At 45.9% G+C, this 70,556-nt stretch overlaps 4 protein-coding genes across 4 annotated transcripts in view; 1 reads left to right on the forward strand and 3 right to left on the reverse strand.

Moving 5' to 3' along the window:
- Window positions 1-3,011: 3,011 nt before the first annotated feature.
- Window positions 3,012-9,527, reverse strand: stpg4 (sperm-tail PG-rich repeat containing 4). Its single transcript, XM_070916545.1, has 7 exons — window positions 9,498-9,527; window positions 9,268-9,324; window positions 8,245-8,499; window positions 6,874-6,938; window positions 6,517-6,562; window positions 3,480-3,584; window positions 3,012-3,119 (listed from the first exon to the last, which is right to left on the reverse strand). The coding sequence occupies exons 1-7, from the start codon at window positions 9,525-9,527 to the stop codon at window positions 3,012-3,014; spliced, it is 666 nt and encodes a 221-aa protein (XP_070772646.1).
- A 1,440-nt stretch (window positions 9,528-10,967) lies between these two features.
- calm2a (calmodulin 2a (phosphorylase kinase, delta)) lies at window positions 10,968-15,477 on the reverse strand. Its single transcript, XM_070915516.1, has 6 exons — window positions 15,389-15,477; window positions 14,309-14,339; window positions 12,756-12,899; window positions 12,561-12,667; window positions 12,346-12,481; window positions 10,968-12,255 (listed from the first exon to the last, which is right to left on the reverse strand). Exons 1-6 carry the CDS (start codon window positions 15,389-15,391, stop codon window positions 12,227-12,229), a joined length of 450 nt encoding a protein of 149 aa, XP_070771617.1. The 5' UTR covers window positions 15,392-15,477; the 3' UTR covers window positions 10,968-12,226.
- Window positions 15,478-47,226: 31,749 nt separating this feature from the next.
- epcam (epithelial cell adhesion molecule) lies at window positions 47,227-50,904 on the forward strand. Its single transcript, XM_070916156.1, has 9 exons — window positions 47,227-47,587; window positions 48,358-48,459; window positions 48,573-48,834; window positions 48,943-49,008; window positions 49,125-49,191; window positions 49,306-49,404; window positions 49,504-49,701; window positions 50,329-50,373; window positions 50,504-50,904. Exons 1-9 carry the CDS (start codon window positions 47,527-47,529, stop codon window positions 50,525-50,527), a joined length of 924 nt encoding a protein of 307 aa, XP_070772257.1. The 5' UTR covers window positions 47,227-47,526; the 3' UTR covers window positions 50,528-50,904.
- Window positions 50,905-52,336: 1,432 nt separating this feature from the next.
- plekhh2 (pleckstrin homology domain containing, family H (with MyTH4 domain) member 2) overlaps window positions 52,337-70,556 on the reverse strand; it is a 25,305-nt gene continuing 7,085 nt past the window's right edge. The window contains exons 3-30 of the mRNA XM_070915671.1: window positions 66,723-66,785; window positions 66,468-66,617; window positions 65,837-65,920; window positions 65,626-65,707; window positions 65,288-65,476; window positions 63,985-64,880; window positions 63,751-63,826; window positions 63,565-63,659; window positions 63,286-63,445; window positions 62,932-63,068; window positions 62,298-62,411; window positions 62,009-62,095; window positions 61,736-61,894; window positions 61,517-61,597; window positions 61,120-61,299; window positions 60,693-60,801; window positions 60,076-60,188; window positions 59,750-59,929; window positions 59,146-59,243; window positions 58,004-58,181; window positions 57,677-57,832; window positions 57,476-57,573; window positions 57,066-57,207; window positions 56,731-56,867; window positions 56,315-56,444; window positions 55,404-55,490; window positions 54,603-54,752; window positions 52,337-53,988 (exon numbers count right to left, since the gene is read on the reverse strand). Of these exons, the coding sequence (XP_070771772.1) occupies window positions 53,803-53,988; window positions 54,603-54,752; window positions 55,404-55,490; window positions 56,315-56,444; window positions 56,731-56,867; window positions 57,066-57,207; window positions 57,476-57,573; window positions 57,677-57,832; window positions 58,004-58,181; window positions 59,146-59,243; window positions 59,750-59,929; window positions 60,076-60,188; window positions 60,693-60,801; window positions 61,120-61,299; window positions 61,517-61,597; window positions 61,736-61,894; window positions 62,009-62,095; window positions 62,298-62,411; window positions 62,932-63,068; window positions 63,286-63,445; window positions 63,565-63,659; window positions 63,751-63,826; window positions 63,985-64,880; window positions 65,288-65,476; window positions 65,626-65,707; window positions 65,837-65,920; window positions 66,468-66,617; window positions 66,723-66,785 (4,317 nt within the window). The 3' untranslated portion in view covers window positions 52,337-53,802. The remainder of the gene's footprint in view (window positions 53,989-54,602; window positions 54,753-55,403; window positions 55,491-56,314; window positions 56,445-56,730; window positions 56,868-57,065; window positions 57,208-57,475; window positions 57,574-57,676; window positions 57,833-58,003; window positions 58,182-59,145; window positions 59,244-59,749; window positions 59,930-60,075; window positions 60,189-60,692; window positions 60,802-61,119; window positions 61,300-61,516; window positions 61,598-61,735; window positions 61,895-62,008; window positions 62,096-62,297; window positions 62,412-62,931; window positions 63,069-63,285; window positions 63,446-63,564; window positions 63,660-63,750; window positions 63,827-63,984; window positions 64,881-65,287; window positions 65,477-65,625; window positions 65,708-65,836; window positions 65,921-66,467; window positions 66,618-66,722; window positions 66,786-70,556) is intronic.

The following is a 70,556-nucleotide window of genomic DNA, read 5'->3' on the forward strand; positions in this document are numbered from 1 at the left end:
CGAACAATGGCCTCTCTGTTTGAGGGTTTGTTTGTTTGGCGACCTTTAGCTGGAACTCAGCAGCTGATAATGGCATTTGTCCCACATCAGTATTGGATTAGGGGTATTTTTGTGTAACCTCTCATTCTTGGGAAATTCCAGCGGTCTGCCTTCGTCATCATTCTGGAGCAGGGTCACATTTTCTCAGCATGTTGCCCCGAGTTAGCTGTTAATTTGACGTCCTTGACTCTGGGACCAGCTGAACTACTGAGTAGCAGGGTCACCTCCTGTTGTAAGAAACACAGATTTACTCCAGACCCCACCGCTTCCTGAATCTTGACCGTATCTCATTAAGCCGTTCCCAAAAACTGAAGTTGATGTTTGGGCTGCCGGTGTGACCTGCCCCAAGACCAGATGTTCTCATGACCTTTGAATGATATAATTCCACTGTGCCAGCACAGCTCGCATATTAACTCGCCCTCTCACCACTCAAGACAGGAAATACTACCCGAGAAAAGATCAAATGTGTGTGTTAGGCTCTGTGCAGTGCCCACCCTGATCATTGTCCCTGCAGCGTCAATGCAGGGTCCACTTTCATCTTCCTGTAGAGGTTTTAAAAGTTTTGCTTATTTCTCTACCAGCCCAGACAACTGTTATGTGTTTGCAGGTTCGCGCATCGGTTTGCAAGTGCGCCTTTAAAAAGCAAAGGATCACAAGGGCACGCGTGCACGTTGCATTCATTGCATTGTGCGGCTGCGTGCACGTTCTTTGAAGCAATGTATGTCTACGGGTGGGGTGGGGTTGGGGGTGGGGTTGGGGGTGGGGTGGGGTGGGGGGGCGCTTGATTGACAGCGAAAGAGCGGGTGCCTGTGGTCGAGGCAGGCTGTGGGAGATGGAGGGTGTTAAGTCGTCAGTATGAGGCATATGTCAGAGATCAGTGCTGGACTGTGGAGATCACTGTGATGAGAGGGGAGGAAGAGAGAGACAGAGATTACTGGGGGCTTGGTGCCTTGACCACAGGCAGAATGGCCGCTCATCTCACACACACACACACACACACACATTCACATCTCTCTCGTTCTCGCGTCCTCCTCAGGAGCAGTGGATACACATGCCCAGCCCCGCGGAGGCTGCATGCAAAGCCCCGTGTTAATAAGATTGTCTTCCTCTCCGGGTGGAAGTGTGCGCTCCTTTGTCTCCAGAATAATGACAGGGGTGAGTAAGAGCCTGACTCTTGAACCTCTTCAAGCTCTTAAGTGTCTGCAAGTGAAGGAAAACAGAGTGGTGGGGATGAAAGTCGGCCAAGTAGATGTGCCTTGATAACGCTGTGTCGTCTCAAACAAAACCCTTCACTGATGTCAATGCGTGTGAGGGAATCGATCCAATGCCTCATTACGCACATCACATTCCAAAACACGTCACTATTGAAATAAATATAAGCGCAATACTCGCTCTCCTTTTAGCTCTTTTTGTGGTCTCCAGCTGTTTAGCTGCTAAATGCTGCTACGTTCAAAAGCTAGTTGCTGCTGTTTGGTGCCGGGCAGGTGGTGTACAGCGGCTTCAGTTGGGGCTTTGTCGTTAGAAAACGGCCGCCTGCTGCAGCTGCAACAAGAGCAGTGAGACTGAAACAAAAACATTAAAGTTGCAGGCCGTAAAAACACGAAACAGGGAGCTGAAAAACACTAAAACACTCCGTGGAGCCGAGGGCTAAACTGCTGCTGGGTGATGATTATCTGTGGTTCAAAAGTCATTTGATCCACCCGTTAATATCAAAACGTTGATTAGTGCAGCTTTAACGTACACCCAAGCAAAGAAGAAGGAGAAGAGGCGAGTGGGGCCGTGTTTTTTCGTTGTGTTACAGGAAAACAGGTCACAGGTGGGGCCAGGGTACAGCAAGCTGCTCCACTGATGATGACTTGGGTAGGGTCAAAAGTAAGGGGGGTGCGGGGTGCTAGATCCTCCGTCAAAGTCGTGTGGCTGATTTTTCCGCCATTGAAGCAGCTACATTATTGTTTGTTACAGGCATTATGACGACTCCTCGCTGTATCGTTGCCGCGGCGAATTATTCATGCTCTAAAATCGATACGACGCTGAAATAAAGCGCGAGAAAGCGGGCTTTAATCACCGCCGTTCATGTTTCCTCCTTGATCTGATAACAGGATCTGGGTGGGCAGAATGCATGACAACTGTCTAACTGGACGCAGCGCCAAACATTCTGCTGCTCCGAGGCGTGAGTGTCTAACTCTGTGAATATGAAGCAGTGCACGCTCAGCGAAACCCTTCTCTGAGTAAATACATGATTAAAAAAGCCCAGGATCACACTCATAACAAACCTTCAATGGCTTTGTTTTTTATTTTTCTGCCTATCCCCTGTCATGGACACCGCCATTACGCTCCACACACAGGTGATTTGTATCGCCGCTCCTCTCTCCGCGTCCCGACATTATTGCCGGTGTTTGTTTGGTTCGTCGAAAGAAAAGGGTATGCGGAGTAGGTAGCGATAAGAATAGCTGTTTTATTGTGTGCCACTGCCTTGGCCCCTAGTACTGAATGTGTTATCTGAGGGTGCAGCATGCCACACTAAGCTATGTGCATGTGACGCATGGCCGAGCAGCATTCCTCCTCCCGAGTGCATCGCGGGGCAGAGATAGTAGGAAGGCGAAGCAGCCTGGCTGCCGACAGAGAGGGAAGGAGGGGAGATGGAGGGAGGGAGCAATACCGGGAACATGTAGTTAAGTGGAATGAAGTACCCTTTGTTGCAGATAAGATCATTCTGCTTCCCTGGCCGGCGTCGCTAAAGCGATTTTGAGCACAGCGAATGCAGCTCGAGATGTCGATGGCAGACCACAAAATGCCTCACTGACACGTAGATAAACATTGGTCCGAGTAATAAGAGGCTGGAAGTGTTTTTCTTTCTCTTGCACATTTCGTGATTTTACTTTCATTTCATAAATAAGGTAAGGGTCGTTGTGGGATCTGCCAGGAAGCTGGCGGGATGAGGGGACGGTCGAGGCATTGTGGGAAGTCCGCGCTTAGAGAGTGTTCCGGAAGAAGAGGCTAAATGACGGGTCTGCGGCTTCCGTGTTCAGGCGGTCGCCCAGCTTCCAGCAAGGTTCGTAGGCCCCTGGTCCTGGGGTCTTCTGTAGAACACACACACACACACACACACACACACACACACACACCAAAATAGATGTTCATTATGCGTCCAAAAGAGAAACGTGGTATTTTTAGTTGAGATATTTTCAATCACATATTATTGGATCTCTATGCTTGTCTGTGCTCCCTTCTCACTGTTATGTAATGGTGTGATGTTCCATAACATGGCATGGCCCTTTAAACCTGAATTTCCATCAAAACCACGTCACGATCATTACTGAAATCTAAACATTAGTGCCGTAAAGCAGCTGAGAGGGTATAAAACTGTAACAAAAAGTTCACAGTCTTACGCTGATGATACACTGACAACATGACCTGTGTGCATCTACAGAGCGACTCACTGAGTGCACGTGGTGGAGCCGCGGCAACGTGGATTTGAAGCAGGAAGTGATGCCTCTTGCCGGTCTGGTCTGTGGATTGTAGTGGCACGGAGCAGGCCCTTCCCTCTAAGATGGTCAGAGATAAAAAGCTATTATTGATTGATGGATTTGTGATCAACATGCTGTGGACCGAGGCGAGTGTCTCGCCACTGGCATGGAAGCACACATAAGCAACACAGAGGAAAAGTTTTCTTTGAATTCTTCTAAGCTAAACACATGTTTTGTTTTTTTTTGTCTTCCCTCCATTTGCTTTTTTACCAACATTATCTTTATTCAAAATGTTAATTAGCTGTAGCATGTAGCATGTAGCAAGTACTTTGTTTATTGGGCTTCAGTTTCAGTACCCAAACTGCTTTCCAGTCCCTGTAACATAACTTAACACGATCAACTTGTGTCCAATCTTAGGAATTTAGTCAAGGACACACTGAGAAACGGCTAAATAGGAGCAGATGTCTTGACTATCATGTTATCCTGCGTTAGTGCCAGCACCCTTTGAAGAACAGGGCCCTGTTTTCTCAGACGTCAACCTTCATTTTTATGGTGTCACCTGAGTTCAAATCTTATTACACCCCACAGAGTCCAATCAAACCGCTCCGAGCTGGATGGTGCCAGCGCGCCCTGAGGCCTGTGTTTTATTCACCTACTGCGCATCATGACCTCTAACCTTTTTTTTTAGAGCCTAATGAGAGTTTCATTGTTTCACCCCTCGAACCTATAAGCTCTTGGAAACCTATTGTTATACCATGCTGATACGCAAGCCATCTGAAGGATGCGCTAACAACACACACCAGATCTATTTTAAGATCCCATGCCTGTATTTTTTCGACCTATGAAATATCATTTGACTCCTGTCCCCGGTTGTGTTGTGTTTTTTTTTCCACCTATGTGATCTGTGTTTAGGGTTAGTCTCTCTCTCTCTCTCTCTCTCTCTCTCCTTGCCTTTCACTTCTCCTTTCCTCTTACCCACTAACACACATACTGGTCATCACCAGCGGCATGCCATGCAGAAATAGCATCACCCCCCCCCCCCCCCCCTCCACACTCCTCCTCAGACATAAAACTGTGTCCCTGTCCCTGAACAGAGGACCAGCCTTTCATTTTCAGCTGCTCTCTGATTCTGACAGAGGGAGACAGGGAGGTGTCTTTTCCTCTCCTCTGCTCTTTGGAGGGACGGCTGCTACCATTACATGCCATCTGATCCCAGTTGCCAGTTAACCTGATCCTCGGCAACTGGCCTGCTGGGCCCCGCGCACTTGCCTGGTGCTCCCAGAGGTGCTAATGCAGGTGTATTTCACGGGAGCTGGTAGACATGAGTGAAACTCTCTCACACGTGTGTGTGTGTGTGTTTGTGTGTGTGTGTGTGTGTGTGTGTGGGTGTGTGTGGGTGTGGGTATGTTTGAGCCAAAGTACCTGGCCTACTTTCCTACTGTGGCACAGCACGTTAGAAACGTTCTCCTGTGTGGCGTAGGTAACTGGCACATGCTGTGAATGTCTGTGAAAAACTTTAAAACTTTGACCTGTTTTTGATGAGCAAGACCTTGCTGTACAATACTCCCTCAATCTGAAATGACATGAGGTGAAATTAATACGTGACATATTCTTGATTGTCTTGATTTGCTCCAAAAAGCAAAAATATGCCACAGCCCGCTAGCAGCTATGTGAGGCTGCACTTGGCACAGTGGAGCTAAATGCTAATGCCAGCATGCTAACATGCGCCCAATGGCAATGCTAGCATGCTGGTTATCACGTTGTCCATTTTAGTTTAGCTTGCTGCAAATTAGCGCTAAACACAAAGTACGGGACCAATGAGCATTCTGAGCGGAGATGAAAAGTCAGGGGATCGCCCTGATGTTATTACAATTCATCCTGCAAGGGCCATGAATGTCTGTATTACATTTCATGGAAATCCACCCAATGTTGAGATATTTCACCAACACTGCCATCCACTGAGCCCTGCTTCTAGTGTGGCAAATAGGAACCACACGGCTGCAGGTGTTTAGATCAGCAAGCTCCCATGTAGTGGTCTAAAGGCTGAATCACTTCTTTGCTGTAGCACTCGAGAGGAGGACATTTATTCACATTAAAATGTCTGAGAAGATGACTTTAATTCAAACAGGCTTGAATCTCAAGGGAGGATTTGTTCCTCCCAAGCAGCACGTGCAGTCGATATTGCAAAAAAGCACAACATGTAAATCTAGGACACGCAGTGGCCCCAGGATGGAGAAATTAAGTCAAATCAGGGGGGGGGGGGGGGGAGAATATGTATCTTTCTTTTTGTTGTGTTCCCAAACATCTTCAGCTCACTGGAGGTTCTGCTTTGGATGCGTGGAAATCTATTTCATTTCATTCTGCGTTAAGAAGCAAGGCAGAGGAATCTGAAATTCTCCTCTCAGATGAGACCAAGTCCTCCCATTGTAAACCATTAAGACACTTCAACTGTGATCCACCAACGTCTGTCCACCTCCGCCAGGTCAGCTGTCCGAGCGAGCCGCGCTTTCAGTTAACTTCGCTGCGGGATTTGTGTAGCTGCTTAACCTTTGACAATAAACTTGTCTCGGAGTCGCTGTGACACCACTAGCAGCAGAAAACTGCTCCCAACTCTGCAGTAATAACACCCTCGGGATTTCTTAGCGCCTTTCCTTCTCTGTCAACACTCAGCAGCTGCCAGCACGGCTCAAATATCCATCAGCTACCAGCACTGGACACGAGGCTAAGGCTGCAACACTCTGCAATATGAACCAAAGCTGACCGGTCAGCTAGTGCCGTGCCATAACAGGCCCTCAAATGGGGCAAATGATACAATCAGACACCCTGTGGGATCGGTTTTCTGTGACCCCTGTGGTTGTCATAACTAGCTCCTGTACAGCACATACCAGCTACACATTAGGTCATGGCTTGTAACCAAAGCCCATTGAAAGTGTATTGTAATGAAGCCTTTTTGTGGGCAATGGAAAGACTGAATGGTCCTAATAACTAGTCTTGGTGACTGGATACTTACAGGCGGAAAGCTGATCCGCTGCACGGTCGACCGAAACATCACATGCCTGCAAGAAGAGGAGAGATGAGAGATGAGAGGGGGGGGGGGGGGGGGGGGGTGTCAAAAAAAAAAGAAAAGAGAGGAGAAAGAACAGTGAGAAGTGAGAGAAGAAAAGAATAAGGCCGTGCATGATCAGAGGCAGAGAAAACGAGAGAGCAGGTTCGCGAAGGCTCCTCCATCTTTGTGCTGCTGAGGAGATGAGAGAGGGAAGGAGACGTTGTGTGAGGAGGAACGATCCCGCGATCAAGGGATGATTCACGGGCTGTCTGCTCCGCTGTGATCTGAGAGTTAAAGGGAGGCTGTTTGTCGAGTGCTTACTTGCAGGGAATCTTCTCCACCGGTTTCGCCGCCACGTCGTAGTCGCACGGTGAAGTGTTTATATGCTGGCACAGGGAACAAAGACAAAGCAGTGTTTAAATGTGCGTCAGTGACAGTGTCACCATGACTTTGCCAAGACTTTTCAAAAGCAGTTCATGCAAATAATAACTTGAAATATAGCAAAGACAGCAAAGTAGCTTTTAGCCATGAATATAATAACGTGTTACATTGTTGGCTGGAAAACATCTTTAAATTGAGGCATTACGTTATGGGCTTTATTACATTTAGTTAGAAATAGTTCAATATTTTGGGAAGTGCGCTTATTTTTTTTCCAAAAGTGAGCTGAGAAGATCCCTTCAAATGACTTTTGAACCACAGGGGGGGGTTTCAGTGTCAGACTTTGACAGCCCCTTGTTTCGTCCATACTCCAACAGAAATGTGAAATTTGTAGTATTACGGGGAGCTACGCCAGGTAACTATTTCTTGGCGAACAACAGCCAGGCATGTGTCTGCAGTTTCCCGAAATCTTTACCTCGTCAAAGTGAGGTTGCCAGGTTTGAACTGTACCGATAATGACCATAATTGGCAACCCACACTGTAGCTGCCCAGAAGTGCAGGTTGGATGGATAAACTGCCAGGAAACAGCTTCAACATATCACTCGCTTTTATATTTTTCATCACAAACAATAGTTTATCCCTCCACCCAGTGCACGTCACCGTGACGACAACACAGAAGTCGCTGCTCCCAGAGAAATAGCTACAACACCTAACTCCCCATAAAACCACCAATTACTGTTGGTGTACGATTTGAACCAACGAGATCTAGATACATTGGGTTAATAAATCCGCTTTAGAGGTTTTGGTAGGCGTATTTTTTACTTGGGAGAAGGTAGGTTTTCTAGTCTGTATGCTAAGCTAAGCTAATCAGCGCCTGGCTCTAGTTCCTTACTTAAAGGTACCACTTGGAGTTTATATTCAGTGTTTCTCACCAAATTGTATCCTCGAGAACAAACGCGTTGAATGGATTTCCTGCCACATAAAACATTTGCAAAGCCTGTTCTTTAAATATTTTCAAAACTGTGTCCTTTGCATCCGTTCTTCCTTAGCTATTAGTCATCTTCCTCTTTACCTTAAAACCATAAAACTACCAGCATGTAGCAGGTCCTCATGCATGTGCAAGAGGCACTAACAAAACAGGGAGCCACTCGTAAACCCACTGCTACATAGAGCTATTGGTGGTCAAAGTAGTACCTTTGATGCATACATGAGTGCTGCTATCAAACTTCTGACCCAAAACAGTGAACTATTCCTTTAATATGTGGTCAACTGCATATGCCAGCAGGATCAGTAAAGGTCATGTCTGAACCCCACCTTGTCCCTGACGCCCAGGGTGACGATGTCGGGCCGCGGACAGTTTTTGAAAGAGTAGGACGCCTGGTTTGCCAGGACCTCCTGGATGGAGTCGGTGTAGTCATACGCCCCGGGTAGAAGCAAATCCCCCTTGCGCACGCCCAGAGTGTGGGCTTTCCTGCCGACGCCTTTGAACCCGTAGGTCTTCCTCACCGGGTTCAGTTCGGCTTCTTCGATGAAGTCGCGGATGTGATAGAGACCCGGCACGGGTGTGTCCTGGACGAAGGCGAGAGGAGAGAAATTAAGGGAATGTTACCATGCGGCTTGGATAAACACTTGGATTGTATTGTTAGCATGTTGTCACCACGACTGGACTGTTGTCTGCAAGAGCCAAATTCAGCTCAACCAACTGGAACATTGGGATAGGTAGTTCAACTCTTATTATTTTGAAAGTCAAATCTTTACACCCAGCCACACACAATTATTTCCAATAATCATTTTAGAATGCGGTTGAAGTTTGACATCACAAGAAGACGTTTTTTTAACTTCAGGCATCTTCAGGTTTAAGCACTGACAAGCAATAGCTAAATCTCTTTATGATGGTGCACAAGCTGGTGCATTTCACAATAAAATGCCAGTTTCTATAAGCAGAGCTCGTATGTATTACTTTAGCTGTATAGGATGCGTTCATAGACAGACGGAGGCAGCTGGTTAACAGTGGAGCCACAGATCTGGGATCACATTAAGATAAACTGATAATTAAAACGGTCTATGCATTATTACCATGAATGCACTGTGAGGCACTTAGGGACTGGACTCGCTGTAGTGTAAGTGTTTGAATTTATATCTGGCAGACAGCACACTTTGGACAATGCAATAGCACTATGCAATAAAAAAGCCATTAAGTTAAAATCTACTATATCTACACATGAGCCACTTTTAATTGGCAGCCCAGCGGCAAGTGTTTGGGCCCGCACAGAAGCCGATGCAGCAGCTTCTCCTCCACGGGCAGACTCTGAGACCACGCCGCAGCATGACACCTACTTTCAGCGTCCCCAGCCACCAGCTCCCCCGGCCACACGGGTCCACCTTGTCATCACCCTGCACAGAGGAACGAGACACAAGCCAAGACACAAGTACATTGTTTCTGCTATGATGACATTGCTATGCCAACAATGTGTTGATGCGTCTCCACATGTATCATCCTGTGCTTCACCGGCCCTGCTTGTCCTCATTAGGCACACACGAGTTATGAGGGCTTTAAAGAGCCTTACCTTATCTGTTCTATTACCACCCCTGGACATGCCACTGACTTTGGAGAGACAGCTCTGTATTTTCCATGCGGCCGTGTCCTGCACTGTACTCGCTGTCCGCTCACTATCTGTCTGACCGGGGATCCAGTGACACCTGACCACCATTAAAACTGCGACTGTTACTATAGCAGCGACTCCACTATCGATCAATTTTTCAACAAGCTGGCCTGGCGGAGGGCTAAATTTAGACTCACCGACCAGTTTGACTGAGAGTAAGACACAATGGCAAAGCCAGCACCAAGGTACATACTGTACCCTCATCATCATCGCCCACCACCATGTGATGTTTGGAGGGATACTGTGGCACTGAAACGAGGCAGTCGAAGAGCACTCCAGGTTTTAAAATGTGACACCCTGGGAAAGTCTTTCAAACTAACCCTCTTTCTTTGTGTATGTAAGTTTGAAGTGTCTTACCTTTTGTGGCATGCTAGACAAAGAGTGTGATGGCAGGCACACACACACACACACACATTCTCTCTCTCTCTTCCTCAGCACAGCAGAACTAAAGAACCATCACCTGAAGTGAAAACCTCGCTCGGGGGAGCGAAAGCGCAACATTCGGCCCCGTTGCTAGGCTATGTTGAACACATGGTTCGGAGGAGCCAGGAATTCATGTTTACACTGCTTGTCAAGGAAGGTCTCATGCGACCTGAGAGTACACGAGGAGACTCACACACACACACACACACACACACACACACACACACACACACACAGGCAGCAAAGGAGCTGTTTGAGGCTGCACTGTACATCCACCTGACACAGTCACAGTCTTCTCCTATTTGGACAGTGTATGAACGCAGAGGAGGGACGAGGCTAGTGTTTCATGTGCTGTGTAATTAACAGCTTTTTATAAGTAGACTGTGATGACACTTCAACTGAGAGCTTTTTTTTTTTCTTTTTTTTTTTTAAGTCTTGTGATAATTGGTTTCGACAAGATGAGAGCCACTTGTGTCATCAATTCACACCTGATATAGCTGTGGGTCGTGGTGTTCCTTTTTTTGTCTTGGAACTGAAGTTGTTCCTATGCAGACTGGGAGAGGAACAATCCACTAATGTTCAGCCACACACACACACGACGCATTAAGGGAAATCAAATCAGGGGTACTGGAAGTAAATTACCCCTTTACATCACAGGCTTTTTTTTTGGTGTGCGAGTTGTTACTGAAGTGCATCTTGTAATGCTCTTTAAGTGTTTTAATGTGCATCCCCCGGGACCACTGAATAATGTGCATGACTGAGCAAGCCGTAAACAACTGCAGCCCTTACTACTCCCAATGGACAGTCCAAACAATCACATACCTTTATAAGACAATTCAATGACAGGATTGTTTTCTAGTTCAGCATTGTGAAGTGTTAGTCCGACCACTGCATAGGATCAAGGGCACAAGCTAGATGCAGCTAGCATAGAATTCACACAGGAGGCAGAGCAGAGGTCCACAATAGAGCTTTATTTTGTCATTCATCAAAATAACAAACTTAGTATCTCTGCAAGCTACTGTAACAAACTCAATAATCAGAAATTAAAAAAAAAAAACCCAAGTACACCTCTATTTACACCATGGTTTCTGATGTACGCTCAACCACCTGCACCTCGTCATTGGGGGCAAATGCCAAATAAGACATGAGGCAGCTTCTACATGGTGCTGTGCCAACAGTAGCAGACAACACATGGCCTATGTAGTCAGTAAGGGAGCTGGACAGTACAAGGCTAATCCAATGTCGAGTACCATTGTGTGCACTTCAAAAGAGAAGCCTTTGATCCCACTCAGTGCTTTTATTTTAATGACAATACAGATTTGATGTGAGCTTATCTGAACATTAAGAGGCATTGGCTGATGCTCCTCAGTGCTTTTGGGAATTAACAGGGGACACTTCAAATTTAAAATGGTAAACATTTCATATGTAGTCTAAGCAACAAGGGGAAAAAAAAAATCCTATCAAAAATGGAGCATCCTGTCCTCAATACAAAAATGGGAATTATTACAGGGTATACAAACTCAAGGATCCATTATAACTGAGAAAACAAGACAATTTTCAAATCCGGGTAGATTGTAAATTTTATTGGAAAACAAAAATATACAACTTGGAATGGATTATTTGAGGCATGACCAGAGGTCATTAAAAAAAAAAAGAAAGAAAAGAAAGAAAAGTAAAAGTAAAAGTAGTGAGTAAAACATTAAAAAGCATGGTAAGATTAGTCGTTTTCTGGTATATAGAACAGCAGATACAAAAAGAGTTTGTACGAGTACCTAGGAGATACACCCGTGTCATTTTTTTGCAGTAGTGCAATGCTGAGAGATTTCCATATATACTTTGTCCGTAGTCCATGCAGAGTTTAAACTCCTCTACATTGTTTCCATGCCAACAGTGTTGCCAAGTGACAACCAGCTGACAGGTTTCCAATGTCGCCATGCGTGGAGGGGCCCCGAGCACACAAGACGGGAAGATTCGAAGTTCTCCGGCTCCCAGGGGCCTCCACAGGCATCTGGTTGTATGACCGTTCCGTCACTCCAAAACACCATGACAGCAAAAGAAAGGGACATGGGGACAAGAGCCTATGCAGTTTACATGCAGTTCCTTTGGACAGCAGAAGGGGCAGGGACGAAGGGGGGCTATTAAGATTTTACAGATAAATTACACAAAGAAAAAAAGGCAAATTATTTATATACGAAATCTGTACAAGGCCTTCACTTCGCCGTCATCATTTGTACGAACTCTGCAGGGAAGAAAAGAAAAAAGAAAATGTAGCGACTCAGTATCCAATGAGTGACCCAAGCAGATAATATGAAAGACAACATTTACCAACCTTCATAGTTGACCTGTCCATCTCCATCAATGTCTGCTTCTCTGATCATCTCGTCCACTTCTTCATCAGTCAGCTTCTCCCCAAGGTTTGTCATCACATGGCGCAGCTCAGCAGCACTGATGTAGCCATTGCCATCCTGATAAATCACATCATCAGTGAGCACACTTAAAACTCCTGTACATATGCATGTGTGTACGAGGTCTGACAGCATTTACCTTGTCAAAGACGCGGAATGCTTCTCTGATCTCCTCCTCGCTGTCTGTGTCCTTCATCTTCCTGGCCATCATGGTCAGGAACTCTGGGAAGTCTATCGTTCCATTTCCTGAAGACAAAAAAAGAAAAATTTTCCATCCAGTACAGCAACAGTATGCGTTTGGTTAGCAGGTATTGAGTCCAGATTAAGTTCTCACCGTCAGCGTCCACTTCATTGATCATGTCCTGCAGCTCTGCCTCTGTGGGGTTCTGGCCCAGAGAGCGCATAACTGTGCCCAGCTCTTTGGTGGTGATGGTGCCATCTCCATCCTTGTCAAAGAGCGAAAATGCCTCCTTGAACTCTGGTTGCAGAAAAAAAGTGGATGGGCTTCTTTAGTAAAGAAGAGATGTCGCAAGTATAGCTAGATATGCACAACAACACTGGCAAGACAGTGGTTGTAAAACAAAAACTGTGCAAGGGGCTGAATATATCAAAGAAAAACAGATAGAAAATCCATGTAAATGCTGTCAGCCCACCTTGCATAACTCACTCTTCATCTTATCACTCACACTGACCCAAACCTTGAATTAGCCCAGACTCAAAAAGGGCATTACATCACTCATGTTTCAATTATAAACTAGCTACATCATACTGATGAGCCCTTCTGTTTTGAGTTCCAACTGCAGTTGTTTTTGGCAAAACAGGGACAGCAACCATGAGACCAAGCAGCAGGGCAGGCAGGCTACATCAGCAGTCTGTGTGGTTTGGTGGAGCTGTGAGGGATGAAGAACGATGACACGCTCATCAAATGTGATGAGGCCAATGGGCAATGTGTAGTGGCATGCGGCAGCTTGTCAGCTTCATATAAACTACAACCTGCCCTGCCATTTGCAGGGTCAAACACACAGGGCAACACCCTTTTTGTTATGAGGAAAGGCCTGCTGTCTGCATCAACTGCAGGAAATGTCTGGGGGGGTAACTCCTCTGGTACAGGCTATTAAAACCCCACATCACTGCTACAGCTTACTGCACTTTAAATTCCTGTTAATTTCCGACAAAACATGTTAGTGCACTGCGCAACATCGTGCTGTTTGTACAAACGGACAATCTAGAAACTGGCACACGTCAGCAAATCATCAAGCAGGGGTTTACCCACTAAAAGCTGACACCATGCAATACAGTAAGAGTATGATCAGCCTATTGTGAAACCTGAGACCTAAGCTGAATCAAGTCAGAGGCTGGAAGATTTTTATCAGGGAAACCACCGTAACTGCCACATTTTAGACAGACTGTATACATTACAGCACGTGTCCCTGAGCACATACTGGAAGCAATGCATTAAGGGACACGCCTGCTGCATGATTTGGATTACAACACCTAGGTCTCATCTTAGGATATCATACCAAGTTGCTACTCCAATAGTTCCTGAAGCATTCCATCTAACGAGCACACACCCAGGAGCAAAGGACACATCATGCACTGCACGTAAAAGGTGATTGCCAACACCTCGCCAGAATACACCACCCTTCCAGATTACATCATTTATTATTACATGGCACCCATGAAAATGCAAAGTTTTCCATGAGGGAGTCCTTCAGCACTCCCGAGCCAGCAAGCAACAGCCGTTTCATTCATTCCTGTTTTATGACCAGTAGGCTGCCCTGTGGAATGCCTTAAAAGGCAAAAGTATAAATCCACTGCAAGGATCCATAACGCAGGCCATTTTGCAGGGTATGAGGAAAGCAGTAGATCAATGCAGCGGCGTCTTACCGGCAATCTGCTCTTCTGTAAGCTGGTCAGCCTGTAAAAGACAAGATGAAGCAGTTAATAGCATGTCAAATGGCAAGTCATTTCTAGAAGTAGCTTTAATATCTTAGAACAACTTAAAGTCATCCCAATTCTTAATAGATGGCCTCAAAGTTAGGGCCGCCCATTTCTTTAAAATGCAGCATACACATCTTTCTACAGCTAGTAAAGTTAATTAAACAGTTACTCTGAAGGCTGCAGTAACTGACAGCAGCTGTACCGTTATAGCTACACAAAACAGGGATTTTCGGTAACTAACCATCTTGTTACTGAACATGGGAGGCAACGGAAATACTTAAGGAGTGTAAAACGACATGTGCCCATAAAACGTTAGCTGTACCTACATTTGAATGTTCGATGACGCCAACTTTTCCGTAGACAATGAACGACACACAATTTGGCGGTAAATGCTAGCTAGGAAGAGCTAAAGTTAGCTAGCTTCCGTTATGTGCCGGCTCACAGTTACAGACCTTACACAAACTCCAACGTTTCACACTTTAAGCAGATTGACTATCTAATACAGCAGTCGTCACAAGCAAGACATCGGTTGGAAAGTAGTCACCACATTACTTCATCGGCGCCTCTCAGTAAGTGGGGCAAGTACTCGCCAAAACAGAGAACTGTTCGGCCACTATCTCAATATACTGAACCGAACATTAGCTAGATTGCTTGCATAAAAGGCAACGTTATTAGGATAACTATCGCTGAGGCACTGTTTCCAAGTGTAACTACGCTAACGTTATGCACACGGGCGTTACTGCATTTATTCCATAATTTATTCAAACCAACGCAGCTTTAGCAAACGCTAGCTTCCTCTAACAAGCTAGCATTGCCTAGCAACTAGCAAGCTGTCACATATTCGTCCAGCACTGCTGAAAGTGTTACTTACAGCGCACAGTTAACGCTGGCTTCAGCTTACCCACTGGTAACGTTACGTTTCACTGACATACATTTCTCACATTAAAATAAAATAAAAAGACAACTGCTAATGGACTGCCAACAGATTCTAGACTGAGAGAAAGATATAACCCTCTTTTTTCTCACCATTTGGATGTGGATGTAGCGGCTGGTTCACGACAAAATCCGTAACAAAACAAAGCCAACACAAAGCCTCAGCGGACTGACAATCTCTATGATCACACTGAGAAAGAGGCAAGTGGACTCGCCTTTAACGGCTATCGTAAACTCCTCCTCTTTTTAATATCACTCCGCCAACTTCCCTTTTCCTCAGTTACCAAATTAATCAAAAACACATTTGTACACATGATTAGCCAAACAAGAAAGCCAAGAAACTATTGCAATGCCCGTGTAAGACTGCCGTGAAGTTTTCGACGTCGGCATTGGAAATTACATTGCGTATCGCTGGTGATCTACATAACGGCGTATGAATACTTTCTGCTACTCTGTGGTGGGGCACAAGACGTAGCCGAGAGAAATCGCGCTCTCTGATTGGTGTGTTTGTACCTGCAATGCGTCACTCCCATGGTCTGCGCTGCCGCTGCATCTTGTCCATAGACATCCCAGTCAGTGCCACAGGCATAGCAGACAAGCTTGTTGCATGGTGTGTATACATATGGGCATCATCTTTAGGGAGACCCAATAAGATAGTTTTGATAAGTAATTAGCTACCAGGAGCATAGTTTGCTACTTGTAGCTGGGGTGTTACTGACCCAGTTTGAGCTCACATGCTTGTCTGTATGTCCTGTTGCTGCAGCTTTTCATCTCTGATAACACTACTTGTGATTTCACTAGCATGTTGATACCCATGCTTTTCTTTTTTTTTTAAATTAAGTCACCAAGGTTACCACATATAGTGACAGAGTTCAGTGTGCGTCTTGAGTGAAGTTCATCCTGTCTGCAGTGCAAGTCCTCATCACTTAAATGTTCTTGCATAATGAGATGCAGTGTCAGGGCTGAAGTGTTTGGCTGTAATAGTTTGTAATAGGTAATAGTTTGTGCGTGTGTGTGTGTGTGTGTGTGTGATATGTCACTGGGTCTGTAGCAGGCTTTGCTGTCAGATGACTGTGGATTCTCGGGTCTAATTGTGCTGCTGGTGTGGACCGGAGTATCTGATAGCCTGATTGCTTATGCCTGACTGCTCTCCTGTCTCCCATTGACCACCTGTCTCTGGCCTGATCCCATGGGAGATGCCGAGGAGGAGGATTTGAAGAACCACTCAGAGAATGCACTAGAATCTCCATGTCCCAAAAAACAGCCCCCCCTTCCTCCCAATTCTACTGCCTCTCTTATTATTAGACATGGATGTCACACTATAAGCAGAGAGCAGGAATTGTGAAAAGCTCAATATCTCACACGTAGATGTAAGAAATGAGGATCCAAAGTGGTTCCCACTTCCATCTGCACTGTTTGCAGAGGTGATGCTGCCTGCGCCACGTGATCTGCTGAGCAGCTTTAGAATCAGCCAGGCTTTTTTCCCAACCTACCTAATCTGGAGCACATTGGATTCTTTTCATTTAAATCTGTTTTTCTGCTACAGGGTTTTTTTTTTTTTGTCACTGTGCAGATTATGTAATGCCAAAGGTGACGGCACAAAGGCCTGTCACAAGAACCAGATAAGCCGGAGCATGTGTGAACGACTGTGTGTGTGGAGGTGTATCACCTTTTGCCTCCCTGGAAACGCTTGGCAAACGCGCCGCAAAATGTGAACTTAAGACACTAATATGCAGTTGCCATGAACACTTGACTGCGTTTCTTCTTTCTGCCCTCATCCGTTTTACACATTATTACGGAACATCTTCGGTGAATTGCTCCTATAAAACAATGGCTCGCTGTCAAGTCATAAATATTTCAAAATCAGAACAGCCTTCCACTTTGTCCTCTTGCCCAATTTCTAGAGCCGCACTTCCATCCAATATGCAGAATCAGCCGTTTGGTTGGTTGATGACATGCCCTTCAATGATCCCCAGGTCTCAGAGGACCTGCTCCAGGTCAAAGGTGATTTTGGGTTGGAAGTTAATATGGATAGGGAATATTGGAACCCAGGAGACGTGACTTAATGGTCTATAAAACCTGAAACCAATCTCCATGATGTAAGCCAAGGAAGACTTAATTCACCACATGGAGCACAGTACAGTATGTGTTACCGTGTTGTTTTTGCATTATGGATGTTAGGTGTTATGTTGACTCTGTAGTATTCTTCTTTTTTTTATTACCCAGATTAATCCGCGCATGTGCGTCCACATATTCTCAAACCACTGCTATTCCTCTTATGTTTCCCCTCCTCCTATCAGCTCTGTGAATATGTAACTGTTCCACACAATGAGTCCTTATCGGACGCAGCCCAGCCCTGAACATTTCTATAAAACGACGGCTTTCATTTCCATACCACAGGGGTCAAAGGTCACTCTAGTTCAGCAGAGGCAGGGCCGAAGCAGCCCCTCCGTCTTCATTAGCGTCGCCTCCCGACGGCCTGTAACGATAGCAGTTAGCATTGTTCCCTTTGCAGGAAAAGGCTACCATGTGGGTCAGTTCAATCTTTGGCAATGGGGGCGGGTTGGCACACAGCACGTGAGATTCAGTATGTGGTAGCGCTGTGCAGTGTGGTGTTATTGCGCAACCATGCTCTGAAATAAAGCATCTTTTAAGCCAAAAGCTTAAAAGAGAGGGCTAATTTGTGCACCCTAAGTGGCATGCAAGGACTTTGAGGGATAAAGCGGCGGTGACAAATATGAGAAGATGTTTACCTGTGTAACTGAAAGACGCGGACGCCATTATTAATACATGAGGCTTTGTAATGCACCTGCTGGTTCCATGCCAAGGGAGCGGATCACCTTTCATGGGAGAGAATGGCAGTTGTTTTGTGCGTCATGGATGTCAAGCTACTATGAGTGAAAAAAGACATTGTGCGAGTCTGCATGTCCGTGCGCATGCAGGCCTGTTTGCTTTCGAGTGTGTTTGAACATCTGCACGTGTGTGTGTGTGTGTGTGTGTGTATGTGTGAGATTAGCCTACATGTCTGTATGCAAAATGCTTCTGTGTGCGTGCGCTGATGGTAAACACAACAGGGAAAGGGGTGTGTTCATGTTCGCATGTATTTTTTATGACCTACAGAGCCATTTCGGCTGACCAGCCCCTGAGAAGAATTCCTGATTACCGGTAATGTTTCCCAGCATACATCGGTCAAAGGTTGTGGCCCAGTAAATGGACAAAGTTGACGGCCCACAGCACTCCCAGCACTCCCAGCAGCGTGAATGGTTTTACAGCTGTGCAATAAGGGCATTAGCTGTATAAGGTCCAACAACAGGCTAGTCGCACACGAGCCAATCCCATCGGCTTTCTGGCCTACCTGTTACTGAGAAATGACATGTTTCCCAAAATTACATCATGAGGCAGAAATGATTAATGGCCTCAAATCGGATAAGAGGATTTGGTCGGGCCTGCTATTCCCTGCCTATTTCAATCATGTTGTGATGAAATGGATATAGTGTTAAGCATGCACTTAGTTTTCTATCCCCCCCCCTAACGGGTATGTGTTGGTCGGGGCCTGGTGCTAGATCATCAAGCGTCTCTGAACCTGCACATGTCAGTTGTTTTATTTGAGGGGATCCGAGGGACAAAACCACTTACTGGTTGTCAAATAGAATCCCTGCTGTTGATCTTCGCTCTCTCTCTCTCTCGCTTTTCATTTCCCCTCCCGTCCTCGCTCTCTCTTTCTCTGACTCCATCTAACTCTGTCCCTTCTCCCTTCCTCCCTCTTTCCCTCACTGGCGTGCCTCCAGGTTGTCTGCTGCAGTCAGTGAGGAGCTGGAGATTCAAACACTGCAGACTTCAGCAGCACATGAAACGGTGCTACTTGGAACCTTCCAGAAGTGTGGCACTACAAAAGCCCTCTCGCCAAGGTGATTTCATCCTCAGCGGCTGCTGTTCACTGTTAGCTCTACATTTGTCTAGAACAGGTGTCAGGAGCTCGACTCGCTATGGATTTTTATTCTTTCCAGGAGTTCCTCTGCAAATCCTGTATGCAGTGTTGTGGCGTAATCTCAGTTCACTCTCTCTCAGCCAGTCCTGTAGATAGTGAAACCAGTGGAATGGAGAAGCGCTGCAGAGGTTATGCAGGGGGAGCCGTGTGCATGAGCGCTTTAGTGCATAATCATTATAAGGAAGTGACAGGGACAGTGTTTTAGCAGCGCCCCGTCCTTGACCCGGGCTGTAGCGTAGGCCAGGTCTGCCTCTGCAGTGGCAGGGACCTGCAGGGCTGCCTCGCTGCCTCCGCGCCCCTCTCAGATGATCTCATTATGCAGGGGGCAGCGAGCCCCACCGCATGCCGTGGCCACTTCCAGATGAAGGCTGCAGAGCAGGTGTCTAGTCGTCTGTGCGTGTGTGTGTGTGTGCGTGTGTGTGTGTGTGTGTGTGTGTGCGTGTGTGTGGCCGTGAGAGTGCTGCTTAAACCCTTAAACAAATGGGATTGATCTGCCTTGTGTGGGAGACTCCGCTGTGACACCTGGTGGCTGGAGAAGAAATTACACGGCGCTGGCAAAACAGTCGAAGATGGAATGATGTAGTAAAAGAAATGCAGTGGTGCACTTTACTGAAGTACAGTGTTGAGATAATTGCACTTTACTTTACTGTATTTCTAGTGTATGCTACTTTATACTTCTACTCCACTACATTTATCTACACCGCCACAGTTACTAGCTACTTTGCAGGTACAAAAAGATACAAACCACACGATCAACACATACAGTACTATGCATTTTTATAGATCTAAGTATACAGCAATATATAAAGTATGATAACACTTGTCAACTTTTACTGAAGTACAATTTCGAATGCAGGACTTTTACTTGTAATGGAGTATATTTCTTACATACATTTACATGGGCTATTACTTCTTTCACTGATGGAAAGAATCTGAATACACCTCCGGAAATGTTGTAATTTTGACTCCTTGACTACATTTATTTGACAGCTAAAGTTACGCAGTTCTCTGCAGATCAAGAGTTTACTTTGAAGATATGATGCATTATTGTTGGTTAAAGTCAGAACCCCAAAGATTAGATAATAATGGAGGACCCACCTTAGTTGATACTGTACTTATGTGCTTTCTAATCCAGTTTTGCGAAAAAGTATAAGGTAGTTAAAAGTATTTCTATCTTGACCAACTACAACATTAAAATCCTGCTTATATGTTAACCCAACAGTATAATGCATTACAAGTTCTTCAAGCTTGTTTTGTACTTAATACTTAATACTTTTACTTATATCTAGGTACAATTTTGAATGCAATACTTACTTACTTGTAATGTCTAGAGTATTTTTACACTTTGGGTTTATTACCTTTACCTCCGGCACTGATTAGATGAAAGACTGATCTTTGATTTAAAATCTGATTTTGGCACGTCAGTACTGTCCACCTCCACTTCAATGGTCATAGTGCAGTTTATTTGACTCGAATTAACTGTATAAATCGATCAAAACAGGATTACAATACAGTAGTGGCAGGAGTAGTGGTGTCCTTTATTTCAGAGGGATAAGATTTGAAAATGACCGTGACTCTTTTGGCGCGATCACCTTTAAGGATCTCGAGCCACCAGCAGCTTCAGCTCGACATGTATCAGCTTGCAGGAGGATGACAATGTGATATTCATTTTCCTCTCCAACCCGGAGGTCAGATGTCAGCTCGAGCGACAGAGAAACTCCCTAGAGTTGTCAAGCGTTGACTGTCGTGCTCAAGGACACTTTGACACTCACAGCACAATTTTGCAATGACAATAAAGGCCTTCTATTATATTCGAATGATTTACATTATATTTACACTTTTCCTTTCTGACTTGCGGTGGCAGTCCAGCTTTGCAAAGGACAGCTGCAGGTTGAAACACTGAATTACTCCGCTGTGTTAAATGAACTGGGACACCATCCAGCAATGAAGAACAATTTAGAGTGTAATTCCAAAGTGAGATAAATGCTTTCAGAAAACACAGACAGCTACTTAAAAGTGTTTGCAAAATGAAAAGTGAATCAACTATGTTTTGAGTGATGCCGAATTTCCAAAATGTGAATGCATTACTGTCCACTTTTTAGACTACAGTGAAATTGAGTTGTGAACAGAGGGCAGGGAGTCTGACGCCAGGCTTTTCTGGCAAAATGCTAATGTGGCTATCAAGGAGGCTGTTGGCCTAGTATCAGCTGGAAGCTCAAAGACCACTGCAGTGGTTTACTTTTCATCACCGTCAACAGCCAAGAGGTGGTTGAGTTCTGCTGGGTCAGACTTTGACTTTAAACTGTTGTCCAGGCGAAATGTCGTCCAGCTCGAACCTCAAGGCAAGTCCATCGCTCAGCGGAGAGGACTGGAAATAATTGACTGTAAAAGTTTAATTACTCGTCCGTTACGATATAAATAAGAGTCATTCATCTTGCACGTTGTAAAACATACACTGCGGCTTTGCAGGCCTGTGCTTTTCTGTTCAGTCTCTGTGTGAGCGATTTGCACAGATGCATGCGTGTGTGTGTGTGTGTGTGTGTGGTTTTAGTGTGTGCTATCTGTGGCGTTGCCTGGGTGCGATGTTGTCTATGATCCGCGGGCTGCAGTGGGTGTTGTAGTGCAGGGCAGGGTCGGAGTAGTTGAAGGGCGGAGGGTTGTACTGCTCCTGGACGTAGTCTGGCAACAAGTGGGGGAGGCTGGAAGGAAAGCACACGAGCCAATCAGAATGCAGGCGTAGGCAAGAAATCTGCAAGATGCTGTAAAGTGGCAGATATGCAGAGCGATGTCCATATTATCTCTTCACATCATCGCACCGCATGTAAGGAGTTAATGTCTTTTGCTTGCGCCAGTGCGGATCATCATGCGCTGTAAAACTGTTTACTAGCTGTGATATGTCTCCATCAATGGCAGTTTCTGCACACTTTGTACCTTTTGCAGTGAATCCCCGGCTCTTGATTAGTGCCGTCTCTAATTCTACAGACAGTAAACAATCATTTCAGGCCGTTTATGGAAATGTTTGGATGGGTAGCAGTTGTTGTGGAATACTCAGTGACTCATGAATATTCATGCGGGCTCTAGCCTAGATATTGGGAGTGTTGAAAGATGCTGAAATCTGGGGCTAAAGCTGATTAAAAACACGAGGCGCACGTCCCAAATGCTTCTCCCGACTCACCATTTGCAGCTCAGATGTTTTGGATTGTATATCATTATGGTTTGTTCTTGCAAAACATGTATATCCTCTCTGATAATGAGGTACAGGCGGTGCAACCTGGTGTGCCGTGAATCACTCTGTGAATAACAATAAAAACACGGTTCTTGCCAGTGATTCCTTGCGAACTTGCCCATCACATCCTTTGCTTGGTCCTTGATTACAGTTAATGTGAAACGTTGTGTTCAAATTCTCTGAAGCTGAGTCCGAATCGTAGGCAGGGTCCAGAGATTTGATAAATAATGCAGGTTTTATGGCATTTTATGGATAAAACTCTCTGTGAAAACCTACATTTGGTGTTAAGTACTGGGAGGTTAAAAAGGAACACTGGAAACGTAAAACTCAACCATTCCTCCTCCATCATATCCCATGCATCTGGAACCTTAAGTACTATTATATCATACCATATAATCCAAGTATCTGTATCTCTCCGTCTTGTTGAAAGACAACAGCATAACCTCTTCCCTGGCTTTTGCTTATTCGCTCTAATCTAACAACATAATCCCACAATGCTGGCGCGCCGACCCCCCCGGCCATTATATCCATAGGGTCTAGTTTACTGATAGCAGGGAAAGCAGGCCAGTCATCAGGGGGATTATGTGTCTCTATGGCCTACTAACACCTGGCCCAGATGCCCTACATCTGTGCACCCATGTGGGGGCCAAGGACACATGCACATTATGATGCACAAAGTCATGAATAGATGCACAGCTATTCACGTGCCGTACACATCTGAATATGGCATGTAGATTAGTAGTTACAGCATGTTTTCCTCCAGCATTCAGCTTTGTATTCAGATTTGTTACTGTGATCTGATATTTTTTTCCATGTGCAGCCGAGGTTAAATAGCTCCAATCTCTTTACTGTGGCTGACTTTTCAGTCTGTGTGGTCGAGCTAAATCCTAATCCCCACTCTTTCCAGTCTTTATGCTAAGCTAAGCTAACCGGCCGCTGGCGGCATGTTCACATTTACCGCACAGACGTGAGAGTGCTGCCAATCTTCTCATCTAACTCTCAGCAAATGAGTGCATTTCCCCCAACAAGTCGAGCTCCTCCTTGAAGACATTACGTTGGATGATTTCATGATGCCGTTTTAGCCCTCTCCCTGTGAGCAAACAGCATCTCTAATCTGTGAATGTGTCACCCTCACCATCACCTTGGTTCACTGTGTGTTCCATCTGCAAACAATCCTCGGTGTTACCCAAGTGTAGTTTCATAACTCGGACCAAAGCTGTTAGTAGGAAGTGTTTTTGTTTAATATAGTAAGAGAGTGGGCAGTCCGTCCTCCAACTGAGAAGTTAAATACAAGAAGACAGCGCTGCAGCAGCAGTACAAAGGACAGGATTTAAAGCCTTCAAGTTGCTGGAAAGGATTGTCTCCGGGCAGACCTACTTGACTACTGTACCTTGAAACAGAGTGTGTTTCTCTCTCTCTCTCTGTGTGTGTGTGTGTGTGTGTTCATTCTCTGCAGCAGTATGTTTTGTGGTGACCTCACAATGAACCCTGTCTCACCCCGCCCAAAGGAGCTGCTGACCCACCTAAACACACTTTTTAAAAAATTCATTAGTTTTAGTGCACCACGATGGTCTAGCCATAGTTCAGCGGGCCTGTGAGGCTATAAACATAGTCTTATTGCGTAGCCGAAGACGACTGTGGTATGGATGAAAAATGAAGAGGCAACAGTGCTATTCTCAGATCCTTACCACTAGTGAGGCAGAAAAAAAAACATTAAGTACGGCAGGAGGGCGGTGCCAAAAGAAAACTGAAGCTGAGAGTCTCTGGCCCTCTTGAAGTCTCCAAGCGGTCGCCTCTGAGGACTCCACAGCCACAGTTTTGCTGTGGGACATCTGTGCTTACGTGGCCAATCATGGAGAAAGCTGGTGGGGGTGATTGAGGAAGCAACGCAGTATAATGTAGTTGTGTGCAACAAATGTATACCACACTAGAGACAAACAGAAGGTTTGTATTTAGCCGTATTTTGGCAAAATGTGACTTACTGGAACGTAGGATATGGTTTAGAAGAGGAGAAATGGATGAATCTGCTGGATGGCTTGGACAATTTTCTATGGGTCCTTTTTTTTGTTTTTAAGTTTCTTTTTTTTTTTTGGGCATTTCTGCTCATGCTTATTATGACAGTGATAGCTGGAGAGAGACAGGAGAGGCAGGGGAGAGAGAAAGGGAATGACATGCAGCAAAGGGCCCAGGCTGGAATCGAACCTAGGCCGCTGCTGTACTGTTTTTTTTGGGGTCACTGTTGGAATCATCTGTTTGTGAATCTAATCTGAGTATTTCTTTAAATATATCCCTTATAAGCACAAATAGCAGAAAAATGTCATCATCAGGAGCTTCAAACGTAACCTGTATAATATTGTTACCATCAGTAGTATGATTCAGTAAATCATGTTGCGTAGAAAGTACTAACTGTGTGTAAATTCTACATAATGTGCTCGTGGTGTTACTCACTCTCCAGTAACAGTCTTCTTGCAGCAGCAGAAGCAGGCCAGTGCGGCCAGGAGCAGCAGCAAAAGCAGAGGGATGCCGATGCCCAGAACCAGGCCCAGAACGAGGTCTAGTTCCATATCACTCGCCTGGCCTCTGTCTGCAAAGGGTCAAGTCGAACCACGTCACGACAAACATTTTTAATGAAATGCTCTCGTCACAGTCTCAGAATGTTTTACAGAGTGAGAAAGGACAGGGTAAATGTCAAAACTATAGCAGGATTTTCAACTAAATCTTGACCTACAAAATGGCTACAACACTATTAAAGACATGAAAGGCATTTCTCAAAGACATTTAATTTCTCTAGTAAATGTTTTATGGGTTCAACACACGGTCGAAATATTGATTTTGACGGTTTATTGGCCCTAGAGCCCCTTGCCGTACCTGCAGGATGGATGTAAAGTGTGCTCAGATCCTCACCTAATACACAGGACTGGGTTTCATCCACATCAGTGGTGCCATTGCAAACACATCTGTAGCCTCCGTAAGTGTTTGTGCAGAGGGCGGGGTGGACACACACCGCCTCCTTGGCTTTACACTCATCCAGATCTGTAGGTGTGGACAGTCAAACAGCAAGCGGGAGAGAGAGGTAGCCTTACCAACAGTTTGCCATCATTAAAAAGGTGCTGCAGTATGTTTGATACCTTAAAGGTCCCACATTGTAGAAAGTGAGATCTCCATGTCTCGTTTGATTATAAAGCAGCTCTGGGTGCTGTATAAATACTGTGAAAGTATCAAAACGCTCAGTCCACAGAGAAATGCACACAGCCCGTATTCAGACACTGTGCCTTTAAACGAGCCGTCGGGACTTCCGTAAGGTTGTGATGTCACAACTATACAGTCACCCCACTCAGCCACGCCCCCCCCCCCAGCAGGTCATCTGCTCCAGGCACAGCACGGCCACCAAGTACGAGGACGCTCGTCCACCCGCTCAGTCTGTCTGAGTTATTGGAGCGCTCTGCTCAGGACTACTCTTCAGGTGTTTGGAGGTTGTTCAGTTTGTCTAAAACAGCTTGTTTCAGACGGAGGGGGAACTGAGGGGCTGCATGAAGGGCCAGGAGAAGATACACGAGGACTTTCTGGAACTGTGAAGCATGCAAAGCTTCTCTAGTGAAGTCCCAGAATAATAATATAGAGCTGAAATGAGCATAATATGGGACCTTTAATACCACGCCACTGTGGCAAACTGAAACACTGTAACACAGGATATTACGTTGAAGTTGAATAAAAAAGCATCGGCAGTTTACCATCAACTTCTACGGCACTGATGTCGTAGTGGCTGCGGACTCTGGCCAGGTAGTCTCTGATGTACCAGTGGGGTGTGTCACTGGACACGTTGATGCGATATTCGGCCACATCTGGACTGGAGCCCTGTCCCGGATCCTTCTTGCTGGCGTTGTAGAATTTGTTCTGGAAACCCAACGACAGAATGTCCACCAGCTGAGAGAGAAGGAGAAATGGCTTGTCATTATGCAAATTTGATATTATAACTGTTACATGTTACTAATTACCCCCGCGCGCACACACACACACACACACACACCTGTTTGAGTCCATCAGGTCTGTTCTTCCTCCAGCCCACAGAGACGTTGAACACATTACACCCTGCAGGCACAGAGCAGCAGCGACAGGCTGTGTGACGGCCTCTTATTACCATACATGGGCATGTTTACCATGGCAACGCCAGAGGAGGAGTAAAGCTACGATGAAGCTAATGAGCTCATGAAGCCATAGAAAGAAGCATATGGGAGGTCTTACCTGGAGGATTGGCAGATTCACCTGCAGAGAAACACACCATTCAGAGCTGAGTTAAACACACAGGTGACACACACGTGCACAGTTACAGTTACAGCACATACCGTACATACTGGTAATGCACTTATAAATACATGCATGTATCTTTGAGACCGACCACCGATTACATTTGTCTGTCCCTTTTAAGTTTAAGTTGCTGGCTGGTAAAAGAGGAGAGCCGGACAGTTTTTACGACCACGTTGTGGAATCTGTTGTGGATATTGTTTTGGGCTTTTGGAATACATAGATACAAGGCGTTGGAATATTTTTTTTGTTTTCATCCAGTTTATTTTTGCACGAGGGTCAGTGGAACAGTGAACCCTCCTTTGCTTTCATCTGCAAGAGGAGTCTCTGTGAGCTTGCGTGGCACACGTGTCCACTCCCGGTTTGACACTCTCTGCCTAAATGTGGGATCCTACAGGGGGCGCTGTGTGCTGGGAATTATGCGAAGTCACCAGTTTTTACTGTGCAGCTGTTGTGCTGTTCCATAAAAAGCCATAATCTTTCCTTTAAGATAACCGCATGTGAGCTGTGTGCACTTTAAATACGGCATCATGCACTGTATGTAAATAAAGGCTTTTGGCTTCTGCAAGCCTCCAGACGCCGTTGTTTCCAGTGTAAATGAACTGAAAGAAAAATGACGTTACTGGAATACATTCTATGTCATTTGGACCTCTATAACCTGTGAGGGTAACTGATGGAAGAGATGAACGATAGTGCACACGTATGGATTGTGAACATACCACATCCATCTGTGTCCTTGGTGTTCTGGTATCTACAGAAGCAGTCGACAGAGCCGGGCTTGTTCTTGCACTCGAACTTGGCGTTGGGACAGGTCGAGAGCTCTGCACACTCATCTATATCTACAATACGGACAGAGACAGCTGTGCGGTTAAACAGTCGTAAATAAATGTGTCATTAGTCATGCCGAAGCGCCGGGCGTTCAGTACCTGTGCAGTTCTGTCCGTTTCCTGTGAAGCCGGGCTTACATGTGCAGGTGTAGTTTTGTTTTGTGCTGCGGCAGGCGGCATCTTTGTGGCAGGGGAAGGGGAAGGGGGGGATGCACATGTCTGAGAAGGTATGCAGAGAGAGACGAGAACGAAATAAATCATAGTGTGTGGGCTTTTTTTTTTTTTTTCCCTCTCCAAACCTGATAATGTGACAAAGGAAACCCAGCAAACACAGAACATTAACGTGCCACAGACCATGCTCAAAGCACTTGTATCCCTGCTTCCCCTCAGAGACGGTATTATCGGGACACTCTCCGCAGGTGAACCGGCCGGGCTCGGACTCTGACTGGCACTGCACCCCTCGGAAACAGGGTTTGCCTTGACATACGTCTGCAGGGTTCCCACAGAACTTTCCACTGAATCCCTTTGGGCACAGGCACCCCACCACCTGGGAGACAGGAATAATGAACAGGAAAGGAAGAGGAAGATTTAGAAAAAAAGACACTACTTGTCCCACACTCAGATCTGAATAATACAAATGCGTCCCTTCTCCTTCACTGATCTCCAGATTAGAATCGAAATGAGTTTACAAAAAACTGAATTTGAAAAATTTGCTCAGAAACAATTCCTTAAAAATAAATGATGCATCGTCTTAGGCTATATACAACCAGTTTCTTTTCCTTGATTTTAGGAAGTCTGTTTAAAGTTGCAACCTATAATATTTCCTAGAAGAGGGAGGGCTTTTAATACCGTACATTAGCTTTGAGCATGGAAAAAAGACACTAAAATCAGGAAATGTTTATCACTCACACTGAGGAAACGTCAGTATGTGTAGTGGGCTGTTTGCGTTAATGTTTACGTTAATTGTATTGTCATCTGAGGAATAAAATCCAGTGCTTCTGCTTGAATTCATTCTGGAATCTACGAGAGCACGTAATGAAGAGGTGCGCTGTTTTTACATATAACACATATATTATTATCACACCTTTAAACTCACTCGATAAATGGGCCGAATGAAATGGTTTGGCTTGTGAGTCATCTGTTGGTGGGAGCAAAGACTTGTGGGATAATATGCAATATGCCCTTTCCTTCCCATAAAGGACGGTATTAAAGGAAGCTCTGAAGCCCCCTTTGTTAACATTTAAAGAGCACTATGAGCTCTTATCATGGCTGCCGCTTAATGAGGAATGGCAGAAGAATGGCACACTGTGTCCATCATAATGCGACATTTCTGTCATGGAAATCTAATGTTTTGAAATGTTCCCTTTTTGAATTTGTGGAACTGTTCATGATTGGTTGTTTGGCCATCCTGGTTCATCATCCAAAACGTGTACCTGGAACTTTCCCTGCTGGTGGTTTTCTGTGACGCTGTCGTACTGGCAGGCTCCCCCGTTGAAGCAGTTGCAGACGCGCAGGACGGGGGTGAACAGGGAGCTGGTGAGCTTGTCGCTGACTTTGATGGTCAGCTGGACGGGCTGTGTGGTGAGGGGCGTCCACGTCAGGAGGCCGTCACCTGGAGCGGAGAGCACAGGGGTCATGTGGCGGCAGTGTAAAAGCCTGCGCAACACAAACTCGGTCATACACGTTAATAACAGCGGGGGGACATCGTGGGATATTTAAGAGGCCACTGTACCACTGTATTTCTGTGATTTAATGAGGCACATGACAGTTAAACATTTACAGCTGTATCTTTTGTGCTAGTATTAATAAAAACAGCATTTTATGCTTTTCTGCCAGCTCTGTATGCCTGTGCGTGTCTCTGTCTGTGTGACCCATCCACTGACTCAGCTCTGAAATGTCCCATCTGCCAAAAGACTGCTGGCTCACCATCCCACTAACAAATGTCAACAGTGACGTCATCGAGAACATCGATGGAGGTGGGGGGTGGGGGGGCTCTCTTTGGTGTGTGTGTGTGTGAGTGCCTCACCACTGCCTATGGAAGCCCGTGGAGGCCTGGGGTAGAGCAGCGAGTAGGTGATGGGGTCTCCGTTCGGGTCCTCAGCGACAATCTGAATGTTGACGGTAGAGTTGACCTTACAGGAGATCACTGTGGGCTCCGTCACTATGGGAGGCATGTTACCTAGCAGGCCACGTCAAATTAGTACAGGTCAACGGCAAACACTAAAAACCTTTCCAAAATAGTGCCGCCATCTTACCATAGATCAGAGCCAGATTCTGGTATTGATTCTTGGCGTCCAGAGTCCGCAGGCCCAGGTCAGAGCTGCCGGACGCTAGGGTGTCGTGGACGCACTGCATGCTGCCTTTACAGGTTCTCCTCAGCTCCGCCACCTCAGCAGGACTGACGCTTTCCAGCAGCTGCTCAGAGGAGGCGTGCTCCAGTGGAACCAGTGGAGTTGGAGAGAACAACAGGCTCTCTGGGACTGGAACGGCCCCTGGAAACACACATACACATACACACAAATGGGTAAAGAGACGGGGACGGATGTAGTAGGTCTGTAATAACTCAACAAGGTCCTGGGAAGGACAAACTAGAGGCCGACATTCTCAGAGAAGGATGGCGAGAACATCAAATCAAAATCATTGCATTGCCGAAAGACTACCCCACCCCTTAAAAAAAAAAAAAACACACAACATGTGAACGGGATGGGACGGGAGTCATTCTTCTGGGACTGGGACGTAAAACCAAAACAATGAGCTGAAAAACACTAAAAGACTTGGTAGAACTGAGGGAAACTGCAGAGCTGGGTGATCATCCTCCTTTGTCACTACAAACAACACCCCCCCACACTTATATAAATATAGTGTATAAATATATACACTGGCAGCTAAAGGTAAATATAAGGAAGCAGCTCCACTTCCCTGGCAGGCCTGACATGGTTCTGCTGTCAGAGGCTTCGAAGCAAGGGATCCTGCTGTAGACGACAGGAGCTCGAGAGGACTGGATGGTGGAGACTAATGACAGACAGGTCCAGGTATTAAGCTCTGACGCAACAGAGCAGCAAACAGGGGTAGAGGGCTCACCGTAAGCCAGCCAGTCAGCCTGGCAGTGAATTAGGAGTAGTGTTTGTGACCCTGCGTAACAATAGCTCCATATTCTATATGTTTTCTATATCGTACATAATGGCTTTGTACTTAACTTTTACATATTGTTTATTTTCAGACACCATGAAATAGAACAACTGTATGCGTCTGTGGTCCACTCACAGGACAAGCCAAAGTCATGCAGTCTCTCCTCCGAGGGGGGGTTGAGGCCCGTTGAGGGGAGGAGCCTGCCGTCGGACATGAGGAAGTCGTCGGAGCGGATGGCGCTCCAGAGACCCATGAGACCCACAGTGCGGTTGTAGAAGGTCTGAGGAACCTCCACCATGGCTGCCAGCTGATTGTGGCCTACAACCCGCCACGCCACCACGTGGAGACCCCCAGCGTACACTGCTGCACAGCGACTCAGCGACAGGCAGCGCACAGCAAAGTCCTTCTCGCCCATGTGCACGACACCTGAGAGTGGACGGTTAGGACATATTTGCCACTTTGGTCCACAACAGCTTTTATACAGTGTTTTTTATTTTTAAATCTGCTTTTTTAACTGTGTGCCAGACGTGTATGTTGATATTTACCAACTGTGACAGGGACCTCGACGTCATCCACAAAAACCTGCAGTCCGTCTCCTTTCTCTGCACATCTCCATTCAATCTGGAAATAACACACAGGTTAAAGTGTGATTTACAAATATCATTTGTAGTATGATTTATTTCAGCCTGCTTTAACAACTGGTTTTGAAGAGCACATGACACACTTCATGTGCTTCACAGTGCCTCCATCCACTACTCCAAAAGAAATAGAGCTAAAAAACGTGGGATGATTATTTGAGGCCAGATAAGTCGACGGGAAAACGTCCTCCCAAAGATCTTGACACTGAAACTCTTGTTCCCCATCACAACCAATACAGAAGGTGTTCGCTGAAATCGATGTTCAAACTTTGTAAAAGAGTAAGTAAGTAAGAGTAGACACAAACAGCCTGACCTTGCCAATGCCCTGGTGGAAGGCAGCCATGCGCACCACCACGGGGACCTCAATGATCCCCTTTGCGTCTGTTTGTAGCTTGTCAGTCTGTCCTTGCAGGGTGAAGATATTAGAGCCGGTGCTGGAGGAGAGACGCAATATCACAAACTCTCCCAGGGCCTTGAAGGAGTACTCCGTCTCATCGAAGGTGATGAAATGGAGGCTGCCGTACACCATCGCTGCAGGGGAAACATGTACAAGAGGGGTTTTCTGGGGAGTCATTTAAATTCATCACACCACAGTCTTCTTTGATTGAAAGGCACAACAAGTTTTCTGGGGATGGACAGACTGCTGACTGTCATTACTGGATGTACACCCCAATGAACACCCCCCCCCCCCCCCCCCCCTATTACTGTACAGCATGTGCTCTCCTGCTGGTCTCAACTCTGCTCTGCGTTTACTGGGAAGAATCCCTCACCAACGCCCTGTGTCGCCTTCTGGGCTGGGGTGAAGCCGGCAGGGCTGGCCCAGCTGTAACCTTGGCAACGGTCCAGTGGTCTCTTGCTGAGGTAAAGGTGGCACAGAGGAGACTCGATACAACACCACAGGAATGGCAGGAGATCTTCATCTGGAGAGAGACGTTTGATTAAATATTTACGGCGGCAGCCACTTCAAGAGATTGCATGTGTCTTACTTTGTCCTTGAGCAAGGCACTGACATCTGACCGAAAACTCACTTATTTCTGACTACTGGTATGTGCAAATATTCAAAGCTAACTCATTAATAGGAACTTCTTCTCATATTTGTGTGTAGGAATGACTGAACTCCTATGCATTAATCACTAAAGTGTTGAATGATGCAGCACAAAGCTCCTTTAGATACATAAACATTTCTGTCTATTCTTTACAAACTCCTTAAAACAACTTTTTTCATTTGAAGAAACAGTGTCAGTGTTTAATGCCTATTTCTGTCTTGTCTTAAATACAACTTTCTTTGAGCTGTCACGACTTTTTCATGACCCCCTTTGGAGCAGATCTTGACTTTGACTCAACTAATGCCGTCCTGAAAACAACCCTGAAAAAGAACATTCCCTTGTGACTAATAGGAGTTGGTGGTTGTACTATAAGTCCTACTTGTATGGCGGATTTGACAAAAACAATAAAAAATCATGTGTATTACCGATATGTTTCTGCATGCTGTGTCCGGAGAAGTAGCGTTCATTGTACCCAGCCAGCAGAGGACCATCTGGTTCATAAACACATCTCTTCCCTGAACCATGTCTGTTGGACAGGATAGACTGAAAGACGTGGCCCCCTGCGCCCCCCCACCGCTGACCCCTCAGCGTCTTCACCCTTGAACCCGGATCGGTGGTGTCCTGCAAGAAGGACAGGTCCTCCAGAGCCTGGGTGCGGGTGCAGGGACATGAAGACAGCCCCTTTGTCCATTCCGCAGGGTCCGGCTCTTTCATCGTCCACGCCTGGCACCTGACACGGGGGTCCGCGTCTGACCCCGCTGGTCCTGTCAAATCATACACCAGCTGACCTAACTTCCCCATGATCCCTTTCACCTGCTGGGGCCTGTATCTGCCACCGGGCCCGAAAAGGTTTCCTGGGGGGACAGTGGGCTCCTTGTGGGAGGATTTTCCATCTGTGTAGCCGACGAGAGCGTCGTGGTGTTGCCTCTGGCCAGGACCCCAGCGCATCTCCCCGTATCGCAGGAGGGCAAAGGAGCGCGCTCCATCGGTGGTCAGGATACACTGGAAGGTGTTAGTCTGAAAATAATAAATCAGACCTGTTTAGTTATCAAGTAGAGTGAAAGCCAACACATATTAAGTACTAAGGTTTTTGCATGGATCTTCATGAATTACAAAGTGTCAAAAATTTGCTATAATTTACCCAGATTTTAACCAGTAAAATCAGTATATCACTGACTGACATTACACTGTGACACACTTCGTGCCAAACAAGAACAGAGAGACCTCACATCCAATGCAGGCCTGACATTGCAAGAAGACAAAGAATAAGACAGGTGGCAGCAGATATCACTACGCTGCACTCAAGCCCTGTAGGAGAAAAACAGCCCCAAGGTGGCACCAAAGCTAAACAAAATGGCACAAGTGTTCCAGGAAGTAAGAATTGAGCCGGCGGTTAAAGGGCTCACATTGCACAAAACAATAGTGTTTTAAGTAGGACAAGCAAACAGTAACACTCCCTGCTCCACCTGTCACTGAGACTGCTACATCAGGAACTTAAGGGATAGAGAGTTTCAAATGATGATGGTGGCCATGTGGGGCACACATATTTAGTAAGATTTTGTTCTTTTCAATTCATCATCAATGCTATGCACCAGGATCGTATAAATGTATTGCGTTTGTGTGAAAGAAAAATAAACATTTGGAGTATGTTTGGTGATTTCTAATATTGAAAAAGCTAAAACTGTATTAAGAACAACCAAATGCGTCAAGCAAGCTAAAATCATGCCTGTTGGGAAATGGAAGAAACGTCTTTCTACCTCTGAGAAGTTGACCTTCTGGTAGGAGACGGGCATCACGTGGTCCCAGGTTATCTTGAGAATCCAGGCAGGCGTGAAGGCAGACTTGCTTCTCCGCTCCTCAAACTTTGTCACTTCATCGGCTGTACGATTAAACACTATCTGGGAGTAGACGTTCGACATATCCACTTTATGGTATTCCTGAAAGATTAAGAAAAGAGGAAAAATAAAGCACAGGTTGCAGCGTAACAGCTATTACATCATTAGATATGACATAGCGGGCTTGTTTTGTAAATCGAATAAAGACTAGGCCGTTCTATGACTGCATTCTTTCAGCTGAACAAAACATAAAAACAAACTCCAGTCTCATGTTGACACCGGCCAGACCGCGACCCCTGACGACATCTAACCTTATAGAGCAGCCGTCCGTCCCCGCGGGTGAGGTCAGCATCATCCCAAAACACCGCCAACAGAGCCGCATTCGTGTTGTCGGGGAAACCACTGGCTGAAGGAGCCGGCAGCAGGTACTGCTCATTCTCAGCGACAGATTGAAACTGGACAAGGCCATTGTCGGAAAACTGAGAGAGGAAAGGAAGATACGGATACAATATATTACAATACAATATAGCTGCAGTTATAACATTTTATCATTTCTAATATTTAATTTAGTCATTTATTTTATCCTGATTTCATCAAGAGCTGTGAATTACTGCTACACTATCTTACTGCTGTTAAGCGAAACATGTAAGCCCCATAGAAATCCCATATTGTGTGGGTAATGTTATGCTGCCATCTACACATTGTAGATTGTCGCAAATCATGTGTAACATGTGTACTGATCAAATATCACAATCATGACGGTTATGAAGCATTCTGTTATATTCCATTTCTAAATATTCTCTATTATCTAAAACTAACTATTTTAGAGGATTATACAACCTTGGCAGAGATAAGCACTCTCTGAGATCTTCCTAGTGTCGGAGAAACTCACATAAACCCTGTCATACAATTTTCCCATAAAGGGGAAACCCATTGGCGGCGTGATGTACGGGGAATTTCCATCTTCTGTTTCCATCTTTACTCCTTTATCACCAACCTCTGCTCCAAAGGGGTACAGGTTGCTCTCTAATGGGGGAGCACAGACAGTTGATCAGTGGCAAAACTGAAGACAGCTACATCATATTGTCACCAACCAGACTAATCAGTTCACTTGTTCACAACTGTACCATTTCTACTGCACCTACAAATGCGATAAACCCAAAAATGCATAGTTTTATACTAAAACCAAGATCATTTTCTTAGGTGACACAACAATGATGTGACATTTCAAGAATACCTGAAACTTTTGACAGCCAAAGAAAAATAATAAATGCTGAGACTATGAATCACATTAGACACACACACACACACACACACACCACAAACACATACGTTTAGGTATGATTATTAAGACAGGTGATTAACAAAGGCATAGCCAACCATTCTGAGTCATCATTCTGCACACTGTGTTGTTTTTGGGACAGGAACAGTTGTAAGACCCTGGCAGGTTGGTGCAGGATGTTTGCCCAGGACATGCCATGGGTGACACACACTCGTCCAAGTCCACACATCCTCCTTTTCCATGACCATTGTCTTTGGTAGCGTTCCAGCCCCAACTGCAAGAGCATTCGAAACCTCCTACGTGGTTAGAGCAGGTGGCAGAGGAGTGACACAGCCCATTAGCCCATTGGCACTCATCAAAGTCTACACACAGTTGCCCGATACTCACGAAGCCGGGCGTACACACACACACAAATGACCCTGGGGTGTTGTAGCAACGAGCGAGAGGGTGGCACGGTTTGGTCAGGGCGACACACTCATCCACGTCTTTGCACCAGGAGCCATTTCCAGTGAAGCCCAGAGGGCAGTGGCATGAAAAGGAGCCAGGGGTGTTCCAGCACCGTGCCAAGGGGTGGCACGGTGAATTCTCACATTCACTGGTGTCGACACATGCCTCTTTCTCCTCGTGGTATCCCAGCGAGCAAGAGCAGTTGTATGCTCCGGGCAGGTTGGTGCACACCTGGTCAAAGCGGCAGGTGGTGTTGTCCTTGCATTCGTCAATATCCTCACAGCCCAGGCTGATGGGTTTGTACCCGGGAGAACACAAACAGAAGAAGGACCCTGCTGTGTTATTACATAATGAGTGCTCAGGGCAAGGGGTGTCACCTGGGTCGTGACACTCATCCACGTCATGACACTCTGTACCATTCAGAATAAAGCCTTCATTACAGGGGCAACTGTAAGACCCAGGGATGTTGACGCAAGTGGAATAGGGCCGACACACTGAGGAGTTAAGGTAGTCTGAGCATTCATCTACATCCATGCACTCTGTCCCATTACTCCAGAATCCTTTGATGCATTCACAGTAGTATGAGCCAATGGCATTAATACACGTGCCATTGGTGCAAAGCTCCCCCAGCTCCATTTCACTGCATTCATCGATGTCCACACACAAGTCGTCCGCGCTGGAAAATCCAGAGTCACAAATGCACAGGTAGTTTCCGTTGCCGTTGATGCACGTGCTGTGCTCAGAGCAGGTAGAGTTGTCGAGGCACTCGTTGATATCCTCACAGCCAGTGTTATTGCCTTGGTAGCCTTTCCAGCACTCACAGAGAAAAGATCCAACCGTGTTTAGGCAGCTGGAAAAATAAGGGCACTGGATGAGGCCAAGGGAGCACTCATCTGTGTCCAAACACAGGGAGCCGTTGCCTGAGAAGCCTGGGTCACAGGTACATTCGTAGCTCCCCTCTATGTTAGTACAGGTACTGTTGTCAGGGCAGTTGAAGTTCCCCGTGACACATTCGTCCATGTCCTGACAATGTGTCCCATTGTCTTGAAACCCTTCCCAGCAGGCACAGATGTAGGAGCCATTAGTGTTGAAGCAGTAGGAGAAGGCCGGGCAGACTTGATCTTGTGATTGGCTGCATTCATCCACATCCTGGCATTGTGTGCCACTTCCTTCATAACCATCTTCGCACTGGCAGTAGAAGGAACCCTGGTATGGGTGGCACTTGGCGAGTGGGTGGCAAATGCTACTAGCATTCAGGCAGGTGTCTTCACTCACGCATGTGCCCCCGTCATACACCAGGTCCAAGATGCACGAACACGTGTAGGAACCAGGGGTGTTGCTGCACGTCAGGTTCCTGCTGCAGGTTGTGGCCAGCTGACATTCATCCACATCCTCACAAACAAAGCCGTCACCCTGGTATCCATCCTGGCACTGGCAGATGTAGGACCCGTTTGCATTGCGGCACAAAGCCTGGCCGCTGCAGTTGTGCGGTAGGGTGGAGTTCTCCTCACATTCGTCCACATCCTGGCAGTCGAAGCCATTGCCCTCCATGCCGGGTAGGCAGGCACAGTAGAAAGATCCACGCGTGTTAGTGCAGCTGGCAACTGGATGGCATCCTCCATTTTGGACTTGGCACTCATCAAAGTCTATAATTTATCCAAAATGGCACAGTGTCAGGGAAACAGCCCCAAATGGTGCTAAAAAAAGGCTCACAGGAGAGTTCACTTATGGGGGCAAAAGAAACAACTGGTGCAACGGATATTTCTAATGAGGAATTGATACTTACCAGAGCAGTTCTTCCCGTCACCTGTGAAGCCACTGAGACAGAAGCAGGAATGGCTGCCCATTGTGTTGTTACACTGGGCAAATTCACTGCACTCGTGCTGCCCTGTCTCACACTCGTTCACATCTAGAAAGGTGATGGGGGGGGGGGGGGGTGGAGAGGGAGATAATTAAGCTTAACAGCATCCCATCATCCCATAGCAATCCATTATCAGAGTTAATGATTTCTGTGCGTTAAAGCTTTTATTTGGAGGTGAGGTAAAACAAATCGCTTACTTTGACGGCTACACCTGACAGGTGGGAAAATATTTCAGAATTTCAGAGTAAGAGGGTTAGACTCATTATTCTGGTACTGTCATGTCAAGCTGAAATGCGCTGAAACTCATCTGACTTAGAGGCAGGAGGAGTGGGTGGAGTGTCACTCCCTGTCTTGGAATGAATATCATCTATTTCTTTACAAACTCACCCACAGCATTGTTTAAAACCGCTGTACTGGGGCATCCTGTTTAATGGTTAAGGCACATTCCACATAACTGCAACCTCCACAGTTTGATTCTGCCACGGCGACCTGTGCTGCACGTTGTACCCCTCTCTTTCTATTCCCTCGTTTCCTGTATACCTCTAAACTGTGATCTATCTAGTGAAGTCAAAAATGCCCCGTTTCTTTTGCTGAGGAGTTTTTCTTTCACCCGCTTTCATATGGGAATGAATAAGTTCTTAATACGAGTGCTGACATGGCGCTTACAGTAAGCGCTAAAATGTGTTGTAACTGAATAAGCGCTCCTCTGCCTCGGGACGTTTAGCAGTCCCATCACTCAGAGGACCCCGTGGTCACTCATCTACATCAAGGCCCCTCTCTGTGCTCTTGCTCCACATTTATGGAATTCATTTTTAGCTGCAGCCTAAAAGCCCACCTCTTCAGACTACAAGTTAACAACCCTTGCTAGCACTAGTCTTGTTTAAAAAAAGCACTGAACATGCTTTTAGTTATTTCTTTCCAAACTAGAATGAGGATTTACACTAAATATTACAAGGATAAGGGATATCTTCCTCATGTTACAGGAAGATCTATGGATGTAAGACGTGTTTCTTGGACAATCCACATCTTGTTTGCCTCACAAAGTCCTTAAATCTGTCTTCTGTTTGATTTTTTATTGGTATAGATTGGAAAAGAGGCAACAATAAAGGTAAATGGCTTCTACCTGGATTTACCTCGTCAGTTTACTTGATGAAGAGAAAAGAAATCAGTAATATTTTGTACATTCAGTGCAGTTTATGAACTACTCTTTCAAATGGGTCCAATTAATCAGAGCCTAAAAATCCCACTGAATTGCCATTTTTGCTTCACTTCATTCATTCAGCCTGACATCATGTCCATGATTGACTCATATGAATCGCTGAACAAATCAGAGATGTTGGCAGCAATTCAAAGTCTGGAACCAGGCTAAGTTGACCACACTTTATGTATTTTTTGGAAAATAGCAATAAAAGAATATGCGTTTTACCGAAACACTGTGTTCCATTGAGAGCGTAGCCCTTTTTGCAGACACAAGAAAACGATCCTGGGATGTTGATACACTCAGTTTCATTGTCAGGACAAATGTTTTCCTTCTGGCACTCATCTATGTCAGAGCAAGTCAGGCCGTCACCCACGTAACCCAGGTCACACACACACTGGTATCCAGAAGACGAATAGTGGCACAGGCCATGACTGTGGCAGGCAGGGTCACACAGCAGGCTGGGCGGCACACAGGAATTGTTGGAGGCCACTGTACCGTTCAAACATGAGCAGACATGAGCACCAGGGGAGTTGATACACTTTGAGAAGGCTGGGCAAATGGTGTCAGACAGGGTGCACTCGTCCACATCCTGACAAGAGAAGCCATCGCCTTTGAAACCCTGCTGACAGGAGCAAAAGAAGTCCCCCATGAAGTTGGTGCATAGTGCCCGTGGGTGGCATGTACCCTCCGCAGAACACTCATCTATATCTTCACACTGGGTGCCATTTGCAGAAAAACCTCGCTTACAGGTGCAAGTGTGGGAACCGATGGTGTTGAGGCATGTGGCGTTGACATGGCACGGGTTGCCTTTACACTCGTCCATATCAACACAGTCCATGTTGCTGGCAGGGCGGTAGTAACCGTCCAGACAGGGGCACTCGTATGACCCGTCGATGTTCTTGCACTCTTCATTCACTCCACATGGATCGATCAGTTCCTCACACTCATTTATATCCTGGCAAAGAGTCCGGTTGACCAAGATGAAGCCCGGCAGGCACAGACAAGAGAAGGAACCCTGGTTGTTGAGACATGTGGCTTTGTTTCGGCAACCTCCATTATCCACCTGACACTCGTTCACATCATCGCACCGGATCACGCCATCTCCAGAATAACCCTCTCGACACGTGCAGTTGTAGGAGCCAGGAAGGTTAATGCAAAGGGCATTGGAGTGGCACTGCTTGGCCAGCGAGCACTCATCCACATCCACGCAGGTGAAGCCGTCTCCCCTGTACCCTGCTGCACACTGACATGAGAAGGAGCCAGGCGAATTCGTGCAGGTTGCGTAGGGACTGCAGCGGCCTGCCACACACTCGTCCAGGTCATGACACTTGGAGTTATTGAAGATGAAGCCGCTGCCACAGTCGCAGTAATAAGACCCGCCAGTGTTGACGCAGGTAGTGGTAGAAGGGCAGATGTCAGGTGTTGCACACTCATCAATGTCTTCACACAGTCGACCATCTCCTACAAAACCTTCCAGACAGGAGCACTCGTAACTCCCAAGCCTGTTGATGCAAGCAGCGTTGGGGTCGCATTTATTGTCTTCAATGCATTCATTTATGTCTGCACATGTCAGTCCGTTCCCTACAAAACCAGTGTTGCAGGTACAACGATACGACCCCATGGTGTTTACACAGTCTGCATACAGACTGCAGATGTTACTTGCACATTCGTCGATGTCCACACAGCTCTGCCCGTTACTTTCGAAGCCATTGCTGCACGTGCAGTGGTAGCTGCCGGGCAGATTTTTACAGCCTTTGTAGCCAAGGGAGGAAGAACACACACGAGGAGTCTCGGAACATTCATCTATGTCCAGACACAGGTAGTTTCCATTGCCCTTATAGCCAGCATTACAGGTACACACATAGGAGCCAGGGTTGTTGGTGCAGGTGGCGTTCCAATGGCAGATCCTTTGGTTGGCGCATTCGTTAACATCAGTGCACTGGAAGCCGTTGCCCCTGAACCCGACTTTACACTGGCATTGTCGCCCACCCTTGTAGTTAGTACAGAGGGCACTGGCATGGCAACCCCCGTTTTCTTTTTGGCACTCGTCGATGTCCTGGCATTTGGTGCCATCCCCGACATATCCGTTGAGGCAGACACAGCTGTAGCTGCCCAGTGTGTTGTTGCAGCGGGCCTTTGGGTGACAGCCATGCAGGCCACTGAGACATTCATCAATGTCATTGCACAGCAGACCATCGCCCTGGTAGCCCATGCGGCACGCACAGGTGAAGTTGTTTTTGACCTTCAGACACTCGGCCTGAGGGTGGCACTTGCTGCCTGCTGCCACGCAGTCCCTCAGGTCAGCAACTGAAGAGAACAAGAGGGCAAGAAAGGAGCTTGAGACATACTGAATACTGATCATGTGTCAGCTCAATTCTTATAAATGTGTTAAGGGAGCATCTGGAATTTGGCATCTACCGCCTGTATGCTGGGTAAAAACAGAAATGACAGTTTCACTGAAGGTAAGATACCTGCACAGCAGTATTCCAGCACTGCAAATAGACTTATCAGCCACAGGAGTGGAAACCTGCGAGGGCAAAGAAAAGAAAAAATCATGAGAATCTAACGACCATCACCTGTTAGCGTAACACACCTCTCTGTTTTTCAGAAACATAGTGGCTGTATAAGAGAGATAAGACGGATTCAGTCCTCGCGAAGGTAAGGAGACATGAGTTTCACCAGCTTTGCGGGTTTTTTTAAATCAAAAACACAGCATGTAATTCTTCAGTTCTGAGGATTATGTACCCATGCACCGCATTTAGTCTGAAATGTCATCCAGCTCTCTTCTTGAAATAGGGAGTAAAGTCTTGATTCGACCTAATTGCAAAGTGTGTGTTACCTGTCTTACTGTACTTTGCGTTTCCACAGCCTACTTTCATCCACTGAACAATGGTCGGGTGTCTATTGTTACGGTTGGCGTAACACAGATAAACCTCGTCTTATCCTGACTCGCCACTCTGGCTTATCCAACCTCGCAAATGATTCCTACCAGATAAAGTTTGCTGATGTAGATAATATATCATTTTACTCAATTCAACACCATGTTTATTTAATTTTCAATGTATAAGGTTTTTCAATTGTTGTAATTCATTACTGCCAAAAGTGACATCAATCATTTTCATGTTGCTCATGGAGGCAGCAGAGTGTTGCTGCATAAGCTGGTTGGAATACAGAACTTCCCAGACGCTCTCTGCCACTATAGTTTCCTTGGGGAAGACTGAAATAAAGTTGTAATCAAGGTGTTTTGGGGTTAGCTGATGGGGTTAGGGCTCTGGTGTAAAATGTGTTTTCCCACAGTGTTCGTTGCAGGGCTGTCAGTCACCCCAATATGTTTAAAGGCAACGACTCAAGGAAGTAGTTTAGCTGAATTGGAAGAATGACAACAACCCCTGTTTCTTCTTATTAGGTTACCATCTAAATGTTAACGTCCCCCCCAGGACATGTAGGGCTATTGTCTGTGTCTCAAGAGAAGGCTCTGGGTGGACTGTAAGAGTACTGAGGCAGAGAGACTCCCGTTACATAAATGCAGAACTGTCTACTGTAAATCACGTCAAGCCTGAGGGACTGCAACTAGGACAGAGATGGTACGACAGCTGCCGTAAAGTCAGAGCAATATATATAATATATATATATATAATATACTATACTTTTTTTCCCACCTCATTTGTCTTTATGTGACTTGGTTGCTGTGACTCTGCGATTTCCATTTGGCATGAATAAAGTACTCTATCTACATATACAGATCTTTTTTTTCAATTTTTAATTATGAATTCAATCTATGCCATTTTGGCCAGACCTCCATTGTACATGAGTGATTTCAGTTTGACTGATTAATAAATAAATGTAATGGAGGGAATTATAGAACAATTCTTTAAATTACCATTAAATAACTAGAGGGAAAATTACATAAGCACATTTCAAAATGAACAAATCAATACATCAGGAAATAGAAGAAATAAAAGGAATTTTTTTACATAACCAAACAATTGTTCATGAGAATTAAAACCTTATTAATAACTTCATAATCAATCATACATGTGTTTTAGGTTCTACTGACAAAAGTATGTCATGGCCTGATCCATATAGGAATGAATGAATCATCCAAAATCAAGCCTTTATGGTTTAATCATATACACATTGACCGTGAAACAAAGATCAATAAACAAAATGAAGAAATATAAAACTTGGTTCAGGATCCCATGATGGATGGATTAATGATAACTTCACAGATGAATCTTGGTCTTCGGCCACCACTAAAAGAAGGCCCAACAACACAAACAAGAAAGACATAAAAAGAAAAGCACAGAATGCAGCAGCAGAGATCACTCACCGCATATTTCCCCGTCTCCAAGGGGTCTTTGAGTCTTTCGTGGGGGACAAAGTGCGAACTCCCCTCCTCTGGCTCTCTCTACCTCTCTCCGCCTTTCTCCGCAGAGTTGAACCTCCGCCGTCGAGCAGCCTCTTCCGCTTCCTTCTCCTCCACCTCGGTCTTGATTCCTCCACCCCTGGGACTCGGGACAATAGCCCACCTCACCATACCACGCACTGCCCTGACATCTTAAACCGCTGGGAAGGGGAACACCCATATTCCCCTGCTTGTGTGTCAGCCTTCGCACAATAAGTGGACCGGTCCCCTAAGGCCTTCGTTTGTCCTCCTCGCTGTAGACAAGAAGACAGGACACCAAAGTGACTTTCATTCACCTGTTCAACCTGGGAGAAAGGGATTTGGAGCCTTCTAGTGATATTTTACTGTTTGATTCTTCTGTTTTTGTTACAGATATCAGTTTGTATGAAAGATGCGGAACATGTGGATCATATTACAGTCCCAACTGATACCAGTATAATAACTTGAATCAAACCATTTAGATGTCATAGCCTCCAAACTGCTACAAGCTGCATATCTTTGCTTGTGGTTTAACCTCCGTTTGGTAAAACATAGCTGGGTATCATTATATCAGTCGATCCAGTAAATGTGAACTGAATTGACTCCTACATGCTTTGCAATGATTGGTATTCACAGCATTGTCCTATGTGGCAAATCCAAGTCATATGGCATTAATATCCGATCAAACTAACCAGAATGTCTCATTTTAAATAGCTGATCCTGCTATTATTCCAAGACAAATTCTTCAGCCCTGTCGACACAGAGTCATAAATCCTTGGCAGCAGCTACTGGAGAGATAAGGCAGCCACAGATACTGAGCTGGTTTATGAGCTCCGACCACAGGCGGGCAAAGTGGAACCATATTTACGGCCTCTTGTAAAGATTTCAGTGTCTGATCGCTTGGGCCCGCACAATTGTTTACCCTTGTTGCACTTGGCATTTTAGTCATGACGGTGATGGTCTCTGGGTTTCATACTTCTTATCAGTCTGGGGCTGTGACAAACACAGTTTTCTCAGGGAAGCCCTGACCACGAAAAGCAGCCCAAGAACCTTCTGTGCATCACACTCTCCCAGTGAAGCTCCTCTCTGGCCGCAGTTCTGTGAACCTGTACTAAGGTACAGCAGGGCTTTGCTCACAATGACAACACTAGCATACTGCTGATAGCAGGCATAAAGCTTACCATGTTTGCCGTCTTAGTTTGGCACGCTTGCATTTGCTAATTAGGGCTAAACATTTTGCATGAGGCCGCTGGAGGTGTCATTTGGTTTGCAGGTATTTTGTCATAAGTAGCACTACTCCTAAATTTGACCTGGTGATGGCACTAGATGAAAAGTTATTACAATTCATGCTAACGGACAAACACACACGCACACACACACACACACAAACAAACACACACACACACACACACACACACACACACACACACACACACACACACACACACACACACACAAATGCCTCTTTACAGTGCAAACACAGATGCACACAGTATGCAGACTCCTTCCTTCCACTTTCCTGGAACATTTGTGGTACATCTACGAACAAAAACTAGTGAAAACTACTCCCACACTCCTGTATTTTCTGAATGAGGTCTCGATTTGAAATTTCATAGGCAGCTAAATAAGTATCAATTGAAACCATATATAAGGGATAAATAAGGGTTTTTTGTTGTTGTAAGGGAATGTTTGCGCTTGTCAATCAACGCCAGACGTATTCCACACTGAATACAGAACACACTGTGTAAATTAACCGTCTCCCTGGATGAAAGCCTGCAAATACACACTCCATACACGTTGAATAATGACATGATTACATTGTGACACCTCTCACAGCTGACTGCAACTAACATGTAGTTGTGATGAAGGAGGTCTGGTGATCAAGATCTTAAATAAATATACCACATGTTTTAGTGACCTTTAATCTGACCAGATCTAATATTTGGTATTTTCATCCCGAAGGGGCCATGAATGTGTGTGCCAAATTTCATGGCAATCCCTCCAGTAGTTCTCCAGACATTTCACTCGATGCAACACATGTCAACCTCACGGTGGTGCTAGAGGAAAAGTCAGGGGATCACCAAAGTCACCAGGGGGCCATGAATTTCTGTACAAGATTTCAAGGCAATCCATTCCGGTGAGATCTTTCAGTCTGGACCGGAGTGGTGGAGCGATCGACCGACACTGCCATCCCGAGATTAAAATATACATATATTATACTTACGCAAACTCAGGGTGTATGGGGTGGATTTGAGGGTTAAGATTTCATTCTACCCCGCTGATTTAGAGAGCACAGTCAGGTATGGGACGTCAGCATGGCAATCTCACTGTGCAGTTCAAATCTAAGCTTGCTCGTCCGGTACAGAACGCTATGAAGGTTTTGGGGAGGAATGAAGGCCAGTCCCTCCAGTCAATATATGAGCAGTCTTTTCTAGCACAAGCGCAGAGGATATTGTTTGACCCATCTCATATTCTCCGTGCCTAGTATGAGCTCTGGCCCTCTGGCAGACAATATAGAGTACCCCGATGTAAACTCAACTCATTTGTGCCTACCTAAATTTAAATTTCATATAATGTTGCTTGAGGCTGCTGGGGTTGGGCAATAGCTTTGTGGTGTTGTTACCACTGGTTGTGTAATACGTGCAATAGGAGTAATTTGGGGTTGTGATTTGCTACAGTATGTGCTGCTTTGTTCATGACAACAGGTTTACAAATCCCCACAAAGTCTGAGCAAATGATAAAATGTGAAACTCCCAGTGTCGGCTAGGACCGCCCCTGCTAGGTTACTTGGGTGACGTCTAGTCTAAGTCTACGTCTAAGTCCCCTTTCTGTGTTGCCCTCTTGATTCTTGATTGGCGGCAGCTAATGAACAAGGATGGTGCACTGCTTGTGAGACTATTTCTCAGATAGATCATTGCTATGAAACCTGAGGCTGTGACTCAGCTGCGTCACCCAACAGAGCGTGACTCATAACCCCTGAGAAATGTTTTCCCAACCTCTGGTTTCTGTCGAGTAAGAGACCTGCTCGGACAGTTGGTGATGTCATCACGTCGCACGGTGTCTCTCAGTTCATGATAAACAAGATACAGTACATATTTAGACTTATTTGCCTGAACATATTGGGATATCTTAGGTGTACGGTGTAAAATATGAACAAAAACACATAACGTTGGACACAGCTAAATGGTTTGGTATATGATGTCGGAACACCTACAACAACGTGATAAAACATACAAAGCACTGACAAATCATACAGTAATATTAGAACAGAACAAAAAAGACATATTGGGAATATATGAATACAGTTGCATATGTCACTATAAGCTGTCTAAAGTGATAACAAATAACATCCTACAGGCATATGGTACAATATATAATATTTCTATGGAAACTCTGATAATTAACTTCCTGAAGGAATATAAAAGTGGTTCTTTAAGTACAAAGGTCACTATAAACACAGCCTACAGAATAAGACAGTTTTACAATGATAACTGAACAGGAAAATACTGTATGTGACTAATAGAAATGTAGAATCTAGGACATTTAGATTTATTGACTAAAGACTCAAGTATGTCAACAGAAAGAGAGAGAGAGAGAGAGAGAGAGAGAGAGAGAGAGAGAGAGAGGCCAAATATGGTCATACCGGAAAAAAAGGTGCATTTGCCTCCTCCCTCCCCATCATTATGCAAATCAGAGTGACATCACGAGCCTACCTGTCTTATAAATTGACTTCATCACAGCTCACCATCAGTTGGACAACAACAACAACAACAACAACAACCGAAAGGGATATAATCAACAATCAGCTCCACACAATAACTGCACTTTGGTGGAGCTCGTGCGCCTTTGAGTCTTTTTACCTGTGTGTGTGTGCGCGCGCACCTTCCTCGAGTTTCTCTTCAAACAGGTTCGACCAGGACACACCTGCGGGGAGGTAAAAAAAAAGAAAAAAAAGGGAAGCCTCCTGTTCCCGGACGCCATTCTTTTACTCCACCTCAGACTTGTGTGGACGACGGGCGGACAGACGTTTCTTCACTGAGTCGTTTTGGCTTTGCTAACTCCGTCATGAAAATCTGGATTGCTCTCGTGCTCGTTGCCTTCGCGGCGGGAGCCTCGGCTCAAAGCTGTAAGTAATTGGATTTATTCACCTTTTTTTTTAATATTAGGCTGAAAATGTCTTCCAACGCAGTTTGGGCCTGACAATGTGGCTTCATTGTGATGTTACAGTATTCATTCATTTCGAGAGCACCTTCTCGACAGGGGTAGGAAGTTGAAATGGTTCCTTTTTTTATTTTTTTTATGAGGTGTGTTCCAACAGGCTGTAGTTGATGTTTAACCGCCTCTCCTGCCTCCAGTGTAACCTTCGAGTTCGCTCGTACAAAGTGACTTCAGCTGTTTGGCTATCGAACGGCAGTAGTTTCGTTGTTGAGTGGGGGTTGGGTGGATTTGTCCCGCTCTTCGGGGACTTGTCTGTTTGGAGAAACCAACGCCCAGGTGTTACATAAACCTGCTAGTCTACCTGCAGTCCTCGCCCCCCCTTCTGTTCCGTTTATAGGGCTGCCCAACACACAATACAATGGCGCCTTGACATTCAACAGCCTATGATACATTTAGCCTGTTTCTTTAGTAACTAAACTAACTCTTAACTAAATCATACTGCTTGCCTTTGTCCAATTATTATTATGTTTTATATATATATATATATTGTCAAACACAAGCACAGTATTGTGATAAAAGTTTAGCTGTTATTTCTAGATATTTGAAATATTAAGTGATATTAAACTTGATGAGCACTTCAGTTGAATTAAGAGTTCTTGTTACGGCTTGCTGGCATCATTTTACTATAGATGGTGTTCGTTTTCAGTCTGAATGACATCTTTGTGTTTCCCTGCTTAGGTTCATGTGCTACTATGAAGTGGGCCACCTGTGATGGAACTCCATGTACTTGTAACGTTTTGGTCGGCAACAACGTGAAGCAAACCCTGAACTGCAACGCACGTAAGTAAAAGACGTATGTTGCGAACGAATCTGCAGGTTTCCCACCCTGCAGCCTTCCTTGTTTTTGTTCTTGCCTGCTCACGACGTGTCCGTTCTTTTTGTTTGACCTTCAGTGATCCCCAAGTGCTTCTTGATGAAGGCGGAGATGTACAGAGCTAAAAAGGGCCTGGACACCCGTACACTGGGAGGAAAGCCAGTGGAGACTGCCTTCGTGGACAACGACGGCATCTACGACCCAGACTGCGAGAACGACGGCAAATTCAAGGCCAAGCAGTGCAACAACACCGAGGAGTGCTGGTGCGTCAACAGCGCTGGCGTCCGCCGAACTGACAAGGGAGACAAGACTCTCAAGTGTGAGAAGCTGGTGGAGACCTAGTAAGTGACTTCGTCCTCATCGCTGTGGAGGACCGGTGTGGTTACAGAGGACGAGTAGTTTAATTGTTCAGCGCTGAAATGTTAACCGTATGTCTCATTCTTCTCCAGCTGGGTCCGTCTTCAGCTGACACACAAACCAGTGAACGGGTCAGTGGATGAAACCAAATTGAAGGCGTAAGTATATTTAACAGCCCCCCCCCCCCTTCTTTTGTTTTTTTTTTTTTAAAGCTCAACTACATTGTGAACAGAATTGCAATATTTCATAATTGTAATTTCTTGCCTTAATATAGTGCCATTGCGGATGCCATTCACAAACGTTATGTGAACTTTAACAAGGACATGGTGAAGGAGATCCAGGTGAGGTGTCCAAAATTTTTTATATTTTTATAAAATAATATTTATATATTTAATTTTCAGAACAGCATTACAAAAATACCCCACTATATGACTAACAAAGCTGTCGTCCTGCAGTATGACCCAAAGGCCCGCATGATTTTGGTGGATGTGAAGAAGCCAATAGGAGACCGCAAGAGTGACCTGACCCACATGGCCTACTACATGGAGAAGGATGTATGTTGTAGCAGTATATCTCTCTCTCTATATAGACAGAGATGAGAGTCTCCCATTGACTGAACCTGTCATTTTCCTCCTCTCCTCTTGCTCCTGCAGGTGAAGGTGCTGCCCCTGTTCAAGAACCAGGAGAAGTTTGAGCCCACTGTGAGTAGCCAGAAGTTGGAAATGGACAACATCCTGGTGTACTATGTGGACGAGGAGGCCCCAACTTTCACCATGAAGAACCTGTCCGGGGGGATCATCGCCGTCATCGTGGTGGTGGTGCTGGCTGTGGTGGCCGGCCTGCTGGTCCTGGTGAGTGCATGTAGCAGTGGCAGCTGGTGACTCCAAAAAAAAAAAGAAGTGGGGCGGACAGCAGGAAAACTAACCCAGTGTAACAAACTGGCGATATTAGAAAAGAAATTATAAAAATGTCATTTTCTAGTGATGTGTTTAAAAGTAGTTCACAACTAATAATGTGTTGTATTTCCTTTTCTAATTTTCAGTTGTAAGAAATTCTGAATCTATCACTTCACCGCCTGTCCGTCACACTCGTGTGCATTACAGTGGTAGAGAACTGAAGCTAAAATTAGTAAATTCATTGGACCAATGTCAATATTGTATCCTGGTTGTTGATTGGTTAGGGAGGACGTCCTCCGTTGGAGCATCATTGTACGTGTTTTGGCCAATAACAGATTAGCATGGGGGGAAAAGTATCAAATCACCACTTCACACAGACTGCCCTTTCCCCTCTTGCCTGCCTTGCAGGTGTCGCTGTTGAAGCATTTCAATCAGAATTTCAACAATGGATTGAAATGGAGAGAAATAATTTTCTTAATGATACTGAGATTTGGAAATGGTTTATTTCTTAAACCTGTAAGTCATTGCTTTGAGCCGAGCTATCAGTTTTGAGTCCTAATTTTCTTTCTCTTGTGTGTGTAGTTCTTCGCCAGAAAGCGACAGAATCAGCGGTACAACAAAGCTCAGGTGAGACGAACTTCCTATGAACTATTTTATTTTTCATTGTCAATCAGTCTGTGTAAAACTAACTTCTTGCACCATAGAGTTTCTGTTTTAACCAGCTGTTGTTTGTTTCCTCTGTTATCTCATAATTCAGCAAAGAGAGATGGAGGCCATGTGAAGCCTTCATTGCAGTGAGACGAGGAGTCAGCTTGTACATCACAGTTTTGGATGAACTTTTTTTTTTTTGCAGTGGGAGTGTACCATTTTACGTGAGGAATGCAAATTGTAAAGGAACAATCAACTTGCTTTTTTTTTTTATGTTGTTGGCACTACTAGTGCCACCATTTATTTATAAATTGTGTAAAGTCTTAATGCATCATCCAATCTATATGCCATAAAGAACTGTGCTTTTTAAAATATGCCTGGCACATGCCACATTTTAATGCTTAGAACTCGAATGGTTTAAATTCCACGCCATAGATTGTACAGTTTCTTACTTACTAATGTGTGTGTTTGTTGGATTTGTTTTTAATAAAAAAAAAAATCTTATAAAGACTCTTATTGTGGCGCAGGTTTCTTTTGTAACGTAAAGGTTTGTCAGTGTGTTTTTGTCTGAGAGACTTCGTCTTGGTCACAGTGGAAAAGTACAGCAGGTCAAATGGGGGGAAGGGAACAAGCTAGAGGAAGCCACTGTGGGCACCGTTTTGCATGTTGCACTGCTTCTCGTTAACTTAATACGTATTTAAAATAGTTCTTCTGATACACAAACACTTGGTTGTTAAGATGGCCACAGTACATGGACATTTTCCCTCAGAAACTTTGTCTCGCGTGTAAGATGGCTGCTTGGTGGATGGTGGATTGCAATAAGCCTTTTCTTTACATGGGGCTGGTTTTCAATGGGTGTGGCAGGCCTGTTTGGAATGTGTCACTGTCCTCGAATGATTTGTGTCTTTGAAGGAAACTTTAATCCCCCCCCCCATGAGGTCTCCTTGTTGACATACTGACAGAAAATACACCTGTCCAACCTGCATGGACGTATTGTATGTTTGAGCAGAGACTTCTATGCGCTGGTGATACTGGTTGGCTGAGAATGCCTTGCTGTATGACAACACCTGTTAGTGCAGAGGGAGGTGCTTGGTGATTTCTAGCTGCCGTCTCTGAAACTGTTTCAACCTGTCGGTCAGGTTCTCTGGCTCATAAATAACGAACACATGCAGTATGTACACAACAAATGGTGAGAAAGACTCGCGTTTAAAGGGACTTTAAAGTCAGGTGAGACGTCAAAGTCCTGTGTAGCTGAAGCGGCAGAGTGTGAGGTGGGAGTTTGTTGCGCAACAAGCTGAAAAGTAGGTGAGACTGTGGCGGTAAAACTCCTGTCACAACATGACCGGGAGCAATTCAGGAGGCAGTCCCTGTTTAACCTTTTGTCTCAATGACATAAACAGCTGCGAACAGCCTGGTAACTGTCTGACTCTGAACGCAACACATTTTACATGTTTAACTTTACTTTGAAAGTACATGTCAGCGATACGTTTGTGAGCATGAACACGGACTTCCTGTTTGATTCTTAGGGAACTAGATTGAGCCATTCGTCTATTGTGCCTTAGCTCCTTTGCCTCGCCCAGTTGTTCTCCCCCGCGAACCCCTCCCTCCCCTCATCTCCATAGCAACACAGGGATAATAGCATGTCTCAACTAGTTCAGGTTGGGTATCATATATCCTCCCGCACCCCCACCCCCACCCTCTCTCTCTCTCTCCTGTGAAAGACTACAGGAATGAGGGTGTGTCACTTACTTGGGGGGGGCACCTGTTGCAGGTATCAGCACATCAGTTCCAGTCACACCAATGAGGAGTTTGTTTGTGTGTGTGTGTGTGTGTGTGTGTGGTGGGGGGCGGGGGCACGAGTGTCTGACTGTTGTGGTTTCTATAGATTTGGACGGCTTCCCAAAGGGCGTGGATTATTCATATGTGTGGCTGAAAAAGCAGGTTGTCTCTGTGTCTGTGTTTAGTTTATTCAAGCATTAGACTTGTACAATAATATAACACTTATATATATATAACACTTATAGAGTATTATATGACAAATAAATATAACACCTGACAGCACTCGCTGTATGCAGGAGCGAGATAATACCGGGAGGGAAAAATCATCTTTTTTTTAAGTACCATAGGTGAAAAAAAAGGTCCTGTTTTTCCAGTTTACCTTTAGGTTACGTACCTTCACATTCTGCGTCACGCCGGGGGCGCAAACAGAACATGGAATGATCTCATTTCTCTTTAACCCCTTCAGCAACCACCATACACTTCCCACTAACCTGTTCCCTCAACATTTGTCACATCCTCTTACCATCTTCCTCTGAATTAGCACACATAAGCACAGGGTTGATGTCCCTTCCCGTACCCTAACCCCCGAGTTACTTCTCTAAGCGTTGTTGTGTAAAATGCAGAGCGGAGGCACCTTGCTGAAGTATTTGTGCATGATTAAAGTTTCACCACTCTCCTGGGTACTCAGTAACTAAGAGCACATAGGGTCCAAACTGTTTTCCCCTCATAAACCTCAGTCTCTCCCAACTCACTCAATCTACAGCTCACCACTCACCTCTATTGCACTGCAAACTGGATACATAAAGCATTTTCACTGCAGCTGGGGTTTCTTTTTTTTTTGTTTCCTTCGGCTGCAGCCTGGTTACCTGTTATTGCCTCCTGCTTTCATCATCGTGCTCAGTATCCCTTCATTATACAGCACGATCTAACGCCGTGAGGGTTTTAGGTCCTGGTCGAGTGATTGTGGCCTGTAGGAGGACAGAAAGAGATACACAAATATCCTCTAAATGATTCCTTAACAAGGCGTCATCACCTCTTCTACACTGTGCATTATCTTTTAAGGCAGGGATGCAAAAGGAAATGTACCACACACACAGCACAGATTAATGATTAATTAATGAGACACTTCAGGACGCTAGCTCAGACTGTCAATAAATAGCGTTGACTTCGTCCTCGTTGGAGTCGGCACATGAAAGCGACACACCCATCAGGGAGATGGAAAATGTCCTTAGAGAAGGTCAAACACCTGTGTATGTGTACAGCTCGCAGCTCCAGTCTCAGCCCCGCATCTCATATGTTCTCTGAGGAAGGCGCCAAGTCACCTTTCAGGAGCTAACCGCTCAAAATGAGAGTACACCAACGTCCGGAAGGAAATCCTGTCTGTGATATCAAATCAAATCCAACGGACGAGAGAGGCGCGGTTTCGACCTCGTCTGGATGGAGCGCCCGTGGCTTAAGGAGACCCTTCCACGTACCAGAAATGAATCTGGTCCAGTGAGACAAACGTGCAGGGCCCGATAAGAAAGAAGGGCTGCCGTAAATAAATCCTTCAACTTCAAATTGAAATAAAAGGCAGCTCAGTGAAGTGAGTGTTTCTCAGAGAGATCGGGGCGAGGCATCTCGGCGCCGTCACAGCAGCGTGGGGGTCTTGCTGGGGCGTCCCAGCGCTGGTGGGGATTTGCTCCTCAGCTCTTTGCTCTTCAGACTGACGGGCTGGGCCACCATCAGCGCCGGGGCAGAGAGGTGGTGGGCGGCGGCCTTCTGCTGATGAGCACTGTTGATGTAGCCGGAGATGAGGAGGGTGATCTCCCTGATCTGTTGACAGAACCCAAGCGAAAAAAGGGACGTCAGTGTGTGTGTGTGTGTGTGTGTGTGTGTTCAGGGGTCACTCCTAAATCCTTATTATTTTGGTTTCAGCTAATCGAGGGACTTGAGGATCCGCGGTATAATGATGGCAGGAGAGTGTTGACATTTTGACATTCAATTGTGTAAAACTCCTCCATTGTCATCATTTCTATGCTAAATTATTACAAAAACGTTATATTTGGGGATTATCAGCTTTCGCCATTGAATAGAAAAGTTCCGCAGGTCAGACACGACAGGCTGCAGGACTCATTCGTAAATCTGTAAAACTGTTAAAGTAATAATTCAACATTTTGGGGAATACACTTATTCGCTCTCTTGCCTGGAGTTAGATGAGAGGAATAATACTACTCTCATATCTGCCTGTTCAATATGAAACTGGAACCAGCAGCCTGGTTAGCTTAGCTTAGCACAAAGACTGGAAACAGGGGGAAACACCTAGCCTGGCTAAACTAAGCTCCTTCTCCCCTTTCCCCACCTCCTTTGCAAGTCCCGCCTCTGCCCTGCCTCTGATTGGCTAAACCTAGAGTGGCTCATGTAACACGACAGTCCGATCTCTCGCCGACCTTGGAGGCGTCCATGGCGAACAGATGTTTCTCTGTGGGTTTGTCTTTGCTTGTGTTGGTGCTGACGCTCTGTCCCACAACCAGCATGAAGTCCTGTTTGCAGCCTCCAAACGTCATCAGGCTCTTGTAGGAGTGGGACGCCAGCGGTTTCTGAACACACAGATGCACAGATATTCCTGTTATGACAATGATTCTGTTCTGACAAAGAAGATAGGAAACAATGTGGCAACAAAATCACATGTTACTGTCCCTCGTATAATCTTGTTGTCATCTTCACATTCAAAAATCAGGTAAAGCTAGTCACACCGCATGAATTAAGCTAAATATATATATAAACAAGTGATTTTAGACCACAGATACCATATAGAAATGTTTATTTTTATTTAAGGTGAGTACTCTGGCTCCGTATGTGCTTATTGCTCAGCAGCAAAACACCTTGCATCATGTGAGTTTGTTTAGTATAATATAATTAGCTATACCTGCCTATTTTTTAGCAAGGGGGGCTGGAGCTGATCCCAGCTCACCTGCATGTTTTTGGACTACGGAAGGAAGCCGGAGCACCCGGACGGCGCAGGGAGAACATGCAAACTCCACACAGCAAGGCCCCCAGCCGGGCCGGGCAGGAGCCCAGACCCTTGCTGCTGTGAGGCGACAGTGCTAACCACTGCAGCACCGGGGCGCCCTTGCGGCTTATAAACACCACCTCAGTCAATTCTCGGGAACTTAAAACAGGGGATCAGGGCAATAGGGTGGCGCGCTCATGTCTGGACAGTTGCAGGGGGGCACAGCAGAGATGCTTACGACAGAGTTGTGCTCCAGAACGCTGATACCGTCTTCATGCACCGCCAGCCAAACACGTCCACCCTGCTCCGGAGAGGGAGTGACGGACTGAAAACAGAGAGAGCAACAGGAAGTGAGATCAATTCCAAACACACTTTCGTGACATACTACTGCTATATAAACTGTACTTGATCCTCAGCGGCCTGCAGACACAGGAAGTGGATAGACTGAATGTTTTGGATGGAGTTTATTAAAACTCTAATTTATGTTAATTATTAACTGTAACTCCAACACAGTAATGAAGGTGATGTCATTATCCATCCATTATCATCCTGCAGCCCGTACTGTCTGTACATCACTGTGAACACACCACAGCTGTGACGTCACTATATGTTTTATCAGTGACCAAGCAAAAATGGAAACCCCCCCCCCGTACACGTACAGTACAATCATTCTTTGTTGATACTGTGTCAGCGAGGTGTTTATTACCAGCCGTGACAGTGGGGGGGGGGGGTAGGAAGTGGAGAAGGGGCCCCTGCCACGCCACTTTACGTCCCTGGCCCACATTCACAAGTCAAGGATCACTGTTCATTGTTGTTCTTATTGGACGTTTGTGCAAAATACTGTGTTAGTATGTGGGTGACTACTGAGTACTCGTGGGTCGGACGCGTCGCGGCTGGTGTGATCCCATCGCTGGGATTACTGAATTACGTTGTCTCGTATTTTGTTGGCTTGTGGAGGGGGTAAAATATTAGAAACAGCCACGTTGTTCCGAGGTCTGTATTTCTCTCCTTTCTCTTTATTTAGTCAGTTCTTTGTTGGCCGTTGTTAGTCCAACACTGTATCTTGTTTTTAATGTGAGGGCAAACATTGTTTACATCTATGCCGATGATAAGATAACTTTTATTTGCATGAGATTACGGCTCACTTACCTCTGCTTCAAATAATTTGGCACCAAAGAAAGGCCACTTCCTGGCAACGGTCAGGTAGATCCTGACACACTCTGATGAACTTCGACCCCTGAGGGAGGCCCAGCGGGCAGAGAGACGCTGCAGCAGTTGTCTGAGGGGGAAGGGGGCAATACGACCCATCATAATAATTTGGTTACCACAATCTATCACGGCAACAGTGTTCATTTTGAAATTGGTTGTGCTATTGTTTAAATTCTACTGATAACTAAATGTATATATTAAAAAAAACTTGGACTGGATTGGGATGAATGATGCAAAAACTGATTTGAGTTATTGTATGTTCGGGACGATGACAGGAAATTCAGGGGTTAACTTAAATATGAAAGTAGGAAATGTGCGTTGACTGAATCACAGCTTTGTTTCCAGCGTGTTGGTACCTGAGCTGCTCCTCAGATGCGGTCCTGCGGTAATGTTTAGGGTAAAATCTGTCCAGAACCTGTTTCAGGGTTTGGTTAGACTTGGTCTGGGCTGATCCAGGAGCAGAGAAGGGACGCTCAAAATCCCCAAAGTCCACCTGAACACACACGCACAAGCTATTATACCGCATTGGATTTTCAGGTAGGGTCTTAGTCTGCCAGACAACAACTATACGTTAAATACATATAAATAAATTTGTCACTTTTTTTAAATTACAAAAACGCGCATTTGAAGCACAGACGTACTGTACACATTTAAAAGATAATAAAAACGTAAGCAATAAACAAACAAATACCTGGGCCAGCAGGGCAGCCATTTCCAGAGCCAGTTCCTTGTTGACAGGGAAGTGTCCCGCTACGATGGCCTCATTTGTCTGATAAGCCAGCAGCAACCTCTCCCTCTCTGACTCCCCCCTGACCTGGAGAGAGAAGTACAGCCTGGGGGTGGAAAGGTAAAGACAGAGAGAGTAAAAGCAAAGAGAAGGAGAGGAGTTGGACAACACAGACATGGATGATGTTTGTTTGTGCCGCATTTCTAAAGAGCAGAGAACCTTTTGGTCTCCACTACAGTGGAGCTGAGAGAACGTAGCACTGCACTGACACGCATTAGAATAAACAAATTAAAATGTATGTTCAGTCAGAGATTCGGGGGTGTTATGCGAGTAGCGGCTAATGTGATCTGCCACCACAGGGCCGGTTGGATTACCTGCTCTTGTAGGTGAGGCGGACGGTCCTGGTGTTTTCAGACTTGCCGGTGTGCTGCTCCTTGGAGGCTTGCTCCCATTTGGAGATAATGTCACAAATCTGCGGGTGATACAAAAGACAAGGTATGTGTATAGTGTTAAGAATTACAACACTTGACTATCTTCACGAAGTTATCATCACATGAATAAAAAAAAAGAGGCACCTTGATGGCTCCTTGCAGGCAGTGTTCCAGCTCTCGTCCAGTGGGGTCGTCAGTGTACAAGCTGAACCCGGAGAGCCCCGTTTTCCTCATGCCGGTGTCCTGGTTGAGGCGACACTGGAACTCGTCCACTGTGGTCGAGGCATCGAAGCTCACCACCTATAGAAATATAATTAAATCAAAATAAATCAAATACAGAAGACGACAGACAGAGATGACAGTTAAGCTCCTTGTTGCTATGATGTTTAGTTTAATAGGTAGCATAACAGGTTGTTAGCATGAACCAGCTTCGAAGGCTTCACTGTTCTTATCATCTGTCTTCCTGCGCACCTGGTAGGTGTTATTGAGGAAGTGCACGGGCACGCTGAATGGCAGGGAGTGATGGTAGGGATTCCTCAGCAGGATCGACAGGATCTCCATGCGGGACGGCCTGGCCTGCCGCTCGCCCTTCTGCTGGGTCCGCTCCATAGAGCGCTGGCAGTAGATGGCATACTTACCCACCTCAGTCCTGAGAACAGAAGGGAGACAGTAACATGTTGTTACACAGTCACGTACTGCAATTGGAATTCACTCAGAGCACCTTACAAGTCCTTTGACAGTCATCGCAACCGCATGATCATGTTAGTGATCACCGTATACCTATGTTTTGCTGTATTTTCTTCAAAGGCTCTTGTGTGATCTGCTGTATTAATGCACTTCCGGGAGGTCTGGAGACTCCCAGGAGACAAATGTAAAAAAGAATGGTCGAATCAAAGCAGCAGAAGCAGAGATGTCCTGACCTTTAGTCCCTAGAGTGTGTCACGCTCCAAAAATACTGGATCTTACCTCAAAAAACTAATCTGAGACAATCCTGATGAAATCATCAAGGTTTTTATTTTCTCAGGCTTGACAAAGACAAGACACTCCACCACTGTTTTCACAGGCTGAGCAGTACTCCTGAACTTCATGTATAGTGTGGTGCCTCTTTATCTGAGTCAAATATAAGTTACAACAATGTTCATTGCATCAGCACATAAAGAACTATATTTCAAGTTGATTCACCCTTCAGCGGAGGGAAGTAATGGAAAGAGCAGCCAAAGGATTCAGTGGATCAATTGGCGACTATTTTGATAATCGATTCATTGTTTGAGTCATTTTTCAAGCAAAGACTGGAGACAGCGTGAGGATCTGCTCGCTGCTAATTCAATGTTGTACAAAACAAGACATTTGAAACGCTGGCTTCTGGGAAACTGTGATTTTTTTTCACACATTTCTTCTCATTTTACAGACGAAATCGATTCATGAGAAAATAGCCCTTACGTGTTTTTTTTCCCATGTACAAAAAGTAAATCACTTTTCAATACAAGATTTCCGGGCTGGATAATATTGAAATGTTTGCGTGTGTTTCTAAATGATTGTGTTTTCAACAGTTTCGCCGTCCCTTGTTAAATGTTGGGCCTTGCTGGCGTTCGGGCCCCCCGATGTTTCCTCACCTGGAGTCCCCGTGTCTCTTGAGGTGAGCCTGGAGCAGCCAGAGGAAAGGATGCTGGGGCAGAAACAGTCCCACACACAAGGCTAGAAACTGCCAACCCTAAAGAATGACACACAAACGCACACTGTCGCTTAACACATGCTGTATGAAGAGCAGTGACTCATTGTGTTGTCTCTAACTCCTGCAGCTGGCTGAGACATAAACATGCTCTGGAATCTCTTTCGAAACTTCAACAGGCTAAATCTTTGCCCTTGTTACTGGTATATCTGGTTATTGGATATGGAAGGTCACATGACTGCAGGGTGACAGTTGACGGAAAGTTTCTGGTCCTCAAAAGCAGGTGTAGATTTAAATGCCTTTCTTGACAGGGACTTTTGAAGACTTTATATGCTCTGCACATAAAAGCTCCTTTTGGGAATCATATCAATATAAGAGAGACGATGATTAGCCACATCAACTGGAACGCTTTTAAACTGATTGGATCCATGTTGTTTCCAAGCAGTTTTGTTTTTTTAAAAAGACGCCCTGAACTTCCCATTTCAAAAGTCAGCGTTTCCAGTACATAACGCACGCTGCTGCTGCCACCGTGTGGCGAGGATGCAAACCTGCAGGGGTCCCGGGTGGCCGTGCGGCTGCCTCCTGCGCGTCTGCTTAATGAGCTGGCAGAAGAACTCATTCTGGAGCTCGGCATGGGCCAGACACACCTGCAGAGCACTCTGGGCCAGTGAGACGTGGTAGTCGATGGCCGGAGCATCGATGGCCACGTTGATGAAAAGCTGACAGGTCTGAGGAGAGAGGCAACAGTGACGAGTTTAAAAAGACCGGCGCAGGAAGAGAGATCATCTGTGCTCGTGATATATGATTCAAACAATCGTTAGAGATTTACTGTGTGTGTGTGTGTGTGTGTGTGTGTGTGTGTGTGTGTGTGCACCTTAAAGAGCTTGACGGCCTCTGTCTGCAGAGCTTGTGAAGGCAGCGTGGTGAGAGGAGACGACAGAGCTTCCTTACTGAAGCACAACATGGGATGTCTCCAGATCTGAGAGTCTGAAAGACACAGAAACACACTGCTAGCTGAGGGCAACAATAAGCACGTCTCACACCAAAGAAACATCGATAACAAACAAACAAAAAGACACCAGGCGAATAGAAGAGACTTAAAAGTACATTTGAATAACTATGAATTAAGCGACAACCCGTTTAGTAAAAGATCCAAACCATTTCCACCAGTAACTTTTGTCCACATCTTGTTTTTGCGTGTTAAATAGAAAAAAGAACAGATGAATTCACTGATTTGTATTTAGAGTTGTGACATCTTTGTGACAGCCCCAGTAGGCAGTCGAAGGAGGAGAAAACATGATCTAAGTTACAGATCCACGTCCTCAGGGACTTCATGGTGGTTGTTGATGGGAAGTCGTAGAATTCAAAATGTTTTACTGTGGCACTTCTGATCGTTGTGTGATGTAATGTGACGTATGAAAGTAAAACAAATGCAGCGGGCTGTTAGTTAAACACCATCTAAGACAAACACAAGACTTTTGTAAGACTCACTTGGATCTCCGTCCAGCTGGAAGAGTTTTCCCACCAGTTGTTCGAACTCAGTGCCCACTTTGCCCACTGTGGTTCCCGCTGCCACAGACAGGTGGTACAGCCACGAGTCCTACAGAGACACACACACGAACATCAGGGAGGCCGGAGAATCATATTCTTACTGAGTACAGAATTAGGCCTCACGATCAATTTCAACCCCTTTTTTTGCTAATATGTATAACTAATATATGGGAACACAAGTGGGGTATCCCCCTCTATCAAATGTCAACAATAATGTCCGGAAGGCTTTTCACTGGAAAAAAAAGTGTCCCGATGAACGAGAGGTGGTGCAGATTTCCTTTTCTGGTTTGTTTAGAGAGCATGAAAATGAGAGAAACTCAAACTCTTGGAAGTTCAGAGCAGAAAAATAAAACGTGAACTCTCTCACCTTTTCGTGGCGGGACTCGATGAGCAGGTAGGTCGGCCCTTGCTCCTGCGGGTGGACGGCGATGGTGAAAGGTGCCGCCTGTAAGCCCCGCCCACACGACTGAAGGTCGTCGTCCGAATCTCTGGACCTGTCCACCTCCTCCACCCGGGCATCCCACAGCTTGATCTGGCCCAGGGGGAACTGGGAACACACACACACACACACACACACTCAAACAATAAGGTAACATCGTTTGTGCTGCACCACTGAAATAAAGGACTCGCTCAGACTGATTGCCTGACCTTGCATATATGATTTTGGGCCTCGGTTTACAAGGTTTCACATGAGCGCAGATGTGGTGCAGTTTCCCAAGAAGAGTGCGTCACTTCAGGTAAAAAGACTTGAAGGTGAATCTTACCTTGTCCTCTTGGCTGCGGAAATAGTACAAGGTCTTGCCAATCAGAGCGCACCAAACCCGCTTGGAGTAGCCGTGCTTCACCTGCCACAGAGCACAGCACAAATTCCACTCAACCGCAGTGACTACACTGACGAAGTAACAGGAAGTATGTTATTGCACACGGAACCCCTTTTTTATGTATTCTGAGTCTGAGGTCACGTTCGGTAAGCTGTTTGGCACCTTGATGAGCAGTCCCTTCATGCCGGGGCGAATGTCCGGCTGGGTGAACAGAGGACTGGCAGCTTTCACCCTGAGCACGCTCTGCAGCACCCTGAGCCACTCCTCCAGCAGGTTAGGAGAGTCCGCCTTCAGGTAGTACACGCGCTTCCCTGTCACGATCTGCACGACGCAAACCAGAGAGAAGGCGAGTGCTTTGTACTTTGCGACTGAAGGGGATGTCATTTTGTTTTTGAGCAGATGCACGTATGTAACGTATGTAAAGGGCTGGAGTACCTGGAGGACTTGTTTTCCCTCTCCGCGGGCGATGCTGCTGGTGGCGTTGACCTCCATCTGACCCTGAGGTTTCCTGATGACGTCACTCTGTGGGAGAAAGATAACGTTTCACTGCAGAGTTGTAGACCATTAACTAATTAATACCATTCACACGCCACCTTCAATAAGACGCAAAAATATAGTGACGGCGCCAATAAAATGATAAATAATAAAAAATGATAGAGGCACATGTTTAGAAATAAATGTTATGAATTCGTGTTAAGCAATTGTATTGTTGTATAAAACCCACAGGCGACTTGTAGTAGAGCAGCTCTCCGTCTTTGAGGACAAACCAGCGTCTCTTCCAAGTCTTCTTCCAGGTCTTCACCATTTTCAACAGGTAGCCCGACTTCTCCATCGGCTCCTGCAAGACACGACTCGGTGAGCAGCGCAGGGGACACTCACTGCAATATCTGCAAATATTCTCCTTTACATGTCATCACACTCATTTAGGTGTAAAATACAGTTCATGTAGTTTGCATACATGTTATATGTAAAAAAAAACAACAACAACAATGCACAAGCAGAATTTAAATAAAATAAAAAAAGAAAGAAAGAAAACCTTTATGGCTTAGTAACAAAACAAGAATGTGATTTGAATGCCAGTTTATTAAAGTCAGTTTATTAGAAAAAAAAAACAAAAAAATGTTTTTCCATAAAAGTTCCCAAAAATGCATTAAAGGACACAGTCTATTGAATGAAACACATCTCGTAACTGCTGCCATGTACTGACCTGCAGGTTTGAATCCTGACTTGTAATCTAACGTGTAGATCAAACAGGCCAATCTCCCAAAGCACACATGCAGGGATGCGCGCACACACACACACACACACACACACACACACACACACACACACACACACACACACACACGCTGACTCACACTCTTGCCGTTGTCGCCGGCTGAGGAGCAGGTCTTGGGCAGTTTTTGCTCCGGCTCAGAGCACTCTGTGTCGGTGGAGTAGGCGTCGGGGGGGATGGCGTAGTCGCTCTCTGACGTCATTGAGGACATGGACACAGCTGGAGGAGGAGAAAGAGTACTAATATATGATCAGGAACATAAGTTAAGAAGTTAAAAATGGTTAGCTAAAGTCATACTTTTACGTTATATATATATATATATATATATCCTTTAATGTAATGGATGTTGATTACAACCAGAAACAGAAATAATCCCACTGCCCAAACGCACGTATAGGAAACATCTCACAAGCCTTCCAGTATCTGCGTGCTGTACCTCTCTTGAGGGAGCGCGGGCTGCCTGGGCTGCCGTCCTTGCGGGAGCTGGAGGAGCTGTGGGGGCTGCAGAGGGAGCCGTCCTCCTCCCCCGAACTGGATGACTCCTCGGAGCTGGACGACTCGTCCGAGAAGGGACTGCTGCTCAGCAGAGTGGCTTTCTGCGAGACGGCAGGAACACAGTGTGTAAATACTGCACGGCCGGGCCAGCTCACACTGTTCACAGGTGACCAAACACGCAGCATGAGAATGTACAAGGGTGAAAAAGAGACGCGCTTACCCCCTTCAGAGTATTGTAAACCGGTGCGGTCATGTTTTTATAGATGAGGGACGTGTACATTACAAAGGCAGGATAAGAGGACTGGAGGGAGGGGTCTGCAACACAGATCACAGATCAGTTAGTTGTTCAGCTGAGCTGGAGAGTGTTGATGAATTAGCTCACCCCCCCCCCCCCACCCCGTCTTACCTTTGCTGGCAGGGTCTGTGCAGGACGTCTCAGACAGTCTGATTCCTGATTTAGCCACAGCGTAGATACGACTCTCCTGCGCAGCCAATATTTATACAAAACACAGAGAGGAAAATGTGTTTGGAAAGGAAAGGTATGTAGTGAAACAAGCCTCAGTCCAACAGTTAAAGACCTGAATCTTCAGAGGCTCTCTCACCCTGTTAAGACAGAAAATGAATCACTGGAGTATCTTACCCAGGAGGGCAGCCTGTGTAAAGGGGGTGTAGGAGGTTTGCCGCCAGGTGCTGAGCCGTCACAGTCTTGCTTCTCTGCACCAGGTTCAGGTGGACCAGGTGAGTTCTGCAAGGGTGGAAAGGGAGGCGCAGCTTGCGAGCTGGGGAGGACTTGAGGAGGCGTGTCCCCGCCCGTCTCCATGCCAACCGCCTGCTCCTGGTCGAGGTCTGTCTCCTGTGGCCGGAGGGGGCGCAGCATGCTGAGAGCGTTGCGCGTGTGTCCGTGCGCCGCCTCGCTGCTGATCGGTGGCTGGCTCAGGTGTTTCTTGGCCAGGGCCGCGTTCATCAGCCCGAACCCCGCCGGGGTGCGCAGCCGGGGCTGTTTGGGCGAGGCGGGGTCGTCCCTTGGGTCCTGGGGCGGGTTGGGCCGTTTAGGGGTGAGGGCCGGGGTGAGGATGGGGCTGGGGGTGTTGGGTTCGCTGGAGGATGACGAAGAGTCAAGCCTCTGCGACTGGAAGCGTTTGTTGAGCTCCTCAGAGGAGCAGTCATCCAGCTTGGCCCTGTGTGCCCCCCCCTCCCCCTCCTTACACCCCCCCAGCGTCCCGTCCGATGAGCCCAGCAGGCTGAAGCGGGGCCTCTCAGCACGCTGCATGTCGTCGTCAAACAGAGAGCTGCTGTCGTCCGAAGCCGTCAGGTAGGTCTCGCTGCCGGGGCGGCTGAACTCCAGACCGCACGCTCCACCTCCTCCTCTGCCCTCACATCCCCCCCCTCCCTCCCCCTCCGACGCGGCGCTGGAGAGCTCAGGTCCACATGCACTCTCACCCAGGCTCTCAGACGCACTGTCGTCCTCCAGAGTCTGGACAGGCCTCTGGACGTCGCCGTCTGTCCCTGAGGAGGCCGTCTGCTTATTGCTCTTCTCTGTCAGAGCAAAGATGGAGGCACAAATCCAACAGGTGTCATTTTCAGTGGGGGATCATGAAACCCATTCATTAATAATCATTTCATAATCAATCAGTAACAATGTGCTTTTCTAAAAGAAAAATATGGTCAAATTCATACCAATCAGCTGAAGAGCATTAAAAATGTAAATTACTTATTTTTATTCGCTTATTTCAAGGATTCAATTACAGCGTTGGTTTTCTTGGTATATGATTATGGTTTTGTTCAAAGTTGGACGACCATGTTGACTTTCAATTCTTTATCAAGTCAAACCAGTTTGGTTTAATACCTGCAAAACTAATGACACTCCCGTCAGGCTCAGCTGTACTTTGTGTCCAGGGCTAAGTGGCTTCCATGTCCACAGCTGTGAAGCTACGGGGACTTACCAGTTTTATCTCTTCCCTCTGCCTCTCCCTGGGTGCTGAGGGTCCTCCGGGAGGGTTCTGGTCCCGTAAGGACCTGGGGGCTCTTCCCCCTCACCTGGAAACAGCCAAACGTCAGGCTGCTGAGACGATGGGCCTCCCCTGGTCTGCACAGGACCCCTCGTCCACCGCCGCCACACTTCTGCTCAAAGGCTGCAAGCACACAAACACAAGCATGTTTGAACACGTGTGTGTGTGTGTGTGTTTACACAAGCATATACTTACATTATGGAGATATTATCAAGCTAATTTAGACACAAAAACATATTTGAACAAACATGGAGGACGTAAAAGGCTCTCACCCTGCACTTGTTTCTGTAATTCCCCAATCTGAGCCTCCTGTTGCTTGTTGGTTTCTCTTAATGCTGCGTTCTCCACCTCAAACTGAAGAAGAAACATGTTTCAAAATAAAACCCCCTCTTGGACCAGGGAATTATCCAAGGGGGATGAGATACTGGTGACCCTAACTCACCATCCAGCTCACATTGAGCCACTTTGCCATCATTTATTTACCTCTGACAACTTTAGCATCACCCATTCCTTGATCTTAGCTGCTTTCTCCTCCACCGTTTTGGCATCCTGAAGTCGGATCTGTTTCTGGTGAGGGCAGACAGGTTTGGTCAAGGACGCACAGACATCAGCCATGTTTCTCTCTGGTTGAACACAAGCAGTCGAAGAATATTTCGGGACACAAACAGCGGGACAGAGAGATTTCGAATTCCCAAATACAACCGGACAACAAGGTTAAAACACTAGAAGAAGATGGGTTCACAAGGTCAGTACTGATTATGAATATTAGTAAAACAAAAGCTGGCTCTTCTTGCATCTTCAGTGTCCTTAGTCAAAGATTATGGGAAATCTTTCCATCGTGGACCAAGAATTTGCTACTTTTCCAACTGAGTTTGGCTCTCCTTAACTCAGGCTTTCATTTAATCTGTGGGGATGTAGTGAGGTTTTGATCAGGACAGAGCAATCCCATCTAAGATTACTGTCCACATTCCCAGAGCGTGACAGTCTTTGTGTTTCTGAACGACTGATTGTACGCCACATCCTCCTCTACGTTCTTTTGCCCCTGGAAGGAAAACCCATCCACTGGCACTGCCTCTGTGGCTTGGACGAAACTCTTCACGTGTAAGTGTTTTACCTGCTCCTCCAGCTGCTGCTCCAGCTGGGCGATGACGTCCTCCTTCTCCTGCACCGACGCCTGCAGCTCCTGGCACCGCTGAAACAAACGCACCTCTGAGTCTCCGGACTGACTGTCCGGAGCCTTCAGCTTCTCCTCCATCCACTGCACCTGAAATCACACGCGCATATACACATGGTACACACACCAACACATAAGGGCACATGGCCACACACACACACACACACACACACACACTTTTGTTTGGGTCCTTACCTGCTGGTGAGCGGTGAAGGCCCGTTTTTCCGCATCGATCACCTGCGTCTCCAATTGTTGGATCTGGGAAGGGAAGAGCACGATGTTTGATTTCATTTATAAGAAATAATAATAATAAATACTGCATCTGAGCTGAAATGAGTCCTCCATGTCCCCTCAGCTCTTCTGACCAGGATGTTTGCGCACACATGGAGGTGAAATACCAACTCCCCTTCAGCCCCGAGCCAAACACAACAGCACCAAAAAAAGCCAAAGAAAGTGCTGCGTGCCGGAGCCGAACGAGAACTCAAGATAGCGAAAGGAGCAGATGCTTTGCAGCTGGTCTCGGGCATTTATGACTCAAACGAATGTTCAGAATCACAATTGGGATGCTCAAAGTTGACACATGCACATTGGCACTTTAGGCATTTCTCAACAGGCACTTCCTCATATAAAATCCCATCATAAAAAGCGGCACATTTATATCTGATTTGCTTGAATTTGCAGCTCAATCTGCTGACATTTTCTACAACCTCATGACTGTGCAGTTCATTCACTTTCCATAGCTTGTTTATGTCGTCCAAATCTAAATGAGCTATTGCCAACGGTTGTATCGTCATCGGATATGTGGTATTTTCATTATTGCTAGCTGCATGACGATAATCCAAAGGTTATCAATTATGATTCAGCAGGAAAAAAAAACAAAACAACTACTGTGACTAAAACATGAAATCAAGATTTTAGGACTGAAAATCATAAACAACTGGTTGATTAGTACGCTCCAATGTATGACGTTCTCCTCCCTTGTGTCACTGTACTCTGTAACATGTTGGAACACACTGTATATGTCAATAAAGTTGTGTTTCAATAGACCTTTAGCTCTGTATATTAGCTACTACAACAACTAATTCTGTTTTTGCAATGGCTCCATTTGTTTGCAACACCTGTACTTACTGATGTGGTTTGATTTCTGCAGGAGGGCTGCATATGGCACCTTTAACCGGTTGCGTAATCATGACGAGGTGTCACGTCTCTATAAAAGGTACAACCAGCGCTTTGTGTACTGAGATCAGAGCAGAGCTTGTGGAACCTGGTAGGAGTGTGTTAAAACTGCAGCAGGTCACACAGCTCGGACACACACACACACACACACACACACACACACACACTCGGTTGGACACACAGACCAATACACTGGATGCGCACATGCACGGGGAAGAGAGGCCCTGTGGGAATCGAGGAGAGAGAGAGAGAGAGAGAGAGATGACTTTATGAGCAACATTCCTCTGAAATTCCTCAGCTCAAAGTGGCGGAAGCAGCAGACGAACCAGTGTCTTCTGAGGAAAACTCTCTCCAACCTCAGCGGCTTCATGAAGTTAAAATATGTCGGAATGCCGAAAAACCTGGGAATTCTCCAGGTGGCTACTCTACAGCCGCCGCGGTGGAAAACATTTTTGCCACACATGCACGTATGCACATACAAATTAGACTGGATTAGAGGAAACTTCTAACAGCACCCTGTGGTGGAAGTTGGGCCGGCAACACCGGAGAATCGGATGTAGCTAAGAATAGCAGCGGAGATAACGAAGGAAGCCATTTATTGTAGAGTAAATATATGTACAGCAAACAAAGCCTCCCCGTCCCCAGTGACGGATTCACAGGTTAAAATATGGTCCGCCAATCATAGAGCCAACAGCCAAGACCCAGCAGTGGCTGCCTCCTCGAAGTCTGTCTTAAAGGCACCATGTTGAGTTTTTTGACATGCATTCATCGCTTTTTTATTTCCAATGCGTGAACGGAGGGTAACGTAACTTAAATAAAGTTACGTTAAAAAAAGTTCTTAGCGCTGACGTTAGCTAAGAATTGGAGTCTGCTGACATCAGAAACAAACCGAGTCCAACACAGAGCCCACACGGCTTGCTACCGTAGCCAAATACTGAGCCTTGAGGGGACAACTGCCGTTTGCCAATGACTTAATGAGCTAATGTTACGAAGCAACCAATGCCAGCTCCATGCAGTTTCCCTTTAATATTTCCCTTTTAAGTTTTAGACTTCCTAATACCTTCTAGGGCCATTTATGAGCAAAATAAATTCAACGCTTTTGATACCATGCATTACTAAAAAAAACATTTATCTTTTCTTTTTGCATTCCTCCCCACAAATTCCTAAACGTAACTCTAAGTTCCTAGTAATGTGACTTAGTGCAAACTTTGAGAAGAGGAAAATGACTTCCAGCCAACACACTCATGCCATAATGTGGTGCTGTGACGTTTCCAACTACTTGTTGGTGTCCACTGTGGTTCCGCTACATGCCCTGTAGAAATCAACAAATTAGCGCTCACATTATTTAATGCAGCTGCTGTTCTGTTTCCTAACCAAACTGTGTTATGTGTGTAAACTACCGTGAAGAGCGACCACTGTATTTAGCTGCAGTGTGGATGCAGCCCGGCGGAGACTGGCATGGCCCGCCTCCAGCTTTCCCCCCTGCTTCTGCTAACTTCCAGAGACCAGAGGCAGTGGACCCAGCTCCGTCCAAAAGCAGCCACACCCTGCCGGAGCCGCTCAGTCTTTCCACTGCTCAACGTCCTCTGGACCAAGGCGGAAGAAAGGCCTTTCGTGCAGCCACTGTTTCACTTGCCATGTCAGTGTGATTTTGGAGAATCTGAATCTGCGGACAAGATTTTATGAGATCACGTCACTGTGTGTCCACGCCAGGCCTGGAGATGACTGTTGTACACCTCCTGTGTATTTATGTCGGTGCTTTCACATCTGGATGTGGAGATGATGTGACTAAATGCATCCTTTTGTGCTGATAAAAACTGTAAGAAGCTTTTTAAAACAAAAAAAAAGTGACAAATATAACAATAACGTAGATACATGACTTCTCTGCATGAATTCTCTCGATGTAGTCCTGTAGTTATTTGGGTCTTACGAACCACAGAAACACTCGCAGATCACTTTCACTTTAAAGAAAAAAGTATTTGCCAATTGAACTGACTTTTACCGTGAAAAAGGTTAATGCATCTCACACACACACACACACACACACACACACTCTATATAGATCCTCTGCTGCACCACAAACGCCAAAAACCACATGTGCCTCTCTCAATAACAGATATAGCATCTGGCAGAGAACAGCATGTTAATTACAGGGCATGTCTGCTGTAGGCTCGAGCTGGAGACAACACACACACACACACACACACACACACACACACACACAGACATAACAACATATAAAAACCCATAAACACATGTGCAATGCTGATGATATTCTCCTGTGTATCAGACCATGTGTGCAAGTGTGTATGTTTTCCTCACTCTGTATGCTATATATAGGATGAATAAGGCCTGTGTGTGTGTGTGTGTGTGTGTGTGTGTGTGTGTGTCATATCCTGTGCAGCTCAGTTGGAATGACCAATGAGAGGTTAAGGTTTACATTATGGTCATTTCAAGAGTTACAGCCCATTGCCTGCTCTCTAAAATGTACTCACACACAGCATGAGTACTCCTGCTGCCTCACTGTGTCGACGCCTTACAAACACACACGCCGCCCCCCCCCCCCCCCCCCCCCCCCGTCCCCCCCCAGCCTCCACAACCTCAGAAAAAAACGCTCTATCACCTCTGCCGTCAATTCCCTGTTCAGATCCAAACTCCAGCTCAACTTCCATTCCTGGAATTCCACAACTGGCGCTCTGTGGCCAACCTCCCCCTGAACTCCATCCACCCACCCACCCACCCACCCCCTCCACCCCATCGCTCCATCCGCAGCCAGCTCACAAAGCCTCTTTCTGTAGACGCTACGACTCACAGTGCTGACCTACAGACCTACAGGTTTAATACCGAATAGGT

Source organism: Enoplosus armatus, chromosome 12, assembly GCF_043641665.1.
Source record: "Enoplosus armatus isolate fEnoArm2 chromosome 12, fEnoArm2.hap1, whole genome shotgun sequence".
NCBI classification, from domain to species: Eukaryota; Metazoa; Chordata; class Actinopteri; order Centrarchiformes; family Enoplosidae; genus Enoplosus; species Enoplosus armatus.

Excerpts from the sequence above, each read along its gene's own strand:
- stpg4 (XM_070916545.1), bottom strand. The coding sequence starts at position 9,527 with ATGTCCAGGGGTGGTAATAGAACAGATAAG. Across the intron at positions 6,939-8,244 it reads CCCTGGGCGTCAGGGACAAG|CATATAAACACTTCACCGTG; the intron begins GTGGGGTTCAGA and ends TCCCTGTGCCAG. Across the intron at positions 3,120-3,479 it reads GGCTCCACCACGTGCACTCA|AAGACCCCAGGACCAGGGGC; the intron begins GTGAGTCGCTCT and ends TGTGTTCTACAG.
- calm2a (XM_070915516.1), bottom strand. Across the intron at positions 12,900-14,308 it reads TACAGAAGAGCAGATTGCCG|AGTTCAAGGAGGCATTTTCG; the intron begins GTAAGACGCCGC and ends TTCTGCAACCAG. Across the intron at positions 12,482-12,560 it reads CATTCCGCGTCTTTGACAAG|GATGGCAATGGCTACATCAG; the intron begins GTAAATGCTGTC and ends GTGATTTATCAG.
- epcam (XM_070916156.1), top strand. The coding sequence starts at position 47,527 with ATGAAAATCTGGATTGCTCTCGTGCTCGTTGCCTTCGCGGCGGGAGCC. Across the intron at positions 49,009-49,124 it reads GATGAAACCAAATTGAAGGC|TGCCATTGCGGATGCCATTC; the intron begins GTAAGTATATTT and ends GCCTTAATATAG. Across the intron at positions 49,702-50,328 it reads TGGCCGGCCTGCTGGTCCTG|TTCTTCGCCAGAAAGCGACA; the intron begins GTGAGTGCATGT and ends TTGTGTGTGTAG.